This window comes from Sipha flava, unplaced genomic scaffold (genome assembly GCF_003268045.1).
Source record: "Sipha flava isolate LNK unplaced genomic scaffold, YSA_version1 251_pilon_pilon, whole genome shotgun sequence".
NCBI classification, from domain to species: Eukaryota; Metazoa; Arthropoda; class Insecta; order Hemiptera; family Aphididae; genus Sipha; species Sipha flava.
Window position 1 is genome coordinate 158,478 of NW_020272903.1, and position 67,802 is coordinate 226,279.

General features: G+C 37.1%; 1 protein-coding gene across 1 annotated transcript; it reads right to left on the reverse strand.

The window, feature by feature from the left end:
* Nucleotides 1-8,827: 8,827 nt before the first annotated feature.
* Nucleotides 8,828-57,432, reverse strand: LOC112684523 (zinc finger protein ZIC 4). Its single transcript, XM_025556078.1, has 4 exons — nt 56,020-57,432; nt 11,243-11,412; nt 10,873-11,087; nt 8,828-10,011 (listed from the first exon to the last, which is right to left on the reverse strand). Exons 1-4 carry the CDS (start codon nt 56,873-56,875, stop codon nt 9,852-9,854), a joined length of 1,401 nt encoding a protein of 466 aa, XP_025411863.1. The 5' UTR covers nt 56,876-57,432; the 3' UTR covers nt 8,828-9,851.
* Nucleotides 57,433-67,802: the final 10,370 nt, after the last annotated feature.

The following is a 67,802-nucleotide window of genomic DNA, read 5'->3' on the forward strand; positions in this document are numbered from 1 at the left end:
TCCGTCACGTCCAATTATTTAATCTCGTCACTGTAGTTAGTGTTCTTATTTCGGGCTACAGTTTTCTGATGTTAATCCGTAACAATAGTGTTCCACTTGTTTCTACGCCTAACTACATTTGAGACGTCACCGGCACATAATAGCGTTTACAACTATGTAAGCGATATTTATAGTGGTGCACATTATTTTTAGATGAAAACCGGTTGTAATTTAGAGCAAAATTTTGGTAACCGTATTGCGTATTGTTGGTATGTTTTACCTAATCATCTCATAAATTACAAACACTGTTCATTTTTTCTATTTCAATGTAATTTTATGTTACATTCATTCGTTTGCTACAAACGTCCCAAATAATATCTCTTATTAGTTACACACAGTTGTTTTTTAATTTGCTTGGTTAAAATAATATATGATATTACTTCCGCAGGGCCAGCGATTTGGAGATGACCTACATATATTATTAATTATACTCGTATAAAAATATTTTTATAATATTGTAAACTGAGAAATAAATTATTTTTACTATTTTAATTAAATCGAAACATGCTTACTGCATGAGAAATATTTCATTGAAATTTACTAGTTAGGAAAATATATATAATTGTACATTCGTACATTAAACCTCATAATTAATCGAAAGTATTGTTCACATTATTTCATCTAAGTTATTTTATTTTTTTGTTTGGTTTCCAGATAAAATAATTGTAAAAATTGTATACCGTGGTCAGCATTTATTTATACGACAGTTAAATCGGTACCAAGCGTATAAGAAATAGAAAATATTATACATTAATCGTGCATTACAATACGTATATTACATGTTAACATAAAAATAAATTTCGTTGAAATGCGTTCTAATACGATACATTAATTTATTGTGCATAAAATATGTCATTAGTATTGTAGCTGTAAATATCATATACAAATAAAAAAAAAAAAAAATACTTAAAAATGATTTAGGTTAGTGCATTTATGGTCATAAAGGTGGCCTTAATTTTTTGATATTGGATTTTTTTCAATCTTACCCCCTATATTGGTTCAAATATATATATAAATTAAGTATATAAAATTTCATAACGACAGATTAAGTTTAACCCGTGCCCCCCAGCCATCAAAGTTCAAATATATGGTTCTATTCAAGTAACCGCAGTTTTTTTTAAATGATCGATTGCTATCTCGTTATTTTCTTTTCTAACAAAAATACATTCTTGACATTATTTATAGTTAATTTTTATTCTATAAAATTTTTTGATTAACGTTATATTTATTAATATAACTAATTATGAATCATGCAAGTTTTTAAGAAACGTAACAACTTAACAATATTATTATAAAATTACAAATGTATTATATATAATACAGAAATACAGATTTACTTTTTATTAAAAAATAGCTTCAATGGTTTGACAAAATTAATGAGTAACCAGTAATTACATTTGTTAACATTAATACTTTAAAGTGTACAAATAAAAATAATTATAATGGTTATATAACTGTGCTTTTTAAACTGTTCGGGTATTTACGGCGATAATCTTCGACAACTTGAAGCACGTATTGTTTTTGATCTTCATTTTTTGTTAAGGCCATATTATACTCTTCCATGAGCTCCACCCCCCTTTCTGCTATATCGTGTGTAACACGAAATGTATTCACAATTTCAAGGCCTTTTTGAAAATCTTCATTTTCATCCCACATTGATGGACGTTGCTCCAAAAATGATGTTGCTATTCCAAATCGTGAAAAAAATGAAACAGATTCTACATAAATAAAATTATTTATTTCTTTCTTCGTGAATTGGTCATTCACAAATGCATTTTCGTGTGTATTTGTTTTAAAATAATAACATTGAAAACGTATAAATGGCTTTTTAATTTTTGTAAATATCTAATTAATTTTAACAGAAAAGTACGAGTATGTACATATTTAAAAGCACGATTAATTTGAATGATTGATATCTTGTAACGGAATAAATATTGTATCCGCACATGTTCAGTATTGTTACAATAATTATTTTTTAGGGTTAATTTAATTATATTTTCTAGTCATGTTCAAGAATTTTAGTAGCTATTGGTAAACATCATATTTACTCAAAATGGGTCGATTTCTGGAAGTGTGTTACCATCATGTTTTGGGGTGACTGCGAAAAATGTAAAAAACGTAAGCACGCATATGTTTATTCCAAACGAAATTTCGACATAGTTTCACCGTAAACAGTAGCTGAGGACCGTCCAAAACTATTGAAATGTTAATAATGCAATATTGTTATTTTCGCGTTGAAACTGTTGTTTTTTTAAAAAACGGTAAGCACGCGTAACTTAATTTCTTTGTACGCCGGAGTGATAAAATAAGGTATCAACGCACAGAGGTAGGTAATAATACCACGCTGACCATCATTCTTAATCGTTTTTCGAATCCGATGGTCTATAATAATGTTTTTAAACATTCCCAAAAAGTACGGGCAACACACAACAGAGAATAAACTATACACAATTCTTATTCATTACATATTTTATACTTACAAATTGATCGACCTGTATTTTGAAAAATACGTCTCCGATTAAGGAGCCACGTGCATAGAGGATTTATCTTATGTAGGTATACCTATGCGCCGGACCACGGAATATCGCAGAAGTGGTGCACACATAGGCGCCCGTAGAGATTTTCCTAGGAGGGGGACAATGTTAAGTTTGAGGATAAACTTCATAATTTTACTATTTTAAAACAAAAATTTTTTTTTATCAAATTTTCCAATTTAAAAAATATTTTGGAAAAGCCCATGATGCCCCGGTTTCCCCCGCCTCTTCAGGTGCCTAGGTAGTGCAGTTTACGAATTTAACCACGTGTATGAACTTTGATCGAATAACCGTCAAACGCGGCGTGATCGTCCAGACCCATGAGCTACACCATTATGGAATCGTACGTTTCGACTGGCCAACACGTTTTAAAAACATATTATATTTTCTAACATAACCCACGCGCGACTGCGCGGTGTATGCGATTGTAAATCATATTAGACGAAGAGACGCACGCGGGCGAGTAACGTTAGCAGGGTTATTTTTTCGACAATATATTATTCATCGCCGACCGCACGATGAATTTAAAACCGCGAACAATGAAATCTATTATAATAAGGCTCGCTATCACCGCACCGGCACGCCGACCAATAATAATTAATAATTTTTATCCGTCCACGATGGTTGCTCTCGGTGAAACCTAAACTATATGTCCTGCTTTATAGATCGGTTAGATATTGAAAAGACGAACACCGCTCGTTTTAATAGACAAATTAATTGTTATATAATCGAACTCTACATTACAAGACCAGTTTGGATCAGTTGTTTTCATCGCGGACACGTGAACGTTTCACATTTTTACGAAGTATTCAGCAGTCTTTGACGCGGTTAGAAATATTGTTCTTCAATCGTCTGCACATCATCCGTGTTTTTATCATTGTTTTACTATTTGTTTACCTTATTTTTATCGATATTTTTTTTTTAATTTTTCACTTCAAATCACTTTTAGTGTATTATTTTCATATTGTTATACTAAGAAAATGTTCAGTGTACGCTTAGACGGAACGCGTTGTCATTTATAACCCGGTAAGCGAATTCAATGCTTGTTGGTCAAATAGGTATAGGTTCGGGTGTACAGTGAATTATATCAAATATATTTGATATTTATAACGTCTTGGACGTACAATCCAATATGGAACAATATTGTCTAAAAAAGTGCACGATTCACGTCGTACAATAAAAATTAGTATTGTATAAGATTGAACGTTGACAAATACACCTATAACACATGTTGCAACCATTGTCATCAATATAAATGTATATATATATATAATTTGTCAGTAACCGTAGACCATAGTACACTTACGCAATTCGTGTGCAGTGGCATTTACCACTAGGAAGATTGATCGGTCTGAGAAGTATGAAAAAAATAATTGTTAAACCGGTATAAATGAGTACTTGATGTGTCAATCATTGTAATTTGTTGTTTTTTACATTAAATACGCGAACATACATGGCACATTTAATGTAGTCATGCTAAAAATTAAAATGATATATTTTTTATTTTTAAATTATGAACGGATAAAAAACGTTTATTATTTACACTGAAAATATGTGTAACGATATTGAATACCAACTAATCAATACCGATAATATTCGAAATTACGCTAAGTATTTAAAAATAAAATTCAATAAAAATAATACTATTAAGGTAATATCAAAATAGGAATCAAACGTAATGAAATGCCGGTAAAAATACGAAAATTAATTCAAATAACACATGCCCATTCCAAATCTACACTAAGTACAGCATTATTATAAACTCACAACCAAATATGAATATTAAGAAAAATTCAATATCAACCATATAACATGATTTGCAAATATTATTACGTTAAAGCTCTAGGGAAGGACGATGCGTAACTGAACTTATTTTTATAGAATGGAACGTGCAAAATTACGCAAGCAATAAGATTTTTGTACGGTATATTATTTTGCATATTTTGGTACCGATATTGAACCTTTTATACTTACCTAGTAATCGATAATGGTCGGAGGTGCGAGCAGTTATTATTTTAATTCGAACAATTAGTTCGGAAAATTATAATTACATCATAATATACATTTATACGAGTTGGATTGCACTACCACCACTTGGCGGCGGTGTAAATGACAAACGATTCGTATTTTATTATGTACCCACGCAACACAATATTATAATATTGACACGCAGTTAAAAGCGTTCCTGATCATAATTTTGGAGAAAACCGGTTGGATGTAAACGTGTATGCATACGTTTATACTTATATACATCTTACAACCCGTGAAACGAGATTTATTTAAATCCATTGGTCCTGTCACCGGATTGGACGTTTCGGCAAAATCGCTAACCACGGATCAGGCGCAGATCCAGAGTAATTATTAGGGGAGGGGGGTATTTTATATTGTGGACATAATATAATATATAAAATTTGATAATTATATAATGTTATAAGTATTACCATTTACCATAAATATTTCTTAACTCAGTAAAAGAATAAACTTTCAACTAAAAGTTTAAAAAAAAATATGTAGGGACATTGTAAAGAGAACTTTTTATTTAAGAACAATAAAAAAAAATATTAAATATGAAATTAAATTAAAAATTATAGAGCGAAAACTAATTTTCTTGTGGATTTTGAAAACATGTCGATGTCCATGTGGAACAAAAGTCCGCGGCGTGGTGTTGAAAATTAAGGCTGTCGAAGTTCCCGGACTTCTGCCGCTGACCATTTTGAAAATCGCAATTTCAACAGGAACGGGAATCTGGATCCTGTAACACACATGAACACCTCCATCGAGTTATACACGTTGTGCAACAGAGCGAACCACAAAGTTACATAAAGTTATACCAGGTCGTAATAATAATACAGCGAAATCGCAATAACGTACTTGACGATTCTAACCTCATATTGTTTAACAAAAATATAGCTGTCGTGATGATAAGCTCGAACCAGCAGTGTGCCGGCCCATCGGCAATCGGTTTTTCTGAAATGACCGACTGTTACCGTCGTCGTTTTTTCATTCCATATTTTGCTGTCGTGTGAATGTGATCTACCGGCATCCGTCGCGACAAACATACAGCTCGTCGAACCCAGCCACTTTTAACGCTTGCGTGAATCTTTTCTTCCAACGTCCGTTGTTTTGTCATCGCCTATTTAATCGTTGTGCGGGATCATGAACAAGGCTATCTGTACCTCCGTCACGCCAACCTATTTCGATTAGTTTTCGGTCAAGTTTTCGTGGTATTTTGCCATAGTTGGTATAATTAGCATGTACAGCGAATTCGATAAGCGCACGTATATGAATATAATGAATAATGTAAAATTGTAAAATTTTAAAAATGTTTGTATTATTATATTTTTTCGGCCCATTTTATCACCACAGTTTTGTTGGAACAATAGTCGTCACCTAAAAGTTATTTGTTGTCACTGTGAACCCTATAGAACTATAGATTCTTATTTTTGAACACCTGTATAAGCGATCGGTTTTGAACGTCGATAAAGACTTTCGAGTAATTTTCGCGCACTCCAATGAAAACTCCGTCGTCGTTATTTATTGAACCGGTCGGGGTCTAGTCGGGTCGACCGCACAATTATTGTTTCGCCTACGAATGGCCGCATCTGTCTCGTTTCGCGGGCACGTGTGGTGCGAAAACCTTCTGTTGAGCCGTAAAAAGCCACGTGCGGGTGTACAGTCGACACTACGAATCCCAAATCCGTCGTACGTAATCGGGGTACACAGTGAACGGGTTGATTGCCGTGGGAATATTGTGGACACCGTGTGGGTGTCTCCGAAATACATATCGAACAAAATATGTTGTGCACTCCATAAGAAATTAGATTATTGCATGAATTCGTGTTAATATCGGATGAATATAATTTACAATACTCGAGCGCTAACATAACGTGTTATACGTATTATAATCACTAATCTTTTTCTTCTTCCATAATTGTTGTTGCACTGGATGTTTTACTGACAAACTTTTTGTGGAACATTGAAAACGTTATGAAACAACGGAATATACTTCAGAACGATCGACGATTAAAAACTACCCTTAGCGTTGCTATTCCGCGTTGTAAAGTCGTGGAAAATTTCAATATCAGGCTCGACAACGTTGTACGTAATGAATTCGTATTTCGTTCCAGTACACTGGTCGAAAACACTAAAAACCTACAAATCGAAATTCGTATATGTACGTCCGCGGTTTCAATCACTCGCGTGATTAATACAATTATATGTTCATGGCGTTACGCACGCATGTCGTCACGCATTCGGAATTTTCGGTGAAAACCTATCTAAACTGAATTGCGTTACCGATACGTCGTGTTGTGATGCGCTGCAGCCGTCGTTCGTGTATCGCCGACTCGGTCGGCCGGGGAATTATGTTAATTACTTTTTTTTGGGGTTGTTCTCTACACGCCATAACCATGTGGCGATACGCCGCGAACGACCAATCGACAAGCTCTTTTTTAATGGCCAAACGCGTAACACGAGTTCACTCAGGTGTACTACCGTTCGGGACGAAAAAAACAATTCGATATCCAAAAAACGGTTTGCTTGTGTTACAAAACGACGATAAGACGGAATTACGTCAAGTAAAATAATAATTATAATAATATGATTATCACTGTTATAATGTAGTAGCGACGTCGTGTTGTACTCACGTATCATTCGAAACCAGTTTTTTACTCAGTTGCGCGTGATACAACAATAATTGATAACCCATAAGTTAGAAAAAAATATATTGTACGTATCGGATACATAATTTTATTGTAGAAATACTAATAAAATACAGTGGACCGAGGAATCACGATTAAATTCAATTAGTTACATGTGTTGTCTCTTTTTTTTTCTGCACAAGGCATTCGATGCCGTTGTAATAGAATGAAACATCACGGAATCCGTAGGTATTTTTTTTTTTCGAAAATCGTATTGTTGTTAATCGACTGTACTGGTCAAATAATATCGGCCGTACATTACGTGCAATACGTACAGCGCAATGGTAATCCACTAGAATTCGGCACTGGAACACGTCGGTTTTCAACAAGACGTAGACATCTATGAAAACACCATAAATCGTACCTAATTCGCAGGAACGGAAAATAATAACACTATTGTATTGTTATATTCCCCGATTAAACGGATTGTGGTAAAAAATTCGTGTTCTCTCGACTGAAACAGTTTTTTTTTTTTTTTAATGTTCAAAACAGCTTCGGGCTTTTCGTTTTTAGTTCTTCGCGATATTCTGCGCATACCCGTACCCGTAATATCACACCGTTCGATTTCTTTACGAGCCGTGTACACCACTTAATACTCACAAACCGTTTGTTCCGACTCGTAAGTGTCTCTCTAAAACATTAAAACTAGAAAATAATGACCTATATGTTTTTATGTAATGACGTGGTGGTACCTAGACGGATTCGATGATGTAGACGACTTCTTTCACGTCGAATTCGAAACACTCCGTGCACGGTTTATGATCGTTATTATAGTACCTATGTATAGGCGGACGTTCGAACAATTGATGTGCCCGACGCGTAAAAACGATTTTTTCCCGTTTGAACGAGCGCCCGCGCGAATATAATATTTTAATTATGTTATTACGCGCCCAGTAATATAGTAGTAATAATAATGATAATAATAACCACGACAATAGTGTATAGCATAACAGATCGAATTATTCGTAAAAAAAGAAAAAGAAAAACTCTTTAAATTTCTGTGCGTTCCGTTGCCGTTGAATGAAAGCCAAACAACGCCCCTGATGTAAACATTATTCTTTAAACAATGTGTGCCGACGTCTTTTGTGCTCCGACGACGGCGCACTGTAGGTACACGCTTGGTTCACATGAGTGAATCCCTCTAACCCTTTCGACAATATCCGCGTAAGCACTGTGTTCTTGTGTTCGGCATTACCATGGAGAAAACGCGATTAAGGAACACGATATATTATTTATTATTCATCATCATCGTTATTACCCCGTGGCTGCAGCGGTCTAATCTACCGAATATACGCATTATTACAATGTACCTTACACACGCGCGCGCGCGCAGTGAATGTCTGGAGTGGAAGAATGATAAGAGGTGTACATTAAATACGTTGAAGCATAAACGCTTTCAAACCCAAAACACTGATACGCGTTTAAACACAAATAAAATTTATTTTTATATCACTTATAATTTTTATTTGTATAACATATATACATATACATATATATATATATATATATATATATATATATATATATATATATATATATATATATTTGAATCGATAAATTTTTACAATATTGGCCTTTGACAAATAATGTATACATGGGTACACACGTTAAATGATTTCAATAATTTACTACACACAAAACCGAAAGCGTACAGGCCTCTATACATACGCTTTCAGAATTATTATAAATTCTTTAAAGTAATACAAGATTGTACAAATTAGTCTACCTGTAAACGAATGGAAGATTACAGTTCATTAAAATTGTTTTAAAGTTCTTTTGATTGTATATGGGATATACGTTCCCACAATATATGTGCACAATAATAAGTATAATAATAATAATGATAATAATAATGATAATAATAATAATGATAATAATAATAAACATGTGTAATAATAACACGTTTTCGTCGTCGAATGTCAACCGTTCGATTAATTTTATTTAAATAATTCATAGGCATATTGTCCGGAACGTTCAGCGACGACGCGTTTAGTCGATATCGCGCGATTGTGAAAAGTCACAACATTGTCATTTAAAATTCAAAAGCACGGATAGATTCCTTAGAACACGCCTAATCGGAAAATAATACAATACGCAGAGAAAGAAAAAAACATACATCGCACTGCGGCTTCGGTAACGCGTTTTCGTCTGTTCCGCGCGGTGGTACGTACACGCCGATAGTACGGTGCGAACGAAAATCGACCGGCCGAAGTGATCACACAAAAATGGAAAAGAAAAAAATTACAATAATAATATTATTCATAATAGGTACTAATACAATGATAATAACGTTAAAATCACAGGTAACCCCCACTTCATAAATCGCAATGGAAAAAAGACAAGAGCGATATTAAAAAAAAAAAAAAATTGTATAAAAAAAAAAAAAAAAAAAAAAAAAACAATGACATCCGTATGAGGTACCGTACTGCGTCTACCCGTTTAGGTGATCGACGCGACAACTGATGTGTCGGCCGCGGTACGGCCACTGGCAGGACGCAGTGGTCAGTCAACGGTGGCCGCAATTGCGCTACCTCCATTCGGCCGTGACGGTGTCGTAATACGAAGCGGGGGATTTGTTTCAATAGGCCGCGGTACCGTGATGGTGATGGGCCATCAGCGACGTGTGGTGATGCGGGTGATGGTGGTGATGGTGGTGGTTCAGGTCGGTCAGATAGTGGTGACCGTGGTCGACGGACGACGGTTGGATGGACGGCGTGCCGGATCCGGCGCTCATGTACCTGTGGACAGAATGAAAAAAAAAAAACGGTCATTGCGTGTCTCATAATACGTAATTTAATATTATTTATTTTATATTTAATAGTATATTTTTATATTATATCAACGACAAGTGGTAATCGGATCGATAAATAAATCTAAAATCATATTATAAATCATCGTCACCGATGGCGACGAAAGCGAATCAACGGTGCGCGTTTGTATATACGTGTACGCTCTCGTTGTCGGGACGAGTGGAACACGTGCGCGTCTCGGAGACTTAACCGCGGGAGCCGAGTAGGTTTTTTCGCTCAAAACCACGTCGCTGATAGCGCAGCGCTCGAAGCCTACGTCGTCGGGGACACGGCAACACGACAATAGACAGTAGAAATATCGCGTTTACTATAGTTTGAAAAAATCAGGTCGTAGAAACACGTTTAACGATTCGGAGTCGAGAAAGAATACCTCTAGCTTGTTCGACGGGAAAAATCAAATAATACCATCAACTATATTATTGTTGGTAGAAAACGTGCAATAAACAAGATTTCGAATCGGTTCGCGTTTTCTATTTTTAGCCGGTCTCGTTTGTTAAACTATCGGCGAAAACACGCTCCCGAACTTCCGGTGCCTACTCTGGAAAACACGGAGAGGTTTTTTTTTCGCGCAATACAATTGTTGTGATGTCGGTCGTAAAATTGTTTACGTCCTCCCGTTTATTCTTGTGATTTTTTTTTTTTTTTTTTTTTTTTTTTTTTTGTTGATTGTGCTGAATATAAATATATCCGAAAACAAGTTCATTAACATACACCCTGAAGTTTCCGAACAGAGCGCATTAAGGGGACAAACATACAAGGTCGAAGAGGGAGTGCGAAAATCGTGCTTACCAGTCGGATGGTGGCGGCGTGGGCAGTGGCAGCGCGGAGGTGGCCGTCGGATGTAGGACGGATGGCGTTTGAGCGCCGTGGTGGTCGCCGGGTGACACGACGCTGGGTGTCGCGGTCGTGCAACTATCGGTCACCCTGATAGATCCGCCGGACGAGCAGTTCGAGTCTTCCGAGTCGTAGTTGCCGTCGCTATCCAGCTTTCCGTTACCGTGTACCTGCGAGAAAACGAGCGAGTTGTAACATTGAGTTTTAACAGTGCTTTTAGAGGATTATACGGAAACGAAAAGAGAAATCAATGAAAAATAATAGGGGGAGAGAGAGAAAAACAAAAAAAAGAGAGAGGGTTAGTGAGAGCAATCACGTCAAGTACCTTCATGTGCTTCCTCAAGGAACTGGGATGAGTGTACGATTTATCACAGCCAGATATCCTACAGTTGTAGGGCTTGTCTGAAGTGTGCACGTGCGAGTGTTTTTTCCTGTCCGAACTGTTGGCGAACCTCCGGTCACATCCTTCGTACTCACATTTAAACGGTTTCTCGCCTGTAAAAACACACAAAAAAAATGCCGTCAATATCATCAGATTGTATTATTATTCGAGAACATATTGTATTGAATTTATTTGATTTTTTTTTTTTTTTTTTTGTTGGTGCGTTTACATATAATATACGTGCGCGCGTAGCCTATAAACAAAATCACAAGGTGATACGCGATTCCTTGGCACACACAAAATCCATACGAGTATTATATTCGAGAACTGTCACGCACAATGTGTGTGCCTTCACGATAAATTACAGGATAAATACTACGGTATATGAATATGCGTACACACATATATATATATATTTATACTTCTTCGCGTAAAGCGTGCTTTTATCGATTTCGTTTCGACGGTAATAGTCGTGGTGGAATTTTTCTCCGGACAAAGCGACCCAGTAAATTACTTATTATTCAATACCCATATAATGGACGGACGCAAGGGGAAAAAAAGGTCGTTTAGAAACCTTGAAGATTTTAGGTCGAGACCCTTTTTTTCTCGTCTGGTGGTCAACGGTGTGTAGTTAGGTTACTCCTGGAGTTTAACCTTACATTCACTTGTGTTACTCAGATAGTCCATAAATCGTGTCCTTAAGTGATGTGGGAACTTACAAAAGGCCTTTATCAACGCAACCCGTATCGAATCGTCGATTTCTACCAGAGAAAACGAAAAAAAATGAAGATTGTTCTGTTTTTATTACGAAGACTCGACTTCGTGTAATGTCTGTTATACTGACACTAACGCTGACGAATGCGTCCTTGGTCCGCAGGATAGCACATTACCGAGCATTCGCATTCGTTGGTCAGGTAGTTAGATACATACGAACCCGATTACATATTATATTATACGTTTATAAAGAGATATAGATAAATGTTTCCATTCAAACGTTTTTCGTGGCGCGTATTTCTCGTCGCAGAAACACGTCGTACATACAACGGTCGATGCGACACAATATGTATTACATATGTGAGTGCACAACAATACACGATTCCGACGCGACATCGAATACGACTACGGGAGGTCAGACCCGTCGACTTATCGACGTTTCCCGCCTTTACTTTAAACGATATTCTATTTATAAACTCATCGTCGCGCGTAGTCCGCACAATGTCGACAGTTTTTTTAATTTACTCCGAGACGACGCGTTCTCCGGTGCCCCATCCGTGATCCCACGATTCAAACTCGATTGGAGTGTACGACTGTCACACGGTGATGCGATCGGATACGTATATAAATGTGTGTGTGTGTGTGTGTGTGTACGTATGGGTATATACACATACACACGCCACGCGACCTCTTTTACGGTAACTTGTACGCGATGCGCGTACACATTATTTACGTTATTGTTATCCGTAGCAAATATCCCCTCGCCATCGACACCGTACCTCCTGTCCTTGACAGTTGAAAAGGAGTTGAAAGCTCGTTATCGACGACGATCGGCTGCAATAATTGACGTCATGTGTAATGTACGTTTATTTTTCTAGACGGATTCACACCTCGGTCGCACCGGGCCCTCTTACGGCGACGTGCGTACAAGTGTATTCATACGGGGCGAGGGAGGTATAGCTGACCCCGCGGTACGATTTCTGTCTCTTTCGAACAGTTGCGCGAGCTCATAACGCGGAGAAAAGCACCGGATCCGTGTTTTCATCGTACTCGCACGACTTACACCAATCGCCTGTTCGGAAATGATCGCAAAGTTCTTGTGTATCACTTATCTCCCAGCATACGGTTCGGTTCTTATCCGTCCTGTCAATAGGTCCAATGAGGAGGACTCTTTCGAACGCCGCAGTATTGCGAATCTTACGGTCTGAGTCGTTAAACATTTCGCACATGGATACACACCCGTATGTATACATTATACGATGAAAATGCGTGTTCGTATAGGGGATGGAATCGACGTTAAGACAATACGTCGGTTCAACAGGTCGTTGAATATTTAAAGGAAAAAAACCCGAAAACTAGTATAGGTAGTGTTTTTTCGACTACGAGCGCACACCAGTATACTATTACCTATTGTTATTATTTTGACAGTAAAACTAAATGTCTACATCGGGCGGGCATTGCGCGTTTTACACGATGCTCGTCCATTGCTACCTCCTACGCGCGGCAGCCGGTGTTAATATCGTTCTCGGTAACACATTTATATTTAAATGACAAGTCGAACGGCCGAATATCAATACTCGTGACTTCGTGGGGATGCGAACGCAATAACAATACGACCGGCGCTAAGTCGCGACTCTCGTCGTCGTCGTCGTCGTTATACAATAATCGATTAGTGACACATATAATAATATTATAACAGCGATGTTTTCGCATTTAACGACTCCGGTTAGTCCGTATACAGCCCGTCCTCGACGTGCGCTGTGTATACGTGTACGTATAAACGAGCCGAAGATGAGTGTTTTAACGATTTACATATGTTACACTATACAATAGACTGGAATGCAATAAAAATTTACGTGTGTGTATATTATATTATATATGTACGTCGTCGTCGTCAAAAGATAAGTATAATAAAAAAAAGAAAGAAAAAAATCTTCGTTTTCCTCGTTCTTCGTATCGTATATGCGCGCACACACACACATTTATATTTATATACTCCTCATTTCATAAATTGGGTGGCATTTCCAAGGACTCTTAATTTTTAATGAGTTATTTAAAAAAGGACAACTAAACGGGTTTATGACTTATGGGTTTGAAAATATAATAATAATGAAAACAACGTGGAAACGTATTATGTTACGTTGATGTACAAACGAACGGACGCTCGTCCCCAGAATACTGTGTGTGCCCACTCACTCATTCGCTGCTGCTGCCGCTGCCGCCGCCGCAGATATTACATGTTATCTGCCGGATAGGATTCTGTCGTGATTGGTATGAAACGTTTTCCGAAACAGAAGAAGGTTTAACTACGGCGTAGGCGAACGGGGAAAACGATATTGCGTGTACAAGGATAAAAAATAAACTAACGTCCACGCGCACGGAACGAATACTCGTATTATCTGTGAACTCCCAGCGTCGTAATGTGCAACAAAAGTGACGTTTGTCCGGATATTTTCCCGGCCAGTGAAAGAGTCGCAACTACTGCAGCTGCGGTCGCGCGACGTTGTAACGTTATGCCCCGTTGTACCTGTGTGCGCGGCAACGGTCAGATGTGCACCAGTAAGGGTCAAACGAATGCAAACCATATTTTGTACGTGCGCAACGGTCAAGTATTACAATGAAAATCCGCATCGATTGTGTAGTGGTGGTGGTGGTGGGCACCCGCGGGCGTGTTAAAAATAATAATATATACGCGCGCGCACGTTGTACACAACCCAACACTTATGGTATCGCAATGGATCTGAAACGATTATTTATTTTTTATTTCATACGGTGTGCTATGATTACGATATTTTTGTTGTTTTACTTTTACAAAACGCTGTATTGTCATCGCCGTAATGATCCGCGTCGTATCTAACACGCATCGGACGCGATTTATTCCGCGCTCTTGGATGCATCAACTCGTAAGCCCGATCCGGATAGCCGTCCGGTGATAGGAAATTCGAGGGTATAACGTGGCCGACGAACAATAGGGTTTTAGAAGCGTCGTAAAAAGTTGAGGTACGATACGCGTGCGGATTCGGTAAGCGCGCGGTCACCGACCTTAGTGCTATTGTTTCGTCATGTGTACGAACGTAATATTCTGTCGGGATCAGCGCGAAGAGCACGAAGACGGAATCTGATCCGTTGATCCACGAAATCGCCATCCAGGACCTGTGTATACTGCGACGCACTCTAGACGTAGCGCAACAACCGAAGCGCGTATTCTTCAGATCTCGTTCAACAGTCACAAAAATCGTGACTTACGCACATACGGATATGGAAAAATGGTGCACCACATCGATGCTGCGCGAGGAACATTTGAATGGATTTTCAAAAAGTATAGGATTAACTTTAAACGCAGATTACGTCACGGGCTACGAACACATAAAATGTGGAGCACGTAGTGCAGCGAATCGCAAATTTTTCGGCCCTGTCATCGTTTTTATATTATACGTTGTGTACAAGATACGTTGACGGCGAGTAAACACTTTGGTGGAAAACGAATACGAAACACCGTCGACGACAAAGTCAATCCATATCTGTCAGATACGCGTTGATCTATATATATATTTATATGCACGTGGGTGCGCCGTGTGTGTATTTATCGTAGACGCGCATGCGTACGAATTCACCGTACCTATACGTATTTGTGTGTACACGAACAGCTGGACAATGAAGTGCACATCTGCCGGACGGAAGCGTCGCGATGACCAATGACTCTGGAGAAGAGGACCATTACAAAGGATCGCTACTTAATAAAATCCCTATTGAATATGTCTGTGCGCTGCTCCGTGCGTGTATACGTATACGGAGCCCGATAGGACTCTAAGGTGCCGAACGATTCGACAGAAAAGAAATACCCACCCGGTGTTAAATTGTAACGGGGGCCGGCACCTTCGCGACGGGACGTCTTTGTGACGCGACGCGTATATGTGCGTGTCTCGATCATAAATATTGCACGCACGGGACACATATTTTTCTTTTTATTCTTCAATTTTAGGTTTCCTAGTAAATTTTTTTTCCTTATTCCGAAAACGCTCGGTAAGCAAAACAACAATAATAATAATATATCGTGTACGTATTATATAATGTGCTGTAATGTAGGCTCATCCTTTTGCACGCACGCGTCCAGAGCATTTTTAGACCACACGCAACGGCGACGAGATACGTACATACAGATTAAGAAAACAATCATCATATGGAGTATCGATCTACACTGTGTGTTATATATACAATGTATACGTCGGACACGAAACTGCCTTACCGTTCCATACGGCTGCTGGCGTTCGACGTCCCGTTTTAACGATTGGTTGCAGACCAATGCATCAAGAGACAAGGGAGGGAGGATCAATGATGAGGTTTTCGAATTCAGGTCGTAGATTCTCTCAATGACATAAAATAATTCATTTACGATTATACATCGCATTGCAAAAATAGTGTTATCAAAAAATTTGGGATTGGATTTATTTTTTACTCGTTCATATTATTGCTGTAAGATTTTTTTTATGTGTGTTGAAGGAATGGATAAGATTCATGCCGAACGATTGATTTTCTCGAAGGCGCTTCCGATCAGTATTGGCACCCCAGCCTGTCAAAACTAAAAGTCCCAGCCCCGACCGCGGACGACTACGTGGTATTTGGTACACGAAATCGAATGGAAATATTTGTTGACCCATAAAGCGGTACGCGTACAACATACCTGTGCTCGGCTATGAATAATAACGACCCGGCTGTGGCTGTCGACCAATCGCGTTGAGCGTGCAGACGCACTAGACGCGCATCGCTATTGTTTCGGACGCGTACAAATAAGCGCAAATCATTACACCGCGTCTATACACCACGAGAACATATCAATAGTAATAGTAATAATAATAATAACAATAAACAAAAAAAAAATAAAATAAAACAATAATTACTGATTGATGACTCGATTCTGTTCAAACAATGTTAAATATTATTACACCGAGTTTTTCCCTATTGTTTACACCCCGACGCCTGCGGATGACCTCGCGCACTCGGCTTCGGCTACATTAAGACCTTTTGAACAACGAAATTAAATAAATTTCCAATCTCGCGGCACGTGTTGTGTGAGTATACGTTGTACGGGTAATCTAAAGCAAACGTCACCGCAACTTGTCGTGTGTGCAGAAGAGGTGCACGCGCGGAGATCGCACCGATAATACAATATAATATCACGCAGTCGCTTAAACGCGCGCGAACTGCAAATATTATAGAATCAATGGAAACTGAAAAAAACCGTAAAGTGTACTGCTACACGTATTATATTATAAATACGTATAATAAACGCATGTAATGCAACTGAGCAAAAAAAAAAAAAATTAATAAAAAATTATATAAATCTAACGATGTACGGAATCCAATTATGGGGCTCCGCAAAACCTACAAATGTCAATCGTATCCAGCGTTTCCAGTCCAAAGTCCTCCGCGCTATAACCAAAGCACCCTTCTACGTATCAAGTCATATATTACATAACGACCTAACCATCTCTCCTGTCAACGATGTAGCTAAGACCTTCTACAGACGATTTAATTTCAACCTACAAAAATCCTTTAATCAAAGAACTTGCATCTATAAATATACCCAGCAACCCACAAAAAAGGTTGAAAAGGCGGTGGTGTAGGGACCTATTAGTCTAGACCAATCTAACTCCTTTTGTTCTTCTTTCTACGAGTATATCTACCTTTGCTATTTCCACTTATCCTTCCTTATGATATCTTCTAACATTGTTTAACACTTTTTTTTTTCTCATCTTTAACTGTAAAAGTGCCTTCACTGGAAGGTATCTTTAATCCGTCCTTCACGCCATAGTTATCTATTTCATCAATTTCACTTATTGTTCAAACTATGTAACAGATTGTGGAAATATAAATAAAGTAATAAAAAAAAAAATACATATATAAATCTATGGGTACACTCGGATAACTTTTTTTTCTCTTCCGTCAAGCTCTGACGTCCGCCCGCGTGTGTACAATGATATTATAAATCCACGTGGATGACTACACACACACACACACACACACACACATGTACATATTTAATAATTTATAGCCATCTCGATTCCGGTGGTCCAGCAACAAACGACACCACAAATCAAATTACCAGTCCACTTGCGGTTTTAATTATACGTTGACAATTAAAAAATTGTACAACCCGTAATGAATTTACAATATAAAATGGCTTATTACATATGAATTATACAACGTCTGGTTGTTTTTTACTCGTACGAATATAACAAGTCTTCTCCTGAGAACCGTCTTCAGTTTATTATTATTATTATTATTATTATTATTGTACATTATGTTTTTTTCCGTATACAATTTTTTATTCTTTTTCAATCGTTCAGCAGCACTTATCTTAGGATATCATTATCATACGTATATATATTCATACGCGCGTTTGAACATATTTTTGTGATTCGTTAAAGGGCAAGGGGCGGGAGATAGAACATGACAGGCGCAGAACGTAATATAAAAAGACGTAATAATAATAAGGGTTATAAACAGAGAATTTGTCAGCATTACAAAAGGGTTGTACAATATAAAAGAAATCATAACAGCCTTGAGGAACGTTACCGGTTTACATGTATTTTCGTAAGGATTTACGGTTTTGTTCTTCTGAGGACATTATTTTATTGTTTTGCGTGTTCGACCAGCGCACACGTTTTATTATATTAACGTAATTCACAAACGTAATAGTATTATGCGAATATCGCGTATTATTTAACCGCGAAACTATATTATAATGTCCTGCGTACACGCGATCGCGATGTTTTTTCTCGTAATAACGCGGTAGTAAAAATTTGTTTATTCATTAACGACGTGAAACGGATTTCATTAACGAGTCATAATGTCTGCGGGCTGACATTAATAAAACATGCACGTATAATTTAATAATATGCTACGTTCATGTTAAATGTACAACCTACGCGCTGCTGTACGAGATCACCACATTCGGTTGGATTTATCCTATCACATGTATTACTCCGCGTATGCTCGTGCGCGACCGTCAAAAGTCAATTTTACGAATCAAGCCCAACGGTCGAGGGGCAGTTTTGATAATAGATAATTGTAAATAAAAAGATATCATAATATTATGCACATTGTTATATACATATTTTTTCTCGGTACTACTCGGCATTGACTGTCGGGGTGAATACTGCGTTTTAGGGACCATTTGTCTTGCATTGTGGCGGCCGGTGGTGCAGCTGCTCTCTTCGTGGAAAAAATGGATATCGTCCGTACACGCACACATACACTTAGAAACCGACGACAATAATTTATCACGTTGGGCGTGATAAAAACTCAGAAGTATACTTGAACCCCCCCCCCCCCCTAAACGGTTAGGGGCCGCCGCACAATACAGCAAAAGCGATTCGAATAAATATTTAATGCGGTGTCCAAACATTTGCATAGGAAATAGATTGGACAAAAAATTCGTCTCGGCCGCTCCGAAGGGGATGTTTATATATATAATGATATTTCTCCGTTTACGGATATCTGATAAATCGCGCACATTATATTACTTTATGAATGATGTTACACACCCTTATAATTATATTAGTTCACGTGTACACAATTATAAGCGTATACCAATAAAATACACCTGTTCATATATATATATATATATATATATATATATATAGAGAGAGAGAGAGAGAGAGAGAGAGAGAGAGAGAGAGAGAGTATACATATATGTACAGGTATCATTAGACGCGGGGAAAATATTTAGAAAAAAAATATCGGTTAACCGCGGTCCAATTAACCATATACACACACGCATGTACCTTTTACAGAAATTTTGTATATTTTCCGGTATAACCTAAATCTTTACGAAAAAAAAATTAAATCTAAAATCGATTTATCGTCCAGAAAATTCCCTGAATCATTTCGCGTTCATCCATTACACAATACACCTTTTGTCGGTACACACGCATATATATAATAATATAATCCCCCCAAAATCTTTAATGTCATTAATATTTTTCTTTTCCTACCAATAATATCGTTATAAAAATCAAATTCAACGACGAAAAAAACGTTTTAGTTGAATATCACGTACTATAATCGTGTACTATATACCTACATGTATACGAATTTAAAACAATATAAACCAATAAGTGCTGTACTGAATGCGAGTGGCGTGGGCAATAGACATTTAACGTTTATCGTATTAGTTATGCAAATTTGATCACTCATTACACCAGGTATGGCATGATAGTACAGGTTTATACGTGGTGTGTGTGTGTAAGAATTTGTGTATATACATATGTAACATATGTAAAATGCGTGTATTTGATATTTAAACCTCCCAAAAGTTAATCGGACAGACCATCCGGACAACATTGATTGATGATGTTGTTATTACTGTCATAACACGATAGGGATATCGATTTAAGCCGATGATAATATGTCATGTTAATTAAACGGTTGACGGCCCGTCTGTCTGTCTGTCGGATTATTTTTAATAATAATATGTTACACGTATGGGAGCGATATCGAGAGCTGTAGCAGCGTGTGCGTCGAAATCTACTCTCGGCGATGAGGAGCGTGCGTCTCCTGGAAGAGACTTTAACGAACGTGCGCGTACTGTACTCTATGAACCGATCGTTTTATACATAATAATAATAATAATAATCGTATATATATACATACAATGCGGTATAAACGTAAGGGCGAGTACGCGTGTGATTGACTCGTACGGGCGCACTCGTATTTCGAGAGCCAATTGCCTTAAGCTGATTCGATAATAATAATAATAATAAAATAATATAAACGTTTTTCTCTTCTTGTATACAACGCACACACTTACATACACACACACATATACATAACACACATACACACACACACACCTATATATACATACACATATGTGCTTACCGCACATATATTCACTGCGCATATACACCAACATAAAGACGTTCGGGCAGAAAAACGACAAATATTGCGGATCGATAAACATCTTTGCATTCAACAATGGGGATCCCTGATATCAATAATCATAATCTGATTGTACCGTGTTTCCCCTCATATATAGTATAATATATTTTTACACCGAAAAAAAAATGATTATCATACACAAAGCAAACACAATAATATTATATTGTGAAATCCGGCTGTAACATTCCAGGATTCATTACACCCTTGTCATACTGACAGCGAATCTGATCGAAAAATCCGGTCAATTATCCCCGCGATCTTTTTCAGTTTATATAATATAATATGTATATAATACCTTTTGACCACCGAGATCGTCAATCACCTCGTGACAACGCGGTAAAAGGCAAGATTGCGCGTTTCTCCGTACGTACATATTATATTTTATTACAATTATATACTATATTCATACGTGTATGGTTGATGATATACGTATACTACAGATACACATATACAGCCACACATATACGTGTATATATTTACAGAGCCTTAAGCATACAATAGGAATATCGTTTGCATTTTCGTCAAATTATGATACAAGAGGTGAACGGAGATGATCGCAAACATAGCCAAGTTAATATAATAATAATAATAATCATAATAATATGCAGTCGGAAATAAACGTCGACGCGGGAAAAAAATAGTTGTACCGCGTATACCTGATTGACAGAACAATGACGGCTTGGATTTCTTTTCTTCTTCTTTTTTTTTTTTCACTTTCATAATAAATAACTTATGCTAACCACGGTAATGATATAACATAAGAATCGTTAATGCGTATTCATAAGAATTGCAGATTCGGTAGTGTGTCACATAGCGAATTGTTTGTACCTACATTGCAGGACCACGCGTGCACGCCTATCATTTTCACCGCGAAAATGTGTTATAATATATGCAAATATACGATGTGCGCGGATAAAGTAACAGCTATTACTAGTGTTTAGGACATGGGTGACCACGAAAATACTTGTAGCGCATATTACATTATTATGGATATCGGTGTACCGCCGAAATCAAAAGATCCGTGGGAAACGCGCGGCTACGACGGATTTCGTTATTAATTTTTCATAACTCGTCGTCATTTATCCGAAATAAATAAATAATAACATTGTACGGAAGTGCCGGCCGTACGTGTTCAATGAGATTGCGTGTGCGTTGAACCCGCGAACATCATGTTGTCGTATAATTTGGATTCTACGATGTTCTAATATCATATTATTGCCGATGCTACGGGGCAAGTATCTAGGCAATGTTTACGCGTGTACAAATATATAATAATATTATATATTTGTACACGCGTAAAAATATTATATTATTAACAATATGCACGCGTCGAGTTTGCCGTATTAAGGGGACACGTTCGCCGTGCATAATCAGCGTGGTAATCCGGTACACGAATGTAAACGGTATATTATTATCGTGTTCTTCGCGGCCCGGTAATATACGCGATTGATGGACCAGAGGAAAAAATTTATACTTTTTCGTACTGCACACTTAAGGATTTTGTCATACTACCTTTTCAAATTTTAACGGTAACGAGTAACACAGTTAAAATAGTTGGTGTTTTAGATTTTGTTAATGATACATCTTGGAATTTTAAAAATATGTAAAATAATTTAATAAAAAAATGTAAAATTATAAACAAATACCACAATATAGAGAATAGAACCACAACACACTTTTTAATTTCGTACTACACACTTAACATTTCGTATTACACAAAGTGTTTCATACTGCACACAATTTTAGTCCCTGTGATAAACATATATACGTATACATATTATTTACGTTTTCGAGTCCGTACCTACGTTTTGTTTCCATCCCGTGCACCTATAAAACCACGCAAATCTATTACGATGAATTGAAAATATAAACGTTCGACGTGAAACGGCGATTTGATTCGGTTTGGGTTTCGTGTAATTTTATATAGGTACGTAAGCGTGCGCAAAGATACACACGCACAAGCGCAAGCAATCCGAAAACAAGCGTTTAGAGAGGCCTCGATGTTGACTAGGGTAAACGCACCTCTATAACGTACCGGAAGATTTACGAAGCGTTCGAATCCCTCTAGCGAGTCATAACCGATATTGTATCGATTTTACTCCTGGTATGAAACGTTATACGGGTAAGATCAATCGCCCCCCTTCCTGTTCCATCGTATTGCGGTATTTTATTACGTTCAGTGGAGAAAAGTGTGCGATATTATAATTCGCAGCATTTTCAACGATCCGACGTGTGCAACTAAATTCTCGCGGACGCCCTTCCAGTACTTCGAATTGTTCATTTCAATAAACGTTATGCACATTGCGTAGCACGAATCGCGGGCATATTGCATGTGACGGTCTTACGTATTGCTTATTCGCAATATACAATATACGTAATGTGTTCGCGGGGCCCGTACGAACTGTTACTCTGCACTGAATGATTGCTAAACAAAACAATGTTATTAAACCGTCCAGTCGATTTTCCTGGTTCGTCGTAATCACACCCGACCTGATGGCAATACACGTCACAGAAAACTTATCATCTAGTCCAGTGGCGATCTAGTATTTTTCGTCATGAGTGTTACTTTACTAATAACGATCTTTATAATCCTAATAATGATCGATTGTATTACGTGCAAGTATTTTTTTTTTTTTTTTAATTGTGCAAATATTTGTTTGGTGAAAATTGTTTGTTTAACATTTAATTCAATATACATTATCCAGTATACATGATGATATCTGATGTCTCAGTAATTATTAATACTACAAAAAAAGTTCGATACGGGCAACGGTTGATTCTTCAACTCCCTAGCAAACACCCCCCCCCTCCTAAATCCGCCACTGATTTCGACTTATTCGATTCGTATCGTTACACAAGCTACAGTTCTAACGTGTGCATTTCATTTACCCACACGGAAGTATGTAAATAGTTGTCGAATGTAAAATCTGTTCTCTACGGTGCGTACGATTAGAGTTCGGATTTTAATTATGCGCGGACCCTTTGAAAATACCCCGCACCCTCGCACCCACACGGTAACCGTAGCGTTTCTGGATGCGAATATTGTTATTATGTTATGTGACAAGACCAGACGACGTGCGTGCAGCCGCCGCCGTCGCCACCACCGCCCGCGCACCATCGTCGCGGAAATACTTTTTTTTTTTTTTTATTTATTCATCTCGACCGCGCGCGCACACAGGGGATGACGTCACAAAGGTTGTTCGGAGGGACAGAGTGAGAGAGAGAAATAATACAAATAAATAATAATAAAACGTTTGAGGAAAAAAAAATGTATACAATATATTATTGTTTTATATTTTCAGAAACTGAATGGTATACGAACAACACGTATATGTACAAACAAACGCGTAGGCGTACACGACGGATGTCGTTAACGAGAAGATATTCGCTAACACGATGTGCGTGTATTCTAGTCTCGTAAAATAAATAAAACACGGTCAGAATACCTGTGTGCGAGGAAAACGTGCCTCAAGTGCGCGAAACACACTGCGGGCAAAAAGGGGTTATTTACGACTGGCCCATTGTGCGAATCCTCCGGTGGTGTGGGTAACGATAAAATTGTCAATGTCTACCGGTAAAGCTACTCTACGCTACTACTACTACACATACTATAACTACTACTACTACTAATAATGTATGAGCACGCACACACGCACGTACCGTGCAAAACCTATTGAAAATTTCGAAACGTCCATAAATTATCCGCGCCTACTGCCCAGTGTAAATATCATAATCGTAAAAAATAAATAAATCGTCTCGAAGATTCGCTTATCCGATACGGTGCGTTATATAAGTGTGTACGAATAATTCCGTCGCGTAGACAGTCGATCGATATCCACGCGCGGGCGAACGCAGGTACCTAATAATACGCAGCGGCGGGTAACCGAAAACATATTTTGCTCTACTCGCACGATTTACAAACGCTTACGTATTAAATTAATATACACCCGAGAGCTGTCTTCGGAATTCGCGTTCCCTTTCAAACGGCCCCGTCGTCGTCGTATGTTCGCGTTATAAATTGAATATGTTCCACACGATTTAACTTCCGCTTCCACTACAGCCCTTTTCCTATCAACTAGCTCGTCAACGTCGTACGTCAACACGGTCTTCGATCGATAGCATGCGAATATTTACGCTTACTGCTGCGAGTAACGATTACGGCCCTTTTTTCTCGAATTGAAATCGGGGCGCGGACCCTTGTGTCTGTACGAATAATTTACTATTAAATTATGACACGCGCGTTCAAGTCCTTGTACATAATTAAAAGCTCGGCGGTGAAATCGACCAATATTATGATTACTAATATTATTATAATACGGGGGAATAAAATTATTCTATTTATCGTTTCACATGGAGCAACACGTTTTGCGTTCGGACATTTATTTATATTATAATATGTAAATGGTTTATCACACGAGCGCTGCGATACACATCGAAACATACAACATACCGTATCGGCTATTCTCAATATCTAGCGCACGAAATTCTGAATTTGATTATTGCACAGCAGTTGTGCGTATTGCTTGTACAGAACAATGAATTCGTTTAAACGGTAATTGAATAATATAAGTTGATTCCGGTTTCGAACTAATATTGGCACGATTTCCGTTAATTTTCTCATGATGGTCAATGAATTTATAATAACAACACCTATATGCAACTAATAATAGTTAATCGTTTAGTTATTTCGTTGCGATCGGTAGACTCATCATATCCTGTCGATGAAGTAAACAATGTTAAAAATTATATTTGTTGCTGCAGGTATTCTCGTTCAAAAACAAATTTTCTCTGGGAAATCTATGAACATCAATTTCTCTTTACGCGCGCTTCGAGGACTGACGATTTCGAGGATTTTAGACGTACATTTAAAACGAATCCGCGGTGCAGCGCTTAACCCGTTTCGATGTTGCGGAACGGTAAACGACTTGTTTAAAATAATCGCGCACAGGCGAAACACATGATGGTCAGTTACACCGGGGCGCAGGTAACCACCAATATAATACTTTCCGGACCTTATTCTCTTCTTCTGTCGGGTCGTGTTCCGGACAAACTGGGGCCGCCGCACATTGTTCCGGGTTTTTGTTGTACGCGTGCTGTGACGCCGAGGTGCGAAATTCGCCTGCGGTCCAGTCATTGTTCGGCACTACCCCTACTCGCCTCGGGGCACCGACAGCAGTGACGACCACCACTACCCCTGACACCCTTGCGCCGACACGATTACGCTTAATTGTGTAATTATACACAGCAACGACGACGCGAAATGTTATACGTGTACATTAATAATAACATTGTTTTATGTTTCTGTGCGTCGGCTGACGACCTTTTCTGCGGTGTCGGCGGCCAAATATTATTTTTCCGTTCGGTCTAATACTTCCTTTTTGCAATGCTAATTAGCTTAAAAAGCATCCCACCACTTACCCCCATCCCCATCCTATCACCGACACTACCATCGTCCGCAGACCGACGCGCTTTGCACCGCGGCACGACTATTGTTTTCGGCCACGGAGTCGGCTCCCGGAAACTTTTAACTTGCCGTGTTCACTTGCAACCATTCCTCGCGCGTATAATTAACTCTTAAAACGTAGTGCGTAGGATATTATGATCTATAGCCGTTTATTGCTCACGCTCAACGAAGCCGGGAAAAATGAATAATTCGAAATGTATATAACACGGTCGCAATGACTGCGCGAAACGTTTTTGCACGTTTTTCGAACGGTAAAACATCGTACGCGAGACTTGACCGTTTTAATTTAGAAGCAATATTAATTAAAATTAGTTATCAACATTCGATAGCAATAAATCATCTACAGATTTAAAACTGCATTATAATATTGTTGAAGTAATTTTTTTTTCTCGTAAACGATTCGGCGTATACTCTTAGGATTTACTTTTTATGTTTGTAATAATTCGTTATGCTATTTCGAAAGTCGTAACGCATTCGAATTATTAATGTTGTTATCTACCTACTGTAAATTCGACGGGAAACCTGTATTTCAAATTAATAGTATTTTCTAACATTTGAACCACTACGTCATACACGTGCATATAGGTACACGGTTAATTGGCACGCGTGTTAACGTGTGTGTTTAAATTCATTATTGAACGGGTTAATACGGTTTCAAATTTAAACAAATAAAGAAGAATTTGTTATGAACGAGTTTCTCGGCACCGGAATTGGTTTCGAAAAATGTTAACCGAAACATGCAGTCTTATCGTTAAACGGTAATGTACCGATCGACTTGCAACTGTACTAATGCAACACGCGCACGCTAATACGACCAGATGGCAAAAATCGCCGCGAACCGTATCGAGTGTCACACTTGTCCGCGGGGTCCCGCGGCGATGACGAGTTCACGACGGGCTCCTTAGGGTTGCCGGCTGGAGATATAAGTCCAGGGGCGCAGTTTTTCCAGTTCGCGCCGTGAGGTCCTCTCGAACACTAACGAACAATAAGATAAAAAATCGCTGCCCGCCACGAACGTCCAAATTAATATTCCGCGACAACGACTTCGGCGGTGAAAACGACGGTATGAAAAATTCTAAATGGAAAACGATTGTCGACGCGTCACGTCGTTATTATTGCGTGTGTAACACTTAATATTCACGGTAATTATATGACACGACGTTGTCGGATCCATCGTGTTGATAGAGAAAAAAAAATCAAATTTACATGAAATATTGTAAATTATATTTAAATCCGTACCACAAGCGCATATAATCAGGTTTAATTCGCGATGGTACATAAAATCCACGAAAATTCCGATATTATTATTTGTATTATGTGTATGTGGTTAGTTCCTTTCAACAAAAGTGAATCATAATCTTTTCGTAGGCGACTTTGGACATTTCTCGTTAACAATAATTTATCTCTACATAAATACAAAACACATGACAATGGATTGCACGTATTATAATATTTCAGTACATCCCGTTTTTATCACGTGTACTGTACATCTAATATCCATAGAACGTGATGATCGTTAAAAGTATACGTCTGCGATGAGACGTGTGTAAAGTGATCGATGAAAAAAATTTGTAAACATTTTCGGTGGTATATAGGTATATTAGATACAACATCGCACGTATGAGATATTAAACAAATTACAATAACAATGGCGTTATTATAAAATATAATCAAATGTATACATTTATCACTCGTCAACTACGTCCAGTAGTAAACGTAGAAGACTTTTTGACCATACATGAATATCAAATAAAAATCCGAGACTTGGACCGACTGCTTTAACCTATAAACAGGGTGGGTGAGAAATATTTAAATAAACCGTTTGTGTTTTCAAAAACCATTGGATCTGCAGCAGTATAACGTAAAACGACTGTCGTTCATTTGATCGAAACGTGGATGACGGGCGCGCGTTAATACGGTTTAATACACGTCATCGTCATCATACTTTATGAGTGCACGAAAAATTATTTCAGTTTAATTTAGTTGGTATATATTATGTTTTTCTGACACAGTTTTTCTTCAAAGAGACGAGGGGGCAAGAATGGAAAAAAAAACCGTTGCCGTTTAATTTATTTCAAACCAAAACCGGTCCCGGGACGAATATAATATAAACTGGCGACGTAATTTTTTATTTTTATTTTTCCTTGCACAGAAATTATAAATAATTTTTTTCACCGTTCAGCATTTATATTATCTTTTTATTTTTTCTATTTTTTTTTTTATTTTTAATGAAATATTCCGAGCAATCGAAACTCGTGTTCTCAAAAGAACGAAAATATGAATAATAATACGTGTAACGAGTATATACGGACATAATATAAATGTGGTTTTTTATTCCGGCACAGCTTTTAATGTCCGACCTCTCCGTCACGCAGCAGACCGCGATCTCCACCACCACCCCCGCTCGTATACCTATGATATTACGTATAATTATACGCGCATAACCGAATCGCTGTTGTCGTCGTTGTCGTCGGAGGTGAATTGCAACGCGAACAACTTTAATAAATATGGCTGTTGGCGGTGATGGTGGCACGCAGGGAAAATGCTTCCAGAAAACAGTAAATAGTAGTAGTAGTACCGGTAGTAGTAGTAGCAGTAGTGGTGGTTGCAATAATAAAAATAATGATAATGGCAATAAAATGGGAATAAAAGACGACACGCAACGACAATAATGTCCAGCCGTTACGTTGTCACCATTGAACCGTAACAAGTGCGCGCCGTGTAAAAATAATAATAAAATATTAATACGACGGATGGCTCCTCTGGCGGAGCGCGCGTACTTGCAGCAGTTATTGTTATATCGTTTTCGAAATCTCGTCTTGTTGGCTCCCGTTACATGCCGTGAAATATGTTAATGCGCCGCGGCCGGTTGACACGCGCATAATTAATTTCCACCGCGCCCGCCTACGTGTACACACGATGGACCCGAAGATCACGGCAGACACGGATGTGCGTGTACACATTACGGACGATTATCGTTATTAATTATAATTGTTACGGACGGTACACGGTGATCGCGAGGAATTTCGTGGCCGGAAACGCTGTCGGTTCGGGAAGTCGAAACGGGTACGCGAAAATAAATCGTTCCCGTTCACGTGTGAGGCGGCGCTGCGCAAATAGTTACGATCGCGGCGGAGATAATAATATATCATAAGATTTTTTACGTGAGACCCTGATAAAACGATAGCGCGTATACAAGGATTGTTGAACGTCCCGCGCGCGCGTGTGTTCTGCATCCGGACTATATCTGCGGACGGATCGAGAGTTGGCATTTCGGATTGTGAATGAACGAAGAAAAGTAAAAAAAAAAAATGTATAAAAAAAAGAAATAAAATAATAATAAAAAAAAAACCGTTTCTCATTCTTCTCTCTGCACTCTCTCGGCGTTGTAGGTACGCGCTGTAGCAATAATATTATTACTACTGCGCATTATGCATTTATATATATATATAAAAACGTTTAAAATAATGTATGATATACCTCTTAAACGTTCGAATCCGGTCTCGCCGGTACGACGGACGCGGTTGTTTTTTTCTCTCCCGTTCGTTTTGTTTACGATATTGTCTGAACGACAGAGCGTCTGCACGCGAGGAGCAATAACGTAGCCAGGATTAACGCGCCCAGGCATTACAAAAATTTTTATATTTCACCGAAACACTCGGAACGACAAAACCTAACCAGTCCGTTTGTGCACAGACATTTCCGGATGTACGATACATCTCTTTGACGTAGTACACGGTTACACGACGTGACGCCGTTCTCGCGAGGTTTCTGTGCCCGTACACATCACGGCGAATCACATACGTAGGCGCCTTCAGGGAAGTTCGCCTAACTCCATTTAAATATTTTTATTTTTTTTTCCCCCTTCACAACGTGTTACGTGGTATATTTCGAAACGCCGTTTATTCGTATAACACATCTCAGCAGGAGAATAAGACACGAGTGTAGCGCCGAATCGTCGTAATAGATTAATTAATCTTTACACGACCTATCGTACCACAGCAGTTTTAAAACTATGCACGTACCATGATAGGCGATGTACTTGTAAATAATTTATCGGATTCGTACGAACACGAAAACCTGATCAATTCAAACTCAATATAAACCCATAACCGTAAAACGCAAATGTAATAACGGTATTGTTTACTGATCGGTCTCCGGAGATGCTGGGCACGACCCTTTTAGTCTTCCCCCTATGCGCCACTGCATTCGTATACTTCAAAAGTATAATTAATCGAAAAACACTATTAACCGTTATTGTAGATTAGTGACGTGATAAACGATTACACAAAACCGTGGAAAACAAAAGATACAGTGTTGAAAATGTCAGCGCCGAGCCGAGTGCGGATTTGTTACGATAAAAGGTTTAGCTTACAAACGACGCGCCCGGTCGAACGTATTACGTAAACATACAAATACACGTGTGTCTATAAAAAAAAAAAAAAGGTAATAAAGACCATATTATTATTATTTAAAATCCGTCGAGAGTGTGCTGCTGCTGCGAGTAAAACACACAGAGAAATATTTATACACACGTGATATCGTACGCCCGTGTACGTTAGATATAATGTGTACCGGGTCCCGCCGCCACCGACCGCATACCGTAAAAGTCATACGAGATCGCGACCGCGTAGAGTTTTATTTTATTTTCGTATACGTTTTTTTTTTTTCCCCTCCGATAATTAATTATGTATAGCCGTGCGCGCGCCCCGTCCCCACCCGCGTCAAAGAAAAAAAAAAAAAACGAAATGGAAAAAAAAAAATGAAAAAAATTTCTATATCGCGCGTACACGCATATTATATTTTATATACGCGCGCGCGCTCGGCGTCCGCGTATAAATCATCGCCCGTGAACAGTCCGTGTACCGAGAGTGGTGAACGGCCGGCGAATATATACATGATATACAATACGTGTACGCGCTCGGTAGTTATTTATTGCGTTCGCGGTCACTTCTCACATCGTGCACCTATACGTATACCGTCTCGTGTGCACGCACGAGCGTGCGTAAAACAAGCGTACTTCGTACATAATATAAAATATATCGTGTACGTGCCGGAGCCCGTAACATCGGAGACGTCGGCCGACTGCTACCTACCACCAACACCGTTTCCGATAGGAAGATTTTCCGTTGAAAAGCGCGGATAAGCGACGACGCGACGGTACTACTGGAGACGATATGGGTTTTGCGGTCACGCAAGGTCGCAAAACGGATAACGAGGGTATCTTTTTGCTGCACCAAAAAAAAGTTATAAGTTTTAAAAATGTGTTCCGAGTTGTGTATTCGAGTGTGTACGAACATAGATGACCATCTATTGTTGTGATTGTATCCAACATAATTATATTATGCGAGAAGTCCAATACGGACAATACGGACAGTGTATACACTATACGTCATACCAAGGTTTATGAAGAAGAGTTAGCCAGTTAAGCCAGTTATCGTGTTAAACCTTAAAAATTTATTTTTTAACTTTCTAAAAATAAACTTTGCTACCCCAAAATTCGGACTTTTAGTGACGCCCGTGCACGTATTAGTGCGGCACGGGCGTCGCGAGCGAAAACTGTTGGCCGATATGATTTGATCGGGGACGTGGCAGAACGCGTCGACCTTCAACGCGGTAAGACTTTGTAAAAGACACGCGATTTGTATAAGACTCGGCGACGACGACGACACTATTGTCTAGAAGAGAGAAAAAAAATGCCCCATGCCGTTCTTTTCCGACCGAATGTGGGCACGCCACCGATGAATGAAATCCGTCGAGCCGGAATTCGCTGCGACCGTCGGCCCGTAAGAAAGGATATACGCGCTGAGGATACACGCGCGGGCGGCGTCGATCCTGTCAAGTGTTTCCGAACACAATAATAATGAAATATAGGAATAATGCACGTATCCAAGCGACAGGAATACAGTTACGTTTCTGGAAATCCGACCGCGGCTACTGTTCGAAAAACCGCGATGAAAAAACACGGTAGTCGAAGTTGATGTACGAACAATAAATATATATATATATATATATGTGTGTATATGTTATAATACGCATTCGGCGTTGCCTCCTCGGATCGGGTCGTCTCCGCCGCAGCAGCAGTCTCTTGGGGCGTTTTTGCGGGTAAATCGCACCGTACATATATTATATGTGTGTACGGTGTGCGTGTGTATGTTTCAATAGCGGCCGTATAGTAACATAAGCCGTATAATCTACATTGTGTGTGTGTACATAGTGAGAGGGACGAGAATGCAAAAAAAAAAAAAAGTAAACTGAAAATGAAATAAGAAAAACGTGTAAAGAATGCGAAGATGAGAAGAAAAAGAACTATTTGTTGCGAAGAAGAAAAAACTCTTGGTAGTATTTATTTTTTTAATTTTTTATTTTATTTTTTTCGTGAATTACGCTGGCTTGATTTATTTACCTGGCATTATGTCGCCCTCCACATCTCGCACACGCACGCTATATTGTTGTGTGTCGCCCAACTTCCGCCGTTTACAAAACAGAAACGTTTTTCTTCTGTGTTTGATGCTACTACTTAATTTTTTTTTTCCACCCCCCTCCCCCTTTCACGTCTCGCCGCGAGGGTGGATCCGCGCGCACGCCCATCCGCTAGTCACAATATTTCCGTTTGAAACCCGAATTACACGCTAATCTCGCGGCGGCAAAAAATCTCTCGAGTGTACCACAGGTACCGGGCGCGCGCGCGATACACATTACGAATATTGATCATATTGATCCGCCGCGACGTGCACGTCATTACATGTTACGCAACGCGCACACACGTTTCGCTGTGCGCACGCGGTGCTTAATATAATAATATACATGTAACTCGGGAGCTATGCGCTATTTAGATCGGGCACACGTGCGCGAAAATCTGTTCACCCGTGTGCCGGGGGATGTTCATCCGTGAACGTAGTAGGAGTAATAATAATAATAATAATATATTAGTACGGTAGAAAACGTATATTGTACACGCAGCCCCGTTTCGGCACGCCGCAGGACGCTGTTGTAATTTTTGAACACGTTGTAATACAAAACATCGCGATCATAGAGCGCCTCTAGTCGACGAGATCGTTCGCGCAGCGTCTGTCGTCGACGCGTTGCTCCGTTTTTTTTTTCTGCGCTGGCGTTAAAAATCGTTTTTACCGACTCTTGTGACCGATCGAATCGAATCCGAGAGTGCCAACTCCGTTCACGTCGAAATATCGCGAAACGTGTGTCGTCGTTTTAGTCATCGTTACGATGTAATAAGCGTCCGGCGAAACGTCAGTCGTTTCTGTCGTTCATCGTTCGGCCGGTCGGTAGCCGCCGAGGGGATACACGCGGGAGATTTACGACCACCTCCGCTTCTGCACTCGTTGTTTGTTTAATGTGTGGTATACAACAACGTTTTACTGCCGCGTCGCAGACGAGAGACAGTGAGTTATCGGATCTTATCTCGGGCCGTCGAATGGTAAACGAAATTAGGATAAAAAACACGTGCACGTGTACATTATATATACTAGGAATCGGGTACATGGGGTAAATTTTTTTAATTTTAATAATTTTTTTTTTTTTTACCGTTTTCAGAACCGTTTGAAGTTCATTGCCGTTAAAACATTATTGGCACGGTTTCTAATAATTATTATTACCAACAGTTTATGATATATTATGCGGAGAAAAAAAATGTGCGATAATTAAGTACTATATTATAAACACGTCATAATCTGGCGACGGTTATCGACCGTATAAAACGTAGATAAACATCTGGTTGCGATTTAAAATCCTACAATCTGATTTAATTAGCTCCGTTAAACCTGATTTGGTACCTCACATAATGTAATGTCTTATAAGCTTAATACTTTTATAAAATACGGATTATAGTCGTATATAATCGGGTCTCTTATGCAGTGTTAATATCACATTTTTACTGATTATGCATATTATTTTAACAATAATACATGTGCATATAGAATAATTGTTTTCATATCAAGTATTAGTAAAATATATCAAAATTATATATCAAATATAAGTATTTTTATGTTATTTTTTCTATGAAATGTCATTATATCAAATCTATATTATGTAATACCTCTATAAACTCCTACCTATATAAAATAATAATAATCTGTTTAGTATTTTAAAGTATATTATACAAAATAATAAAATCTACGTATATACCCTTAGTTGAATAGTATATTGTGTTTACTTGAGAAATTCAACGGTTTTGATACATATTGTATACAGAGGAAGTCCGTTTTATTATTTACCAATAAATTGAATCCAGCAACACAAAATTACCACCAAAAACACTGTGACAATAATTACATATATATATTATTTATGGTTTTATGGCACAATAAACATCGATTTCGGACGTTTAAACTTTAAATGTTGTACACTTGAAATCGATAATGCTATTACATTGTGTGTATATACTACCCTTACCCTATAGTTATTTATTAATGGCTTTATGTCGCGTTAAAATAGGATTCGTGCGCGTAATAAAGACATCGTAATATCACTCCGGAACAGATTGTTCAGAAATTGATTGATTTTTTTCTCTCGGAAATCCTAAACGAGCCAATAATAACCGTGCAGACCGTGTTTTCGAATTACGATTTAAATATGTTGTTCATCCCTTGTACACGGACGAGTTGATCAATAACAAGGGGATTGCGAGGAACCCCACCCGCGCGACCTTTCGAATTCGTGTAACGTGTAAGCCAAACAACAAACATCTGCTGTGACATGTCCAAAAACAGTCAACGAGTCCGAACGAACGTTTGTTTATCCAAGACTCGTGCCACCTATATAACAAGAACAGCAGCTAACACAACACGAGTACACCGTGTTTTAAATGATTACAGATCGATAGAGCGTGTGTTTAGAAAAGAGAGAACGAGAAAGAGAGAGAAGAAGTCATTCCTGCATTCCGAATGTTTCAATCCGTTTGAGACGTTTAGTTTTCCGTCACTAAGAACAGCGAAGTTATTTTTAAATTGAAAACAATATGTATTTATAAAATTCTGAAGTCATATTTAAAACGTACTATTACAAGTGAAGACTTTCGTATACTCATGTATTATGCAAAAGCGTATTACTAATAAAATATTTAGATCGAATAAATAATAATCACGAGATGAGTTGATCGATTTTATTAAATTAAAATGTTTCCATGTATAAACAACGAATACGCCCATGCGCCATGGTGTACGTATATATAATGACACTTTACTGCTGCGAATTCGTGTAACATACAAAAATATTTAATTTTATACATTTTTTCATGCGATCAGTATGCGTATATTATACCATAATAATATAATGGTACATCGGACGATTTGAAATCCGAATGCGAGCGACTACGTAATTGTATTATATGCCCATTAGAAAAACACTGAAAAAAAAAAAAGAAAATTAATTAAACTCGTATGCACGCGTATAAATAACGTACCGTACATTTGTTTATAAAGATTTCGAATCACGCACGCCCATCGCCCTCGGGAGTGTTTAACACCACCGCCGAGGACGAATGAGAGAAAGAGAAGTCCACAAGATAATGAAGAAGCCTTAACGGAAGCACATAACAAGTGACGGGTCCGCGCACACATTTATTATAATAAATACAGCCCTTGGGCCTTGTATAACTATCGTATAACCCCTCCCGAGAGCCTGTAAAAACACACATACACGGACTCGCAAGATATAATAATGATAATTGTTAATAAATACATTATACATTTCCGAACGCCTCCTCGTAGCCGTGGGCTTTAACAGTTTGTTGTTTTCTCACCAAATTAGCCTAATTGCTCGGTGATGTATCGTTTGTTCTGGGCGGCCGCTGCCGCCGCAGCCACCACGGTGTACACGGATAGAGCCCCCGAGGGTGGACCGTCGACGTGGCGCGCGCAGGCGTTCGAGTTTACCTGAGTCCAAAATGAGAAGAAACGCCTACCACATTATTATTATTATTATTATTATTATTATTATTGCTACTAGCTGCTGTTGCCGCGATAAGAGGAGGTGGTGGACGACGAAACGGTTTAAAAATCAATTACGGCGAACCGCTACGAGAGAAAAACCTCCACGGGGGCGTGTACCACGCTGTAAACGGTTCAATTTTCACGAAAACGTGCGCGCGAGGTGAGAAGAGGTTAACAATTATTACGTCCATCGTCATATTTTCCGATCACACGTGCACACAGGTGAAATCGACTGATGGTACACGAATTTTCCATATATTCACGCGACATCGTGGGCGCTAGAGAAAAAAATAAAAACGGTTCTGCATTCGTCACAATATTGCTATTACAATCCGTACCCGGACGATTCATTATGTCCATAGACGAATCTGCAGGGTGTGCCGGGTGTGCCACGGTACACCCTGTGACTCGTGTATATCTATGTAGGGCTCATAATACTCATTTCAATTATAACGGTTTTGAATCTAAATATTAAACAATTTATACATTTTAATACATTTTTATATATTGTCAATAAACATTACTTCATTATTATTTAATATTATTAATATTGTTATTTCAAATGGGAAACATTTCTTAAACTTTTGATAACTGAGGTATTTTGAACTACATAGGGCCTCTTTGAGGTAAAGGCACACTTTGCGATAAATTTCTACATTCGCCTATAATTATGCCTATATTATTTAACGTTTCTATCGCACCATTATCGCCGTCTACCAGCCAAAAATTCACGAGTTCGCACTGCAGTCGGTACAACGGGTGCAAGCTCTGTGTGCAACGAACTCCTTTGGTGTGCACAATGTGAACTACTCGCGCGGGGTGTGTACACGTTATTAACACTGATACGTGTTCGTATGTCGGTATGTATACTTATTGTACGCCGGTGAAGGGTTGTTCGGTTCTCGGAAAGCCGCGAAAGGGTGCGCGGGTCCGTCGTCATCAACTCTTTCTCTGAACCGCGGCGACCGAACGTCTGCAGCAGCAGCAACTGACGACCGACCTACCCCGTGCACGCCGTCGAAGGTACCTACCCGCGATTCACGGTAATCCTGCGTGTACTGCGGGGGCGAGTGAGCCCGTGCGCCCTCGGCCCTACCTTTATAATATAATATTATTGTTGTTATTATTTTTTAAACGCACCCGGCCTCTCCGGGCCACTGTCCGCACGCCCGGACACCACAAAGAAGCCGCAGCCGCACAACAATAATAATAACGATGATAATAGTGCAGCGCACGCATATTATTATTATGCACATAGGTATAAATACATCCACCGGAATGGAAAGAAATACAGTGCGCGGAATCCGGTCACTTGGCACTTCATTGTGATCCGAGTACAGCGTGTGTGTGTTTGAAGGCTCTCTTGACTGGCCAAGTGTGTATTTTTCGTCGACAAAAGACGGATTTACCACCACTGTACACACGCACACGACTATATATTAACGCGCGAACACATGCACATACACATACACACACAAAGTAGTATAGTACTCGTTTGGTCGTTGGTGTCGGGTGCGAAACACTCGTAGCTCTCTGTAAATATTTACAGGAAACCCCTCGACTCGATTTTTCTCCCTTGGTATGTACACGGCTAATGACTGTGAATTGGGCCGGAAAGAGGGGGCGGCGGCAGGTTAGGGGTTACAAAGGTGGTCCCGTTGTATAATATACTTATTTATGTACAAGCAGTCGCCGCCGACTTTTTTGTACGTATATATGGTATATATATACATATATAAATGGAATGCGCCGCGGAGACGTTTACAACTTTATAGAATACTATTATATTTTAACCGAGCGCGTCGCCGTCCAAGTGATATTCCCGCCGTCGTCGTCGTCGTCGTATGTACATAGAACTCGAGTGGTGTTTTCGAACATCGTTATTGGTCTTTTCTTCCCCCTTTTTTCTTTTATTATTTATTTATTACGCTTTTCCGCATAATTTCAAGTGCTTTTGAAAATACAACAAACGAACACCGACAAAAGTTATATTATTTCAATGCCACTAAATATATATATTATATCATTATATTTATGCCACTATTTTTGATAATGATATGCATAGTGGCGTTAACTTTTCCATTCATTAATCTACCGTAATTAATATTATGTATAAAAGTGTCGTTTACCGAACCAGAAAGTATAACATCGTTAAACACGTCGTTTGTATTTTAAAATAACTGCGTGTACAACTACAGTAATAATAGTATTAAAACGAAATGTATTGTTTAAGTTTAACAAGCATTTTTATTATTTTCAAATACGTACTCGTAGGTAATCGTATGTATTCTAAATGTCTAAACGTCAATAAAATCTGAAAATCGTCCACACACACACGATGACACGCACCTTGGGCGCACAATAAAAATGTAATTCAAGTTCAACAAAAAGCGCATCACGTTTTTCGGCAAAATCACATTTTGTATATTTATAGCACAGCCGGATATAATATTACAGCCATCGTCGTCTCGCACGGTGATTTATTCATTATTATTATTTTTTTTTTTGTTTTCGAATAATAATTAATTCTAGAATAATTTCGAGAGCGCTTTCGGTCAGGTCAGGTGAATATACAACTGCACATGCCGAGTGGAAACGCGGGGAGGTCGTCTCACGTGCACGCTATCGAAACGCCCTGCACTTAATTATTAAACGAACAATAAAAAAATAAAAACCACTCGCTATTCATTCGTTTGATTCGCATATACTCGTATAATAATAATAATAATAATAATCATATTTCCGTACTTGTCCAGCACGCACATACAAATAAACGTAAGTATTATTTAATTATGTGTTTGGGGGTACCTACAATACACGTTCACACGTACGAAAATGGCGCCCACACGTTTACAATGAGCGTTTATTCAACGGGAGGGGAGGGCATGCAGGATGCACAATTTTCATCGAATATCCTGCGAAGACGTCACGCGCGTATGTCAGTGGTTCCCGAATTATTTTTTCGCGGAAAACTGTTACGGGTCACGGGACACGATCGTATGGATAAAAATTGTCCGTTAGCCAACACCGAGTACTTCAGGACTTTTAGAAAATAAAAACCGTTCGATTCTTTGCAGAAAAATACGATCCCAAGTCTAACGGACTTTCAAATTCGTCCTGCTATTTTTTCGGTGCGTTCATTTGTCCGCGACACGTTTCGCGTTCGATGCACGCGAAGAGCATACGAATTTCCACGTGTGTGTACGATCTCGGCGATCGAATCTCGTCTGTCCGTCTATCATCTAGTCGAACGTCATGCGTCCTTTAACCTTTGAGACGTGCGACGGGACAGCAGTGCAAAACCAACCGAATCGGAATAATACAGCCAGTGGTAGGCAGGCGCACATTTATGTACGATTCGCATGCGCGCGAGTGTGTGTACAGGAGTGAGAATGTTCACGCGGCAGCAGTTGCAAGTATTGCATACAACGTGTTTACCACGTCGTGTATATAGTACGTTTATATACATAATATAATATGATGTATGTGCGTTTAGTTTTCACGCGATTCTCACGACCGTAAAATCGCGGTCCATTATTATTATTGTCACGGCCGTTCCACTCGCGGGACGTTCCAATACCTATATTTTTGGCAACAGTAGGCACCAGAAGCGACCCAACAGTGTATTATAATAATATATTGTATGCGCGCACGCGTGTGTGTGTACTCCAGTACGTATAAGCCCGATTTAATACAGAAAACTGGGATTTAAAGGGCTTTTGTACGGGATCAGCGAAGCTGACAAAATGCTGCCAAGGGGTGAAAATAAGAAAATCCCCGTTACGCGCCGTTCCACGTCGCACGCCCCCTAATTATCACGTGAACCGCGTTATATCTCATCATCGTTGTTCCGCCGGCGTATTTACCGTACGTACGTATAATACGATAATACGTAATTAATACGTCGCCGCGTTACCGTCGTGCTACGCCCCCGTTGTACGCGTATATCCTACTGCGTTTTTCGAAATTTTGTGATTTTTCTTAGATTTCGACATACGATACATAACCCCGCTTGGATACGTTAGGTACGAGTTGAAAACGAAACGTTCGTTTATGTCTAAACGTGCACATTATATCTCGGACTCGAGTTAGGAAGAGAGACTGCAAATGTCTCCGATAGTTTTTCAAACACGCTACTGGATTTGCGTATGAAATAATACAGTCATAAAAAAAAAAAAATGAGCATTATTTGTATGCACTCGTACGTATGAAATACGCGTCTGATTAAGTTTACAACCGTCGTTGACTAGAGCACGGACGTTAGTGTTTGTGTGCGCGCTGGTAATATATGAATACAGTATAAACGGATGGATATGGGCGCGCGCGTGATCCCGCGAAGGGATGTAGCCGACGTATTCGGATTACCGGAGGGTCCTTTGTCCTGTGCATTTTTTTTTTACGTATCGTTCGTGTATACGTTTTTTCTCCTTACGATTATTACATATTATATATACATATAAATGTGTACGTATGTGTGTGTGTGAGAAAGTGTATGTGCGTGTGCAAGCGTGTGATCATAAGTACAGGGAGGGGAATGAAGGCGACGTACCGTGGAGGGGGGAAGGGATGGGATGGTTGTTTGCGGAAGGGGAGGATGAAAACACGATTATATATGAAGAGGGGAACGAGTGAGTGGATCGATAAAAGGGTGGCCGCGGGGAAACAGTTACAGTGTGTGTACAGCCAATGGATGATCTCTGCGCTAACATGGCTGCTATACACCATCTGTCACAGAGAAATATAATGTATAATATTAGATCAGACAAATTATCATTGTCCAAATGAAAATACTCTTTATTTTTTTTTTCACAAGTACCTCCCACTGGTTTAAACACGCGACGTCGAGTATATGTGAAGGGAGGGGATGGCATCAACGCTATGTTGCGCACTACTGCACCGACAACACTGACCCACATAGTTTATTATAATTTATATAAATTTACAAACTGCGAATAGATAAACATTGTGTATAGAAAGGTCGACTAACGATTATCGTTTGTTTATTGTGCGAATGCGCGTATCGCGCCACTGTTATTACTGTAATCGAATCGTCCCAAGTATATTATGGCGCTTACGAATTTTGCGTAATATAAATTATATTACGTTACAACAATTCACACCGTTCCGCGGTCTATTGATTTCAATTGATCGTTATGGGGTATTATGTTGTATCACTCGTCCGCTCGCGGTTAACGATAAATCGTATACGGTCGTAACGATACACACGCGAAGGTCGCCAAAATATTTAAAAGAAAAAAAAACCGAAGTTGCAACGTATTGTTATACCATCATTATTGTTATGATCTATACATTTATTGTACACGTACATCACTGAAACACGATGATGATAGTAATAATAATATATTAATAATAATATGACATTTTATGCGCGTGTACACTTTATACATAAATACATATCGTCTCGAGAGATAAAAGCAGAGTAGGAATAAAAGTATGTATACAAATGCATTGTACACGTACCGTTTCGAAACACAATACCTGGTGGCTCGTTAAATCCTTTAGATTTCATTTAGATTAGATTTTAAACGTTTCCCGTGACAAATATACGAGTGCGTACACGTTGGTGCGCGCGCGCGTGTGTGTGTGTGTGTGTGTGTGTGTGCGGTCGCACGCGTCCATCCGGATAACGTACGCGTGTGTATTACATCGTTGTTATACGAGTACATATTATGTACTACGTCTAGTTATAGGTATCTATAATGCCTGCGCGCGCGTGTATACGTCTGACTAGGGCCCGTCCAGTTTCGGGAGATCAGAAGTCATCAACTGTGGAATGCGGTTTTCGGGGTGGCGGCGGCTACGGTCGCGGCGGCGGTATATCTCGTTTTTTGAATCTAACCTACACGCGCGCTCACGGGATTGTCTTGTATGCAAATGATCGTCGACGACCACGACCACGACGACGATACCCGCGATACACGCTCACTGGCTACGCATCATGGTATACATGATAGTATATTTATTAATGTTCATAATGTACCCGGGGATATACCTAATAAATTGTATATGGGCGTACGCGGTAACCCCGGTCGATACGTGGTATTCGGTTGATATACATATATCGTATCGCCGTTAAGCGTGTTTGTGTAAACGCACGTAGCAGCTAATGAACCGAGCCTGTCAAAGTTCCTCGCACCGCGCCACGTGGCCATCCTGCTGCAGCAGTCGACCGGCTGTATAATCATCGCGATCGCGACAAATTACATACACACAACAATTAAATACATGATCTCTTATTACGTGTATGTTTATATATATATATATATATATATATATATCGTATATACATAATATACACATGCATACGTATGCGTAAGGAAACCGAGTTTAACCCCTTCTTCACGCGCCCGATCGTATATCTTCTATTCTTCTACTTAATATTTTTTTTTTCTTCACAATTTTCCCCTTCGTATACAATTGAGACACAACGACCATCTCGTCGATTAGTCATTGTCACCGAGAACTTACTGTCATAAATCGGGTAGAAACTTTTTATTGCAATGTTAATTCTGCTGATCGCGCGGGATCATTGAAAATCCGCATTGTATAAATACAATGTATAAATACATAAACTATCCCATTGTATTGTACGACTTAAGTGCTTCTCCAAACCATTTTTCGTCGAATCATTTACATTGATGGAAGTTAAATAGAAATAGCTTATAATATGGCAAAAAAGGGAAAAAAAATGATCAGTTTATTGGGTTAATTTTACAAGGAAAAGACCAGGAGTTCAACGGTATTTTATAGTACTGAAAATAGTAGGAAAAATTATATTTTACTGTTTTCGCATCGTAATTTATATCATAGGTATTAAAAGGTTCCTATTGAAACTATACAAAAAAAAAAAAAATTAACTTTTTAAGTCTTTCGCATATATTTTAAGATTTTAGTATTTTAATTAAAGTTGATCACTTGGATTTTGGCAGCCCAATTTAATTTACCTCGTTATGCGATTCTAGTTACCGTGACTCAGCTGCAGCATTATTAATTTATTTTATAGTTCTCGTTAAAAATACTACCATCGTTTTAATCATTTATAATTCGAAACCACGATACACATAGATTACGAAAAATACTTCATTCTCACGACTATTATGACCTTATTTAATGATGACTAAATACATTGAATTAAGCCGCCATATGCATATCATATAATATACTGTTGCCAATATTACAAATTAATAAAAGTGATTACATAATGGATTCAAGTTTTATTTTCAACCGGTATTAGAATACGTAACATGTATATGTATACGCAGGGTAGGTATATATCAGCTTATAATACTTTAAAAAATACTTTAAAGACATTTTGATAATAGTCCAATTATTGGAATTATGCGTTTCATCAAACGGAATTATAAATGCAATTAATTATGCCATGTCTCCATACTCTTAGACTGTTCTGTAATGAGTTGAACAAAGTGGCACGTTTTAAAATTAACTATTACGCACTGGGGCAATCATTTAAAAACCATAAAATCAAAACCAGTTTCGCATTCGATACGTCCGAGTAGCATTTTACTGGAACAACGTATCTATAGTTAGCACGAAGGGCGCGTAAAACGTGGAGTACGATTTTTGGTACCGTTGAAACATATTTTCAGAAGGTACTACGGACGTTACGTGATGGTAATATTTCGATATATGTGATGGAAGAAACAAAAACACAACTTATTAAACGGATTTTTAGCGATATATATATATATATATATATATCACATAATATACAAAGGATTTTAGAGAATATCTCATAACTACGTGGCTATATAGAGCATTATAATAATGTGTAAAATAAGCTTCTACACGTATATATTGCGTGCGTAAACGACGCGATACTATTGGAAGTATACACGTTTAGGTACACACACAAGAATGTTATCGGTCGTCCTTTACCTGCTACCGCAACAGCAGCACAGGACGAAGCGGTCCGTATACAGTGTACCCGTAAGCCGAGGGACTTAATGTTGTTGGGAGGACGTGTATCGAAATATAATAATGTTCGACCGTTAATAAACGCTGGTGCAGCGAAGAGAGCGAGAGGGACAAGGTTCGCGTATATATATATATATATATATATATATGTATACGCGTAGCCGCGAAAGGACACAAACGATAAGCGTCGGTGGGTATACCCTGCGCCGTGGGGTAGTGTATATAGGTAGTACAGTGCGGTGGGTGCGAGACGTGTATATTATTATTATTATTATTATTATTATTATGAATGTATAACCTATATATATAAATAAATTATATATGCGCGACTGTATATCGAGGGTCCATGGACCAGGGGCGTAATTCGCGGTTGTTACACTACGGTATTGGTATACATCGCGCTCGTCCCCGTCCGATCGGAGTATATAACACACGCGTACGCATTGACACACACACACGCACACGCGTATGTAGGGCAAACCCTCCGCATGCAGCAGCAGCAGCAGCCGCCGCCGTTTCCGTCTCATTAGTAATTCTTAATGCCGCCGCCGGCCCTTTGCCATCGCGCACTACTTCCCTGGACCGCGTTATTTAATGTTTTCCCCCCACCCCACGTATACTAGTATACGTGTGAGCGTATGTATAAATATATTATAATATATATTGTCACATGGGCACGCACACGCGTATAATACGCGAACGGGTATTGTGATTGTCTGTTCAACCCGTTCCCGTGGACGCGTACTCGGGCGCGCGTGATGGGGTGCATGCACCTCGTCCGCTGATTTGGTCGTCGTTTCGCGTACACCGTTTAGATGCACGCGGTGTTTTTTAATACTCGTTCGAAAATTATCGGCCATGTTTTTTCTGCGGGCGACTTCCCCGACGGATTATTGACGGGAGGGGAAAAAAATTCTCGAAACCGTGCCGATTGGGTTACGGGCCCCGCGGATAGCAAAGCGAGGAGGGGACGAACGTTCTGGGGTTGCCGAAAACGCAATCTACGTATATAACATAGGTGTACACTTCAGCGAGTTCATACATTACACTAAATACGTACGATAATGCTCGGCCGCGGCTTTTTTTTCTTTGCGCGACCACAACGTTGTAATAATTAATGAGACGACCGCAACACGGTTTACATATACACACGTATACGTTATTATGTTCCACGTAACAGATTGTAATAAAATATATGTATATGATAATTCCATTATAATAGAACACGTATTAACGTATAGGTCTAGACCACACGACGATAAATATACAAACGCAAACTGCGGTACTCGTAAGCGATACAATAATGTAATACAAACACGCGCGCCTATAGCCGTTGTTTTTTTATTTTTATTTTTTTCCCAACCGCTACCATAAGACGTGTGCACGCGCATAATGGCATAAAACAAGCGCCACAGCTCAGTAAGGTTTAACGTGATCGTGTGTACACTAGAGATCAGCACGGGCCGTTTTTTTTCGGCCCGATCCGGCCCAAAACTTAAACTTATAAAATCTTCGTCGTCCAGGCCCGGTCCATATTTTATTTTTTTTTAAATCTAGTCCGATCAGGCCCGTTTATAATTTTTTTTTCAAAGTCCGACCCGACCATGCCCGTTTGTAAACAAAAATATACATCAACTGTATTTCCTTTCAGTATTGACTTAGCAGACAAAAACATTTCATAAAGACATGTTTTACAAAAAAAAAAAATATGCTAAATTTTATTAAAATTTAAATATAAAATTATTTATAGATATAGAATACATAATGCTAAAAATTAAATTAATTAGTTTTGGTTTAACCGACCCGGTCCAATGAATAATATTACGATCCCACCTATAACCAACTCGTAATATTTAAATTATGGCCCGGCCCGTGCTGATCTCCAGTGTACACCGCGAGAGCTGCGAGAAGCATTACACGTGTGGTATAGTGCCGAACGATTACCGGACGAATTGTCTTACGCCCTTAAAAAGGTCGCGGACGAACGCGACTAGTTGTTTTTTCCGCGTGCCGTCACGCGAATCAAATGCGTACAATCGAGCGTACACGATTATTAACATTATTATCGAACTATTGATCATTTATCGTTTTATTATTAGATTATTTATTAATTATTAATCGATTGCGAGCGATTGCGGTTTTCTGCTCAACGCGCCGAGGAAGTTGATTGACTACTATCCGTATGTTATTAAAAAAAGGCCATCTTAAAGCTCACCCCTTACCCTTAAGACTATAAACAGTCGGATTAATAAAATTTTTGTTTTCAACACGCCCCCAAATGACAAAATTCCTATACGATCTTTCCATCGATTTATTCCGTGGATTTGTATTACACATTATTGTTGTTATATCATTCTAAAAACGTTTTTACATGTTTTGCATTCAAAACCGCCCTTCGGTTATTACTCAACAATTGAATAACATCCGTATTTTTAATCGTGGACACGTTTGAGGATCGAAAATATTTTCAACGTTTAACGGGCTGCGCATCATTGTTTTTTTACTACCGACGCGTGTGCCTCCGATACAACTAGACTTTCGATGAGATCTCTACGATATCATGATAACATTATAAAATTACGTGTTTAGACCGTTCCGCGCACGCTTACATGGTACATTTTTACTATTTATGAGCACGTGCATAGGCCTACGCGTTTCATTTTATTCGAACGTATAAAAATATACCTACATGTTTATAACACGCTCCGGCGTGATGTGATGTTTTTATCGCGCTTCTCTCGTACATAAAGTGTACATAAACTACACAAATATTTTTACATTTTTTCATCTGATCGAGCGTATAATTTTTTTTTTTTTTTTAATTAGTCGCTCTTCGCAGCATATTAGACGGCGGCTGAAAATGGCGTTCGGCTCATATACGTGCGGACGTCTTGATCATCGGACGTCATCATTTATTCTTCTTCTTATTATTATTATTATTATACTCGCGCGCGCGCGCGCGATCGCGTGGATATATTTCTGTATAGTTACATATATACGAGTATGTATATGTAGGTACAGTATATAATGATTGAGTGTATTATTATTATATACATATAAGTGTGTATACAGAATGTTGTGGTCGTATGTGTTAAAACGGGCTGGAAACTTTCCGAGGTACATAAAAACACGAAATTTATGGCCAAGTAGTACGGGTTATTATAATATCGGGCCATTATAATATTTTTCTACCAATCTTGGAGTAGGAGAACGGTTTTCGAAATTTATGCTCGGCGAGAACCAGTTTATTTCCATCTCTTTTTTTTCCGTACCATTCATAATGCGCGAACGTGTAATTTATTTTGTTTATAGAACAACCTAAAAAAAAAAAAAACACAAAAAAAAACCCGTTCCAGATGTCCTCGTTCGATAAAATATTAAAATAATGACATCTCTCCCCGCGACACCCCTTCGCCCCCACACATATTATCTGTATGCACGTAATACAACAACAATTACAAAATTATACATATACATATAAAAATATGCCTATAATAGTAGTGCGTGTATCGCACGTTTATGAATATAAATATTATTATCGTACGCACTTCGGAGGAAACGCGCGCGAATAATTCGGCCAAATTACTTGTAGTGATGTTCAAAATCACAATAATAATCTCATCCACGAAGAGAGACCACTGTATTTAAATTAAATTCTATAATTTATTTCACGTTAAATAACGAAATCGGATTTACCAATCAACATAGTACTTTACACATATGTACGGAGTGGCGTGTTAGTATGGGCGGTGTTACAGATATTAATATATCCAACGTCCTCGCTCGTCCCTATGTAAGTTTCACATGTATACCGGAAAAACGTCTAACGGGCATATCACCCTGTCCCTAGACTTTGTGCGTTACGTTTTAATTTTATCAATGTTTTATTGTTTACGAAAAACTTCCCATTTTTTACTTTTGGACAACTACAACTACTTGTATATTTGTACGCACTCACGGCGGACCGTTATGAATACGCGTTTTACGTTTTCAAGATTACACTCAAATGTATTTTGATATAGATATAAAATAGTAACTGAAAATTTAGGGAGTTTTAAATCTTTTTCAAAACATCTTCATACGTTTTCTAAATACGGTACGCATATTTTTATTATTTATTTATTTTTTTTTTTTTTATCTGTTGTCTTCTCCGAACAAACATAAAAATAAAATTCTTTTGTCATACGAGGAAAAAATGAAAACAATAATTGATATGCTACGTTACGCCCTTGTACAATAATTGTTAATGTATTATTATGTGACATAATAACACAACGTCGATGCGTTATTAATTATTTAATGTATAATATTATACCGCATAGTAAATTGATAAAACGGTTTTTTTGGCTTGGCATGATACCAATGGTATACGGAAACGGATAAAAATATTAAACGTTCTAAATGTTCATTTCCAAATGTACGACTTCCTGGGCCAAGTCTAAATAACTAAATCGGTAAAATCTAAGAAATGAAAGAAAAAAAAATCAACTCTGATAATTTTGAACTGCTTATCATAATACAGCAGTATAACTAACATCAAAGTTAATAATAATTTACGAACGTCAATCAACTACATGCGAAACGGTTTCTAACAAGGTATTTTTAAATAACAAATTATACTTCGATTTGAATAAATGTTAATAATAAATATTTGCGTACACGAATTTCGTTATGAATTCGCATTGCGTTGTTATTGAAACATAATTAATGATGTATTACTATACTGGTATTTATTATTCTAATTTTTTTTTATTAAGAATCATTTATTTAAATGTTGTATAATATTATACATACTGTCCTTACTGCCGTGCTAAAGGAAAATAGGATATCTCTAGTCAACATGATAGTTGAGAAACACCAAATAACGTTTTCAACAGTGAATCATGCCTAAAAATAACGTTTATACGAAAAATTGGCCAAACCTTGTGCTGATATATCTAATTTTACATCTTGAATTGGTTGAACACTTTTTATTTTAACTTTTTTGAGTTTTTTAAGAAGAAAATGGACTTATCATAAAATCAATATCGGAGTACTAAGCGAACAATTGATAACTCCATAATAATGGAATTACCGGATTATTGCCATAATATTCTTAACCATATCTGTTTAGTAATTTATTAAAATAATATATCAAATATGAAATAATCATTGTTTTTAATTTATAAAATGTGACTTAAGTTTATGTCATACCCTTTTTTTTTCAACGTACGAACATAAGCCAAAACATGGTAACTCCATTCTTTTTCATGTGATATACCGAGTTTTTGCTTAGTATTTGGATTTACCATGTTTTCGCTTAGAAAACATCAAATATACTGAACTTACCACGTATTTTCTTATTTTAAAATTCATTTTAAGATGGTTTTTATATAGAAAATACGCTATTTTTACATCAAAAATCGGTGTAAAACCACTAATTTTAATTATAAAAACAAAAATATCATTTTTACGAAAAATGGAGTTATCCTGTTTTCGCTTAGCACGGCAGCATAGCACAATAATTTTTTCTTTTCGAATGCACGTTGAGATGTATGATTCAAATTTGTTTCTCACTATTGAATACGGGTACTTAGGTCGAACAATTTTTTCGTGTGTGCAGACTGGATATGTATAACATTAACGTATGCATAACATTAAATACGACTAAACGGTTAATTTCTACATAATCATAGCCGCAATATTAAAACGTAAATATATATACATCAAATTTTATGGTACAGTTAAAAGCGTTATGATGAGGAGAACGCACTTGCATGTACATGGATTTTCCGTCGGATAAATCAACGTCAGAAATTCGTTGCAGGATAATACGTCTGTAACGCGTAACGAAAACGAAATGCTGCAATGGGAAAACGGGTGCTACGTAAGGGTTGAGGGTGCGGTGACGTTATGGGATATTTTGTAAATTCTGCCCGAAATGAATAGGTAAAAACAAGGTCTATGGTAAATTCCGACCAGAAAAATATCCAAGTAAAAAAGATACATGTAAATTCTGCCTGAAAAAATATGTAGGTACAAAAATGGATTTGTAAAGTCAGCCCGGGAAAACAAATATTTTTAAACTAAACGTTCCGTGTCTGTACGACGCGACCATTACTGGCGTGTTATACATAGTGTTGAGGATAGATAATGCAAAATTTATCTAGATTAAGATAAATGATAATTTCATTTTTACCTAGATAAAAAAAAAGATATTTTCAAAAAATGTTATTTTTTGGTCAACATTTCATATTTGTACTAATATCTATGAAGACTCAATTATTATCATTATTATCAATAGGTACCTAAGTGTTTAATGTTTATTGGAGTAATGTAGTGTACTATTAAGCAGTATTTATATATAATGTATAATATTTAATGATAGTTAATCACTAAAATGTGACACAAAAAAAAAAAAAATAACGAAAATTGCTTTGTAAGTATCTGGATGAATACAGAATACGTAAGAGATTATTTTAAGTTAACAATATTTTCCATATAATCTTAATTGGATGATTTTTATTATTCTGTAAGTAGTTACGACTTTACTGGTTCCAAGAGTGAAGTATTGACTATATTCAGCGTATGAGTTACGTTTATTTACTGAAATCAAATACCTACTATATTTGGAACTTCCATGGAAAAATAAGAAATTAAGTTTGAAAATACTAAAAATATTTTCCCGACATGAAAATACAAACAAAATGCCATACCAAGAAATAATAATTACTTATTAATAATACACGAATTATAATTATGAATACAAAATCTATATATATATATATATATATAAAAGAAAGTCGGGTTGGTTATAGAATTTATAATTCAAGAACGGCTGGACCGATTTTGATGATCTCTGATTTATTGAATTCGTTTCCGTACAAGAATAAAAATAACTCTAATCTTGGCAAGAATTCAATCATCTAAATAAGTAAACATTTTATCTTAGGTAAGTAATTAGATAATTTAACGTTATTTATCTAGATAAGATAAAAGATGCCAAAAATCTATCTAGATAATTTGTCTAGATAAGTCCCAACACTGGTTATTTAGTATTCGGAAGTCACAGAATGTTCGAACGAACACGTAACAATCGTCATATCTTATCTAAACCTCTTGGCTATTATACATATACGATTTTGATTGAAAAAATACAAATAAAAGTAACTTTAAACTTCATTAAGTAATAAGAACTTCTTCATAAGTTATATGTAGGATGTGTTTATTAACTATCAATTTTTTTCGCGCGGTATTTACATGCACCTTATTTTGCTTGTAGTTCATTTTAGGCGGAATTTACCATTTTTGGGCGGACGTCCGTAGTCACTTTGAGTTGGACGCGCGTCTTACGGTACACATATATACGCCGCACGCGAACGAATACATAATAACCCGTACGGACGAGATCCCCGCGAGGCATCGTGGTCGATTTTCGAACTCGCTACACGAACGCGACCTATGATCTCTCGGTAGCATGTTATTATTGTAACTGGTGTAACGTACACTTTTTGTACACGAATAGACGTGAAATCAGCTATGTAAATCGATTAATAATATTGTTACGTTTCCTAACGCGAATCCAAGCACTACGTACAAGTAGCGCGCGCGCGCGCCATTTTGAAAATCACATTTTATCGTACACGAGTGCAGTAATAACGATATTGTGTGAGATAAAATCAAAGGAAAAATTGAGTACGGTGGATGTTCGGATGTATCGCATACCTAATAAAATCGAGTGTTGAATAATATGATCGTTTTTTATCGCAGAAGTGTTTGATCTGGGTTTCCCGCGGCACAATAAGGGTTGGCGCGGTCGATTTGACGGAGTGGTGTACGGAGGTTGCGCGATCGACGTGAGTTATCGATCGGTTGACACTTGTCGGATTTTAAAAAATTTCTGTCCAAATAAATAACAATATATACATTGTACAGTATATAAATATGAAAACGAAAAAAGAGAAAGAAAAAAAAAGGTTCGCGGGACGCTGTAGAGACAGATAGAGAAAATGAGTAGTCGTCGTCGACGCCGTCGCCGTCCGAAAAAGGAAAAAAAAGGGTGGGTCACAATAGAGGTGCTTGAGATGAAACCACCCTAACCAGTCGGTTATTATATTTTATTTACCCGTATATGCGCGCATTAGACAATAAAAAATGAACATTGGATTTCGTTTGTCTTTTTTTTTATTATTATTTTATTTTTACTTTTTTACGATTCCAAGAGGCGTTTATGAAATATTGTCGTGTTATTATTTTGTTTCGTAATGGTTTCGTAACATATATACAGTTATCGTTCAGAATATTTAACCAAATGGAATGATAATTGTTTTTTCAAAAGCGACGATAACATTTGTTATATTATACTTCATTTTCAATACGAATTTTTTGCATTCGAAGATATATGTTATAAGCGGTCGTACAAACATTGAACTATAAATTATTTTTTAATTATTTTTCATCGACATTTCATTCAACGGTGAAAATCCTCAAATAGGTACAATTATACATTTTTATAACGTATGACAAATATTATTAGATTAGATTATACGTATAATAGCTGTGCAACTGCTATCCGACACAGGGATCTATTGAACGAAACCATGCTTATGTTTATTAGTATTTTATTTTAAAATGGGTATTTAATCAGATTTTATTTTTTTTGCAATTATTTTACAATAAGTAAGAATTTCTCCAGACAAATATTTAAAAGAATAATTAATACCCCTGAAGTATAATTTAAAATCGTAAAATATGCAGAACGTCGTGTTATAGTATAACTTATTATGTGTATAAACGTTTTAAAAATATGAATAAATTTCACCAACCGTTTATGTACGAGTATACCTGCTGAAACATACGACGGCTTGTATGTACATAGAATTTTTGACAGATACACCTACGGTTTTTTGTGTTTTCGAATGAAATGTATTACATTTTATCTGTTACCGGTATCCGATAATATTGCCGATAATATTCCCTAAACTTGTTTTCTTCTGTGTTCAAATCGATTATTCATGTGCACAGCATTTTCCCTTGTTTCTAATCATGAGTGAACGTATTTGAAAACGGTCGATTGCTATTATTATGTCGTCAAATACATTAAAAATATTAAATACAACAAAAAACAATATTGACCCATGCTATGAAGTGAAGTATATATTTTGTTAATCGTTGCTTGTTGACAAGCGTTGTTCTAAGCTATAATTTGTTTTTCTCAAACTTTGATATTAATTATTTTATTTTATGTGCCATTAATATAAGTACCTACTTATTTTACTTTAATAATTTTTATCCGGAATAGTCGAATTGCACTTGGATTAAAAAAAGGTAATGGTCGAACTGCACTCGGGTAAAAAGCAGGTAGTGGTTGAACTGCATTCGTTCAAAAAAAGAGTTAAAATGGAAAACCCGTTAAAAATATTACGAATCTTATCTCTCTGTTGAAGAATGCTACGGCGTACTTATTTAATAACATTATATATTAGTTCCTGCCATTTAGATAACGCCGATAATATTATTGTCATCAATACAAGTATAAGATTAATAATTTTATTGTATACCATGTACTATGTAGACCTATGTAAACTATAATTAGTACACGCTTTTACGTCGCTGTGTAAGTATAAACAATTTAAAAATTATTAAAAGTGAATGAGGCCGTCACTTAATTGTGTATCAAAATGATACATTTTGCAAAGAAAAACATAAACGATGGTGTTAAATGGCCTTGTACCCATCGTGGTTGTCTTTCAAAACTGTATCTATATGAATGTTCTAAAGTAATTTTTCGGTATGAGTTGATAAATGACAACCATGTAGAACCACTTGATTTACCTCAGAAAATTATTTCAAATTCAGCAAAGAAAAAAAGCAGCTGATCAAGGTATTTATTAACCATTAAAAATTATTAGGGAAGAAATCGTTAACGCTTTTGTAGAGTTAACACAATTATTAAATAGTAACCACATAAATCGAGTACGAAATATATATACATCATGAACACCGAAAAAACTATCCGATTTTATCAAAATCTCTTAATGACACACGTCACTATTAACAACTTAGAAATTAAAACAAATATTGATGATATTTAACCCCTTCAAATGTATGATGATTTTATTGAAATACATTTTTGAGCCCAAGAGCAATTCGACTAAAATAAGTGCAATTCGACCTTTTCATCATAAATCTACCCGTATATCGGTAAAAGTTTTTCACTAACATGTTACAATATTTGAGGCAATTTTGTATACAATGATTTTTGTATCATTAAATAGATATGGCAAATTTATTTTGCTAAATGTTTGTGTTTTTAAATTATTATGTTTTTAATATGCAAAATATTTCAACACAAATTTTTTTTTTAAAAAAAAAGAAAAATCCATTTTATCCTTTTTTAAATTTTATCTGATAATAATGTATTATAAAGTAAAATTGAAATTAAAAACTTATATCCTAGTGGTAGGCAATATATTTAAAAAAAGTAAACAGTAAAATGTACTTAACTGTTCAATAAAAATATTGTGCAGTGCCGATATTTTTGTAATTTGTAAATCATTTTTTCAAAAACATATAAATTTACAGAGAAAATGAATATTTAGCAAAAAAAATATCATTCAGTATAAATAAAAATAGATTGAACAGAGAAAAAGTGGTGGACATACTGTGGTTATATTATCATATAATAATTGTTTATTGTCATTATCGAACATTTTAAGTATTTTTGAATATAGATGCCAAAGATAAAAATTGACCGTAGTTGAAAAGGAGTGCCCTAACTTGGTCGAAAAATAATAACTTCCCATACATTTTTACCACCCATTATTAATGAAGAACATTTTAATAACAAAGCGAAAACATTCAAGTCATCGTATAGCAATAGCCTCAAGGTGTTTTGAAATTAGTAAACGGTGAGTTTAAGGGGCTTATATGATTATATATTTTTCGTTATTGCAGTGAATAAAAAATAAATCACTATCTAACAGCAGATATAAATTCACAAATATGTATACGTACTTAAGGTGATTCTTGAAAGAGATCCCTAATTAATAAACACCAGCATAGTAAAATATATTTTACTATGCTGGTGTTTATTAGTGCTTATTATTATTGCTATAGCACTCGAAAAATAAGAATAAAATGCAAAAAAAAAAATTCAACTGTTGTTATATTTTTAAAATGTGATTGTTAATTATTACCTAACAATTTGAGAAAATTATCAGTGCAATTTCTTTAAATTTGTAAAATCTGATAGGAAATAATAGCGGAATACGTGGGAGGCAATGGCCCATGGGATTGCAGATCGACAATTTAACACCGAAACTATATATGCGTACAATGGCGAATTAATATACAAATTATGTCTTCGGTGCACATACATGAATATGTACGTAACCCACCAACAAATCGTCATTCGGCTGTATTACGCACGAAATCCCTGGATTTACTTAATACACTGTTTAGAGCCATCGCGTGATATTACATTTCGCGTATATTTAAATCAATCAGCTAAACGCGTCTGAGATGATTGAATCTACGAATCCATTCCGAATATCATTGCACAGCGAATATTTCTTTCCTCAAATGTTTATGACACACTAATCGGTCGGTTCTGAACGGATTCTGACTTATAGACGGACATGGGTGAGCACACCGTAAAAGTGCACTAGGCGTATAATTTTATTATATAATCATGTACATAATTGATCACGTACCTGTATGAGTGCGTTTGTGGATTTTAAGATTCTCGGACCGTGCGAACACTTTGCCGCATCCCTGGAACGGGCACGGGAAGGGTTTCTCGCCGGTGTGCACTCTGATGTGGTTGACCAGCTTGTACTTGGCCTTGAACGGGCGGCCCTTGCGCTCGCAACCGTGCCAGAAGCACGCGTGCGTCGTGCACTCGGGCCCACCAACGTGCTCGACCGTGATGTGCGACACGATGTCCTGCATGGAGCCGAACATTTTGCCGCACGTACGCATCGGCGGCCCTGGCTTATCGATCCACAGGCAGGACATGTCCTTGAGCGCGGTGGCCGCGGCGGCCGACACGGGCACTCCGTGCCGCATGTACCGGTAAAACGCACCGCTGCCACCGCCGGTCGCACCGTGGTTGCCACCGCTGCCGCCACCTCCGGCTACTCCATAAGGGTCGTGCGCGCCGCCGCTACCACCGCCGTAGTCGTTGTGCCGGTGCACGGATCCGATAGAGGCGGTCGATATCGGTGGCTGGGGCGGCGGCGGGTACACCTGGCCGTGATGGTGATGGTGGTGATGATGCGGCTGCAGGTCGTGGTGCACGCCGGGGTATAGGCCGCTAAGATGGTGCTCGCTGGCGCCGTGCTGGTGATGGTGGCCGTGGTGGTGATAGTCCACGTCCCTGCGGATCTGCAAAAAGTCCCTGGGCCCCGGGTAACCTGGGTGGTGCGGCGGGGGTGCCAACGGTGGCGGCGGTTGCCCGTACCCGTGCATGTGATGGTACTGATCCTGCGGCGAACCCATGTAATCGTCCTCGATCTTGACGCCCATGCCGTTGGCCAGAGGCGCGTTGTCCATAAACGGGTTTAACATAACGCGGTCGTCATTTACGCGCGTCCCACCCTGTATAGGACGCGAGCGAGCGAGTGTGTGTCAGTGTCACGTCTGCTGTTGAAGACTATGCGACGTACGATAAATGTTACAAACGGTACCCCACCGTCGCAAAACGGTCCGGTACGACAAGCGGAATTATGATCGCGATCCTTGGCGACGGTACGTGACGGGCGAGAGTCTACGTGGCCGCGAGAATCCGGTGAACAGCATACGTTACGGAGCGTACGGTCATTTTAACGCGGAAAAAAAATAAAAATATTCGCACTAAAGCACACGCGAAAACACGTCTACAAAAATGGTAAAATAAAATAAAAACTATAAAAATTACAAAAAAAAATCGCACTGTCTTATCGTAGGCGGCGAACGGGAAAAGCGAAAAATATGTACGCGTAAATTTTTCAATTCGTCGGCGACACGCGGGACAGATCGGTCGATCGGTCGGTCGGTCGTACGGTCGTCCGGGGTGATCGCAGCGGGTTGTTGAACGCCGAGTGGATCTACGGCGTGACTGACGCAGCGGGTAGACGGACCGGGTCGCGCGCGCCTCGCGGCCACCGGGGCGCCGCCTACCGTGCACCGCGCCGACCAATGGGAAGGCGCGCGGGGCCGTCGATGCGGTGGCGTACGTTGACGGCGCTCGAGTGCAATCGACGCGCGCGCCAGTCGTCGGTCGGTCGGTCAAGTCGACGGCGGCGCTGGCCGTGGTTTCTTCTTCCTCTCCGCTCGCTGTTCCTATCAATCCCTCTCTTTCTCTCTTTATCTCTCTCTCACTCGGGCAGGCGCACGCGAGTCGCTGTTTAAATAAAACGCAGCGGTACGTTTACGAAAAATATTTTGATTTTCACGAAACCGTTTTTATCATACTCACACGATGCGTACACATGTTAATCGTTAACGGACTTTGCATTTAGACATTCCTTCGTATTACATCGTTACGTTTCTTGAAATGAAACGGAAAAATCAACTTAATCATATTTATAAATCTAACCGCTCTTGCAACACGAACGAATTGTGAACTGTACCTACTCGAGTACTTTAATCATGCCGGACGAATTACGAACGTAGACGCGCGTTCAAGTTTCTATTATAATAGAAACGTATATGCTAGGTAATATTATATAGTGCTAGGATTTTGATGCCTTAAAAAATCTCAAAAAATGTCTAAAAAAACCAAAAAAAAAATAACATTTAAATTATATTTATTATAGATTAAAAATCGGAAAAAAAAATTTAAATTATACTACAGTAATGTATTTTTTTGTTTTTTCTGCTTCTGTTTTCGTAATCGTTCATTCTAAAATAATAATTTTAAAAAAAATGTTAATATTTTAACTTATTTTTGCTAGTTTTTATTAATACTAACCTGAAGAAAATCGCTATTTGCACTTTATAATGATATGCTGTCTTATATTTTCAAATAAAAATGATCGTCATTTGTCGGAAACTTCTTTACCGAATTCATTAGCATATTTCGTCAATCGATTTGATTTCGACATTTTTACTTCCGGCATATTGACCTTATATTTCACACGAAAAAACAACGAATACTGCCAAGACTACGGCGACGGACGCGTTACTAATTAATTACTAATTCAGTAATACTTATCGAAGCCTAGCTTTGATGAAATTATTATCGACGATAACTTGTACCTATATGTATGGATGGTGTAATAAAAATAATAATTCATAATAGGTATATAACAGAGATAATTCTCGGGGAAAAGCCTAGCTATAATAAAATATTTGAAACTAAATATAATTTATTATTCGTACTGTTGGCAGTTTGCCGAAAGTCTCCTGCGTATCACAACAATTTTAGTTCGGTTTAAGAAGAAATTGAGAAAAATACTAATAAAACTAAGAAAATGTTCTAAAAACGTCAAATAATGTAATAATGCATTTAAGGTTAATTTTGTCGAATTATACAAAAAAAATGCAAAATAAAAAAAAATAATTTAAAATATCAGTATCACCCAAAACACATTTAAACTTACGAATCAACGTTTCAAAACATCAGAAAAAAAAATGCCTTTGCATCAGAATACCAGCCCTAGTAATATTCAATAAATATACTTAGTACAAAGCGCGAGGACGAGGCGTTTAATTATGTCGTGACATTTTCCGATACCGTACCTCTCACGATGGTATTCGATGGGTTTAAAAACACTTGAGTTCAACGCGGTTTCTATTTTTTGTCCTTTTTTTTCGTCTATACACAACAGCTTGTTCCGTTGTTCGATGTACACTAATGAAAGTTTCTTCGCATCCAACTTGTCAACTTATAAAGCGATAATGCTGTGCTGCGTAAACATTTGAATGAATTCTATCCCGTAAAATCATTTGTTTTTCTAACTACCACTACGAAACGAGCAGATAGAGTTTTATTTTTACATTTTAGATTTAATGCGGTTTATCGGATCATGCTATTTTCGCCTTAAGGCTTGATAAAAAATTATATTTCACCTACGAGTATAGGTATATTGTGTTCATACAAAGGTGTTGATTTGTTGCGTTCATATTTTTTCGGACTTTCGTGCATTTCACGTACCACTTACAGCCATACGGATCGATAACAATCGTAACTTCGTAATGACATGATCCCATCGCTGATGCCGTGAGGGCGTCATTTGTGTGAACTAGTGTTCTGCACGGTCGGTATTAAGGAATTAATTTTAATTAAGTTATTTATTTTATTTAAGTTAATTTTAAGGACCAGACCGGACTACAAAATTTACCAGGGGACCGAAGTCGGACCGGACCACACTTAAACGTTAATCAAAGACCAAAATTGAACCGAACTGACGGCTTCATATTATTCTTATACCGGACCGGACCAGTAGTTAAATAACATTTAATAAAGTAGACCGTAGACCGGACTGTCGGTTCGATCTTAAAACATTCTGGACCGTTTATGGACCGGTCCGTAAGGTTCAGTCTGTATTAGCCCAGACCGTACCATATGATGCGTTTAGTATGGACACTGGTCCGGCTACCCGGCTTTATAAATAAATATATACCTAAAGTTGTAGGTTTTTTTTTTCGTTTTATTTGTTTACATAACAATATCTGTATTTAGGTTTTAAGTACCATGATTGGCACCAGACTGGACTGATTATCAATTCATTTTTTTGAAACCGGACCGCACTGAAAATAAAAGTCGATTCCCACTGGTCCGGGCCGGGTCCGAGCTTGGTTCGTGACACGTAATGGCACGCCCAGGTTGACGTGGATCAGGCATTCACACTCGTCCGGGCCCCGTCCGAATTAACAATTTTGTTTTATTTACAAATTACAATTTTCTTTCAGTCGTCAGTCTCGATCGAATGAAAAACTACGTGGTTTGTCTTTATGCATTTTTCTCATACCTTAGTGCTAAAATGTTTACCTGAATTAAATTTTTAATTTTAAAACTAATACTAAAAGCAAATAAGTTTCAAGTAAGTACTAAACTCATAATATTTTTCTGAATCCATAGTTTTAATTTAAAATATTTAAATTTAAGTATGAACCAACCGCTTTTTCGAAATTTTTATGACAAATGACGAATGGCGAATGAATGAAAAACACAAAACACGGACATGGCCTGGTTCATCATTCACATTTGTCACGACGTGTCCGGACTGGCGTCAACCTGTCCTAGAACCCGAATAGAGAATTGTTTTAAACAATTATTTTTTGACCCGGATCCCGCACGGACGCTCGGCCCGGGCTCAGTCCGGACAAGTGTGAATTGTCAGAATAAAATCAATATGATAATATAATTCTAAAACCCAGTTGGGCTCCGGCCCGGACCAATGTAAATCGACCTTTATGCATTTGATTTGAGGACCAGACCGAACTACTAAAAATTATTGAACAAGCCGACAATTCAATAATTTTTGTATATAAGGATCGTACTAGACCAGACCGGACTGATTAAGACCGAACCATGCAGATCACTGAAGTGTGAACATTTCGAACAAATGCGACGGTATGGGCTTTGAACGCGTAATCACAGAGCTTATCTTTTCACTCATACACTTGCGCAGTGGAGAGTATTCGCGTTGTTCGGGCCTCAGGACGGACGACGCACCCCGTCAATAAATAAGTATTGCGTTAAATAATATTTGTTGTTCGATCTTATAATAAAGTTAATTGTATTTTAGAACGGTTTCGACATAAATTATTAAATAATTGTATTACGAAAAATCATACATCATTACGTACATTGTACAGGTGATTTTGAGAATATTTTTATCAAATAATCGTTTCAATTTAAATATTTATAAATAAAAAACAAAAATTTCTGGTCAACTGTTTGCATTATTGGATCACTGACGGTCCTTAATAGAACTCCATTTAAACACATCGAGACGACAACCTAGCGAAAATCAAAATGTTTAAAATAAAAGTATAATTGAAGCGCTCGGCCGAACAACGGGACAAGTGCCACTGAGCGCATTTTACAATGGAGGCGTTTAAAATATTACGGACCATTTCCACGACTTAAAACTAAACTTATTATTGCTTATTATTGCCTTTTAATCTATTTTTATTGTAATTTCAATGCGGTAGTGAACATATACAATAAATTGTACTCGTGTCCCGATACTCCATCGATAATCGTAATATTGCCGAGATTGGCGCTTGTCCCGTTGTTCGGCTGAGCGCTTCAATTCCCCAACAGCAAATAGTTTTAAGCAGGTGCTACGGTGGTATACTGCAGCGAGATATGATAATAAGTAACATGCAGAATCAAATGACCATTTTTATTAAGAGGACATGATACTAAAAAGCGTGTCCCGGGTTTAATGTTTTATCTATCGATGGCCACAGGGCCAGTACAAGCACATACATGTGACCGCGCGACGAGTGATCATGATCTTATTCATGAATCTACAAATAAAATAATTATTTAATAATCATTTATATATGATTATCTGAAATAAAAACCCCGTAGCGAGGAACAAAATAATTCAGTGTAAATGTATAGTAAAGGCTTATTTTTTATTCTTTTTTTTTCAAGAAAATAATATTATTCATTATTTAGCGTTTTTATTTTTTTTCGATTACTTATTTCAATCATTTTTTATACCTAAACAAAAAACTTAAAATATTACAAATATTTACAGATAAATACCTATGAATTAGTGGTCTCTATTTCATGTGTATTTAAGAACACGTTCCGTACGTATTTTTATAGAAACGATGCGAAAGTGCGTGTTATTAAAATACACGTGTGCACGTGTGTTTAGAGTCCGTGTACTCGTGTATTAAAAGTTCGTACGTTATGATCAGTGGTGGATACAAGGATGGGTAACAGGAGCACGTTCCCCATGTGCCCCTCCTCCATTATTTTTTTACATAAAGTAAACACACATTTAATTTAATTTTTAAATTGGAAACTTTTTTTTTTAATAATAAATGAATAACTATTAATTTTAGTTTTATTTATACGATTGTATTATAATATATTATACAGTAAAAACACTATAAAAATAACTTATAAATACGACCAAGCCAATTTTATTAATAAATTATAAATTAGATTCATACATAATAATATAAATTATAAATTTCGTATTTAATTTTTCTAAAAATTATAAATATATATATATATATATATATATATTTATATTTATTAAATTCATGACTAGAAACAACCCTTTATTGTTGTAAAAATATAAATAAGTACCTATAATTAGTTTTTTAAATTTTGAATATTTATACATTATATTTACAATATAATACACAGGTATATGAACTTTTAATACACGTGTATTAAAATACACATGTGCATGAACTTTAAAAACACATGTAATTAAATACACGGGTATTCCTACACATTATTATTTAATGTTCGGACTACGTGTACACATGTATATCAATACACGTACCGAACTGAGAGCCCTACTATGAATACACTTTTACATTTTTAATAACGAAAGAATAAAAACCATGTATAATTTTATTCTCCATAAAAAAAAGAAATATTAAAAAAAATAAAAATTGAGATACTTCTATGAATTTACATTTAATAATTTACACTGAATAGTATTGTCCTTCGTAAAATCTATTTGTACCTAATATTTGATAAAATAATTAAAATAAAATAAAAATCAAAAATTATTAAATGGTTAATATTCTTAAATTAATATATAAAAAAAATAAACAAATAGTTTATATCGATTGAAATAAATAAATAAATGCTTAGTCTGGGATATTATTATATTTGTATAGTATGGCCAGTTTGGAATTAAAAATTCATTATCAGGTATACTTAAAGTTTATAACTTGAGTCGGGATTTTATGAACTTTGTATACACCCTGATGATTTTTTAATTAAAACCCGATCGTACTTATATTCTTACAGTCCAGGTTAAGCATTTATTTATTTATTTCTATGTATAAAATATTTGTGTGTTTATTTATATATTAGGTACTTAATATTTATTTATTAATTTACGCTCAAACTACTGGTGTATCACGTCCTTTAAACTCTGCTAGATTTTCAATCGTCACCTATCTATAAATGTATACATTTAGATCGAGGCATATTTCCTTTTTATATTTAACACAACAGTGATGTCAGTATAATATTACTTATCGTGAAAAACTGAGTGGACATTAGATAATATGTGTGCAGTTTATTATATACATGTGTGTGTGTGTGTGTGTGTGTGTGTGTGTGTGTGTGTATTGAGTAAGGCATTACTACACCGGTTCGGTATGAGATTTTCGCCAGTTAAATATGTAGAAATCCCGAGAGACGCGCTCGCGTTTTTGAACGGCATTTGTGTACATGAACTACAGGTGGGTTTCGTATACACGTACAATTATAGAAAACGCTGATACATGCTATAACAGTTGATAAAAAAAAATGAATTAACAAAAATGCAATTTTTCCACATCGGTATCGCACCAATACCGCTACCAGCTTACACCTAACACGTAGCAACGCGAAACGGTACCAGCTGCATTTCAATATTGTATGAATATTATAATACTTTGTTGGTACATATAGGGGCGTATATGGCATAAATAATAACTGTCCCAAATATCGTTAACGTTTAAATTCGATTTAAGTTAATTATAGAAATATTTTATATAGGTTAATATGTTATATATATTTTTTTTTGCGAACGTAATGACCTACCGACAACATACACATTATGTTGTCCTAAACTTATTGTGACGGACACTTTTAAAAATCTAATTTTAATGCATTTGTCTGCAAATGTTCTTCCAAAAGGCCATCGCGATAATTTTACACCTCACTCTTAAGTAGGTACACATATAGAACATTTTCGAAATGTGTTTTTAAATGTTTTTTCGTATTACATCATCAATATATAATATAAATATGTATCATCGCTTATGACAACGTATGTGGTATTAAATTAATAATATTTACTTAAAATACATAATTACTACATAATCACGATAAAATCGAATATTGTTGCGTTATATATTTATATTTTTATTATTACCTTATTTTCTTTTTTTCTTTTTGTTGTTTGTTTTCCCTCTAGATCATAAAACGTGATTTGTGAACTTATTCAAATCAGCTGTCGAGCTCTACCACCACATGCTTATATAAATGTATATATCTTCCAAATATAATTACGTTGTTAAATCATGTGTATAAATACATATAAACTATGCAAGTACTATATTTATATATATATGTGTGTGTGTGTGTGTATGCACACTTACACTTACATGTAAGTACAGGCGCGCGTCAACGTACATAATATTTTTATATTTTTGTTCACTTATAGACGCTTTTATATATTGAATGGCTCTTGAAAGTGTTTTTCGAAATAAATTCAATAGATGAGTCATGGGGGGTTGAAATTAACGGTGGTGCAGGGTGTAATTTCATTTTATTTAATCTTATATTTTATAGACATATACTGATATCACGTATCTACTATATACCATACACACGTTTCATTGTAAATATATTGTTTTAAACTGCATACGTGTAATATCGATACATATCAGGCGTACATATATTTGTTTACCACTTTGTGTATAGATTTATTATTATTTTTGTCATATGGTTTAAAAGCGTTTATAATACAATATATACACACACACACACACACACACACACACATATATATATATATATATATAATGGGAAAAAATCGTCTTATTTTATTCAACCCTACTGGTTTTATCGATTTACATAATTTTATTATGTTTTTCTGAATCTGGTTTTAAAAATTCTTTAAGTAATTACCTACTCGTCTTAAAAGTATGACGTATACCTACATATATGGTTAATAAAGTATTACATTTTCAGTTATAATAAATAATCATGAATTAACATAATATGAGGTATCGTGCGTTAAAAGAAAAAAAGACGTCTATAAAACTCTGAGTTTATTTGTGTGCACAGGTATACAACTATATTTATATATAGTATATATAATATATATAAAACAGTTAAATAAACAAATGTTTTTGTAACTTTTCATAAATAATATTGTGTGTCGAGCGGTTATTTTGTAAATTATATTATAGTTGTATGTACAGACTTAATTCAAAAATTATTTTTGGATATAAGACTATATATTCGGAATAGGAAAACAGAGAATAAATCAATGACGTTTATTTATTCTTTATGTATGATTTTTATTATGTGAATAATAGGCACACGTTAAAAATGTTAATGTATTCGACCATCGCATCGAATATTAATTTTTCGTTATAACTATTTATCGTAGCACATTTATTTATCATCTAATATTGGAATTCAAATAAATATGAAATATACACATGTATACATACGTGTATACCTGTGCGTTTTATTTATTACAAGTTATCCACCATTACCGTGTTATAATGTTATAACGGGGCTACACGTCGTCTTGCTGCACATTGGATAACTATTTAAAAATGTTTATAGATCCACGTTTATGCGCAATATGGTGAACATATTTTTATCGTATTCATTCTTAGCACTCGCTGATTTCGGATAAATACAATTGGTACACCGTATTGATGTACGACTTACGCGTACTACTCTGCAAATATTACCGTACTACCATTTCGGTTATACTTTGTTGATCGTTTTATTTATTTTTTTTAACAACACGTTTTTCGAGTTATATTAAACGTAATAACACCGACCTGCATTGAGCCTGAAACCGTTCGCTCCTCCGCGCAAGATTCATCATCGCGTTACCAAGATTCACGTCTTCGGTGTTTTCAGCGAACGAAACAAACGTACTGACTGAATACGCGAAATCGCATGAGGGTGAAATATTCGTTCGGTACGAAAATACGCATTTTCGGTGTACAGCGTTCGTGATCACTCGTGTTCGTAAAAGATTATTCCAAACGATCTTCCGGGCAACCGACAGGATTTTCAGTCCTCGTCGTACACCGTGTAGTCGTACGGATAAATGTACACGATGTAAATATATCGTGAGTAACAAACGGTATGCGTACGAAACAACTGCAAATGCTGTTCGAACACAACGTATTAAACACTTAGAAGAAGTGCCGCAACTACACTAACTTGGGTCCGTGTGCAAATAAAATTAATACTCCCCACCCGCGTCCGGGCTCCGCAGGAAAACCTTACCTTTAATCAATTGTAACCAAAGTGCAGTGGAACCTCGATTTACCGTGTCTCGATTATCCGTGTTCGCAATTAACCGTTTTCACTCAAAATTATCGTCGTTTGAAATTGTTCATCAAAAAAGTTTCATAAGGTCGGACAAACGTATTTTTATATTACGTACATAATATACGTTATCAAAAACGTAGACGACCTTTTCGGCAATACTAAATATGGCCATATATGCAAGGGGGTCTACATCAACTCCATCGCAAACTGTCACGCTGCAGTGATACCACTCATACAATAGTTATTATAAACTTTCTATTGTAGCATCAATAACTTATTTTTATGGCCACTAGTCAGTGTGTCAGAACAGAAAATAAGTTACTATTATTAAAAATAAAGTATATTGTTGGTTTGTAAATTATCAAATTTGTAAGAAAGTGACAAAACTTAAAATAGTTCTCAAGAAAACAGATTTTAAATCATAGAATAATAAATAATAATTGATAATGTACTCAACAGTCCCGGAATAAAATAAATATAAAAATAGTCAATATTAATAAAAGCATAACTTAAGAAATATTAATTACATTTATGATTGCTTAATAATTTATGACAAAATATTTTTTTTACATAACTATAATATAATTATTTATAAAAAATTGTTAATACTAACCAGCATTTTCGAATTAAGTAATTTAAGTCCGACTTAATTTGGTGAATATTTTTTTTATTTTGAAAACAGCAGCACTGCAATGTGTCTTTTTGAGCTGCTGATACACAGATGAATAGGTAATAACAATAATATTTATCTTATCACGTTATAAAACATAGGAACTTTTCAATTCAGTCGAGTTTGTTCCATACTATTTAGTGTGTGTTTAGCATTTGCTATGGACGTTCCGTTAACAATGAACATACTTAATATGCATACAACATTATACATTTTTTCATAATTCGTTTAATAAAATGTCTGGATCAACCGTGTTACTCTTTCCCACCATTACACCGGATAATCGACGTTCCGCTGCGTATTGAATTTCGATCGTACAAGCCGCAAAATAAACGTTAATGTACGATAATGTGTACGAATCAAAATCAGTCGTCGTTCAATCTCCACGAACGATTATCATTAAAAAAGAAATATGTTTTCTCGTTTTCCACACATTTTTCAAATATTATCGTTGGGCCCCATTTTGGTCTGGTATCGACACACGCAACGCACCCGGACAAGTACCTATACACACACGTACGTGCATTATACCGTCGAGGAAAACGTTTTTGTGCGCCGGCCGGGCTGCTGCTGCAGGTAAGTAAAAGGTCGTTCCGCGCACACGACGCATTCGC

What these genes read in the sequence shown, in the direction of transcription:
- LOC112684523 (XM_025556078.1), bottom strand. Translation starts at nt 56,875, where the DNA reads ATGTTAAACCCGTTTATGGACAACGCGCCTCTGGCCAACGGCATGGGC. An exon ending in CCACAAACGCACTCATACAG is followed by an intron (nt 11,413 to 56,019) that starts GTACGTGATCAA and finishes GTGTTTTTACAG; the next exon opens with GCGAGAAACCGTTTAAATGT. An exon ending in CCTTGAGGAAGCACATGAAG is followed by an intron (nt 11,088 to 11,242) that starts GTACTTGACGTG and finishes GTTTTCTCGCAG; the next exon opens with GTACACGGTAACGGAAAGCT.